Source organism: Diadema setosum, chromosome 11, assembly GCF_964275005.1.
Source record: "Diadema setosum chromosome 11, eeDiaSeto1, whole genome shotgun sequence".
Classification (NCBI taxonomy): Eukaryota; Metazoa; Echinodermata; class Echinoidea; order Diadematoida; family Diadematidae; genus Diadema; species Diadema setosum.
The window spans coordinates 6,572,691-6,644,779 of record NC_092695.1 but is presented as its reverse complement, the minus strand read 5'-3'; the positions used below and the strand labels follow the sequence as shown (position 1 = coordinate 6,644,779).

At 39.2% G+C, this 72,089-nt stretch overlaps 1 protein-coding gene across 1 annotated transcript; it reads right to left on the bottom strand.

Annotated features, from left to right (window-relative positions):
- Nucleotides 1-43,959: 43,959 nt before the first annotated feature.
- Nucleotides 43,960-71,767, bottom strand: LOC140235087 (F-box/LRR-repeat protein 21-like). Its single transcript, XM_072315123.1, has 4 exons — nucleotides 71,583-71,767; nucleotides 53,304-53,572; nucleotides 47,063-47,342; nucleotides 43,960-45,165 (listed from the first exon to the last, which is right to left on the bottom strand). Exons 1-4 carry the CDS (start codon nucleotides 71,758-71,760, stop codon nucleotides 44,510-44,512), a joined length of 1,383 nt encoding a protein of 460 aa, XP_072171224.1. The 5' UTR covers nucleotides 71,761-71,767; the 3' UTR covers nucleotides 43,960-44,509.
- Between the last annotated feature and the right edge of the window lie 322 nt (nucleotides 71,768-72,089).

Sequence of the window (72,089 nt, the reverse complement as noted above, 5' to 3'; positions counted from 1 at the left end):
AGTTCGCATTACCTGAGCGCACCGTATCCATTGACATCCATTGTTGACGTAACAATAGAAGATGCAGATAGACGCATATTATCCTGGACTGGCCAGAAATGTGTTTATCTTTTCGGCATAGCAACGTGTATTGCGACATCATTGCTTCTACCGTGACCATCACTCAGCGGAAGGATATTTCTGACAGAGCATACGCAGTTTCCCGTTATCGCAGTTCATCTACCCTGCAACCTACAACGTAGCGAGGACGGACAATCAAGACACGGCACGATCTAGACTGAGATTGAATCCATATGCAACCAGATAAAAGAGATGAGAATTAGTACAATTCATTAAACTATCTCAGACATTTGAACACTTGCGTGTGGACAATTACATACATTTATTATTTGTGTACATGAATGTTTTGACATATTCATATGCATCTGTGTATTACCGTCTACCATGTAGACATGTTTTCATGTATTTTGGAGAGTATACACTATTGATGCATGTATATCAAGAGTGGTTTTGTGTCATATATTTCTGTGTTTGCAAACTATTCTTGATTTGTTTACTTTGTAAACTATATCTGTAACCATTCAGCCGTAAGTTTGCACAGTGTGACAATGATATCAAGCATTGTATCATTTGTATCTCCAACTCAATCTAAATCAAAACGCACAATGGCATAGTATCCAGAAATGAATTGGAATAGTGCTGATGTGCCGGAAGAATTCAAGTTATTCAAACAACGCATGGAGTTATGCTTCCAAGACAACGATGTCCAAGACCCAAAGAAACAAGCAATCAAAATCAAAATTGCAGTAGGAAATGAATGTTTGCGTAGAATTAATGCATCCGGTCTATCCAATGAGGATCAAGAAAAACCTGCAATTTTGTGGTCTACCCTTGAAGGTCAGCTGAAAGTCAAGCTGAATTTTCGCATCCACAGACTGGAGCTGATGCGATATCGTCAACACGGAGATGAAACTATCGACGAATTTGTAAATAGATGCCGGAGTAAAGCCAAAGAGTGTGACTTTACCGAAAATGAGCTCTCAGAAGGCGTGACAGAGCTAGTCATTGCGTCTACACATATCGAGGCGTTCCAGAAAGATCTTCTAGACCAACCCAAAGGCTACAAGATAGCAAACCTCCTTGATGAAGGCAGGAAATACGAAGCCATAGCCGTAGGCAAACAGTGTCTTCGTTCGATCGACTCCTCTGCAAGCAACGTAGATGCTCTATCACATAACCAAGATAGACGCAAGAAGTGTGGTAACTGTGATTTGAATCATCCACCACGCAAGTGTCCAGCCTACAGAGACATTTGCAAAGCATGTGGTTCCAAAGGACACTGGGCTAAATGCTGCAGAAAGACAAAACACAGAAAAGTGCTTCGAGGATGAAGTCCAAGCAGAGGATGCCAAGGTGGTAACCGCAGTTTTTCACCACGAAGACAGAAGACACCCACCAGGCAGCCAACCAAACAAAAGGTAGCCGAGTTCTCCAAAGAGCCAGAAGGAGAAACCCAGGAAGATTTTAAGGAATTTAACACTATCGTACTGGGAAATGACATAGACGTATCTATCGATTTTGTGCATCAGAAAGAAGCATTCATGAAGATTGGAATTATCTGTCCCAGCAAACGTGGACAACACATCTTACATGCAAAAGTTGACACCGGAGCGAGTGGAAATACACTCCCTCTACGGACAATCAAGGCCATGTATGGAAGCAGGTGGCAAGCAGTTGTACACCCGACTTCAGCACATCTTACCGCATACAACGGTTCCCCGATACATTGTTTGGGCACCCTTCAGATCATGTGCAAGTACAAAGACTCCGAGTGGAGAGATCAACTTTTCTACGTGGTCGATGTCTCAGGACCAGTTATAATTGGACTACCTATGTGCAGTGAGTTACACGTGGTAACAATCCATGAGATGCACCCTCAGAGTCGTAGTCCAACTAACAGACCGTCTCCGTTAAAATCTGTCAAGGACCTGCAAGTGCTCTATCCGGAACAGTTTGATCATATTGGTAACTTTTGTGGAGAAGCAACACTACATGTCAAAGAAGGAGCTGTCCCCACCATTGATGCACCAAGAAAGTGCAGCGTCCACATCAAAGACAAACTGAAGTCTGAGCTTGACTGAATGGAGAAGCAAGGCATCATCAGACAAATCGACCATCACACCTACTGGTGTAGTTCGATTACTACAGTTCTCAAGAAAGATGGATCCGCCTTGAGAGTATGCCTAGATCCCAGGAGATTAAACCAGAATCTCAAACGATGTCCCCACAAGATTCCGACTCTTGAAGAGGTCAACCCAGCTTTCTCCGGAGCAAAGTATTTCTCTAAGCTCAACGCGAAATCCGGATATTGGTCTGTTCACCTATCCAAAGAATCCCAGGGGCTGACAACTTTTCGTACTCCATTTGGCAGATACTGCTACACACGCCTACCTTTCGGACTTTCTGTCAGCCAAGACTTGTTCCAGCAACACATGGACCGTATTGTTGGTCAAGTAGATGGATGCATCTGTATCGCTGATGATATTGCAGTTGTTAGACATACCGAGGCAGAGCATGACAAAAACCTCCACAGACTGATGGAAGTTGCCCAAAGAGAACGACTTGTCTTCAACAGTAAGAAGTGTATCATCAAAACTGACAGTATCAACTTCTTCGGCTCTGTATATACCAGAGATGGCATCCGCCCTGATCCACAGAAGATTGAAGACATTCATGCCATGCCAACACCTCAAGACAAAGAAGATCTACAGAAGTGTCTGGGTCTTCTTAAGTATCTCGCTCCACACATCACCAACTTCTCTTAAAAGGCATCACCATTATGTGAACTACTGAAGCGAGATGTGCCATTCACATGGCAAGACGATCATCAACATGCCTTCAACGAACTCAAGAAAGCGATCTCTGCAGAATCTTGTTTGCAGTACTATGATCCAAGGAAGACAGCGATCCTAGAAGTCGACGCATCATCAAAAGGCCTAGGACCTTGTTTGATGTAAGAAGGCCAACCTGTCGCATTTGCTTCAAAGTCTCTCTCATCGTCACAAGCTAACTACTCCAACATAGAGAGAGAAACGCTAGCCTTGGTGTTTGGAATACAACGTTTCCACACATACCTGTTCGGAAACCAGTTCACTGTCCAAACTGATCACAAACCCTTAGAGATGATCACCAGAAAGCCGCTGAGATGTGCGCCACCACGTTTGCAGAGACTTCTCATCAAAATTCAAGGCTATGACTATGATGTCAAGTACAAGCCAGGCAAATCAATGATCATATCAGATGCTTTGAGCAGAATGCCTAATCCAAGCAAGAATCAAGACGTTCCCCTTGATGTCAATGTGGAAGAGATCTGTGAGGAAATCGACATATCACAGATTGACCTTATCTTCTTTGGACAAAAGAAGAAAAATGAGCTGTAACAAGAAACGTCGAGAGATCCTACCTTGCGAGCTCTGTGGCAAATCGTCACGAATGGTTGGCCAGACACAATCAAGGAAGTACCTAGAGAGGTCAGAACATTTTGGCCATACCGCGATGAAATCGGAGTATCAGATGGTGTACTTTTCAAAGGCAATCAAGTCATCATTCCCACAGACCTCAGACAAGACATCTTGAATCAACTTCATCAGGGTCAAGGTATTGAACGTATCCGCAGACTAGCAAGGGAAACAGTGTATTGGCCAAACATCAATAAAGACATTGAGCAAATCTCAAAGAATTGCTACGCCTGCCAAGAAAATCAGGTCAAGCAACAAAGAGAACCCTTGCAACCTCACGACATACCAACTTCGCCGTGGATGAAGCTTGGAACTGACTTGTTTACTTTCAACAAGGAAGAATACCTGTTGGTGACCGACTACCATTCAAAGTATCAAATTGTTCGCAAGTTGAAGGATACATCCAGTGAGGCAGTCGCAAACATACTGAGTGGTATCTTCAGTCTTTTCAGACTACCTGCAACTCTGATATCAGACAATGGTCCACAATTCATTGGAAGACCATTCCAAGAGATGTGTGAGAAATGGTCAGTTGATCACATTACATCGTCTCCGCGATATCCAAGATCCAACGGACTCGCTGAACGCATGGTACAAACTGTGAAAGGAATCATGACCAAGTGTACCAGAACTCAACAAGACATCCAGACAGCACTACTACATTTTCGTGCCACACCAATCGACTCCAACCTACCATCACCTGCTGAATTACTCTTTGGAAGACCAATCAGGACAACACTTCCAAGTCACCACCTGACCAGACAATCGTCTACGCCTGATTTGTTGTTTCAGAGACAGGAGAACATGAAACACAATCACGACTTGCATGGAGGTAGAGATTTACCACCTCTGCACGTCGGACAGAAAGTGAAGTTCTGAATCCCAAAGACAACACTTGGCTTCCTGCCGAAGTGAGCAAAGTACGTCAGGAACCAAGATCCTACGAAGTAGCAACTCCCAACGGTAGCATCTTGAGGAGAAATAGATCTTACCTGAGAGAGATGCCAACCGGAAGGAAGCCAGTTCCAAAACGGGTTCACTTCGAAGACGACAGCAGGAGTGAGGAAAGGAGACAACATCCAGACAGAAGACAAGGACAATCTGATAGGAAGTCAGTCACTACCCGGTACATAACGCGATATGGATGTGAAGTCAGACCCCCATCGCGGTACCAAGAGTAATATGCAATGCTGGAAGATAAACTAGCAGCATTGTCAGTGTAAATAATATGTTCATTCATTATGTTTAGCGTTGATTTATTTACAGCTCATTTGTGTAACCAAGTGATACACATTGTTTTATTTCACAAGACAATATTTGAAATTTAAGTCAGGAACCATAACAACTACGACATATGCTACATCTATCAAAATATTTGTTGCATGCTATATATATATATATATATATATATATATATATATATATATATATACTAGCAGCACCCGTGGAAATCCACGGGTCTGAGGGGTTTTATTTTATTTTTCTCATAGATACGATTTTGCACATTTTTATTGATGAAATAAAAAGAAAATTTTTCTCATTCTTTCGTTACTTGTGCTCAATCTCTTCTACCCAAGACCACCCCCCCACACACACTCACACATTCCCACCCCCACAGAACAAAAAAAAAAACAACAACAACAAACAAACAAACAAACAAAAAACAAAACAAAACCGTAAAAACAAACATTCAGGGAAAAATTACCAAAAACGCTTATGAGATTCTCTGGAAGTTCTGCCCACAGATTCTTCCCGTCGGAATGGGGAGATACTATTGACACTATGACTTTGATATTAATTAATTATACCCCCTGCTCTTGCATCCATGCAGGCACCCGAGAGAATCCACGGCTGGTCTCAAGGCCTAGTATTTTTTTTATGCCTCCGCCACGAAGTGGTGCCGGAGGCATTATGTTTTCGTGTTGTCCGTCCGTCCGTATGTACGTCCGTACGTCCGTACGTCCGTCCGCTTTCGTTTATGCGATAACTTGAGTAATATTTACTGGAATTTTACCAAACTTGGTCCAAGTATGAAGTATGATAGGGCAATTATTTGATTAGATTTTGGGTGAAATTGGCTAAAGGTCAAAGGTCAAAGGTCAAGGTCAAATCATGAAATTGTATCCGTTTACGCGATAACTCAAGACTGGATGGAGCAAATTTCACCAAACTTTGTTGGAGGATGATGTATGATGGGACAATTACTTGATTAGTTTTTCAGTGAAATCGGACAGAGGTCAAAGGTCAAAGATCAAGGTCAAATCCTAAAATTTATCTGTTTACGTGATAACTCAAAACTGGATGAAGCAGCTTTCACCAAACTTGGTCCAAGGATGATGTATAATGGGACAATTAGTTGAGTAGATTTTAGTGACATTGGCAAGAGGTCAAAGGTCAAAAGGTCAAGGTCAAATGCTACAAATGTTGCAATTTCCCCCATATCTATGCAATGCCCAAAGGTATTTTCTTGAAACTTGGTGTGGACATGTACTACTGCGTAAAGATTCTTCAGAGAGAGTTTCATGTCATAAGGTCAAAGGTCAAAAGGTCAAAGGTTAGGTGAAAATGTTGCAATATCACTTTTCTTGCAAATGGTTCAATGTATCTTCGTGGAATTTGGTACATATGCATGTACTGTCTGGCAGGGATTATGTAGGGAATTTAGGGGTCATGGGTCAATAGTCAGGGGGTCAAAGGTCAAGGTCAACTCCTCAAAATTTTACTATTTCCCTCATATACTAGTATATGCAATGCTTGTATTATTAGTTTCAAAACTTAATACATGCATTACCTAATGGAGATTCTCCGGGAAATTTCCAGCCAGAAGGTCAAAGGTTAAGGGTCAAAGGCCAGGTTTCAATGCCCCCCCCCCAAAAAAAAAAAAAAACAAAAAAAAAACACACACACACAAAAACACAAAAAACACACACAAAAAAAATCTATTTTGTACCATCATCACACTCTTTCTTCATACCTTGGAAATTACTCAATGCATAACTTCCCCAAAATTCCCCAAATATGTGTACCTGCACTCTTAAAAAATTATAGCAAACCCAGTTCAAGACATTTCTGACAAACATGTCATTTCAATATTTGGCAGTTATGTGAAACTGTCATGGATCACACATTGTGAAGACATTGTACTATACGCCTATTGGGAGAATCATGCATTATGGCGGAGGCATCAGTCGCCATAGCGACATTTCTAGTTTCATTCCTATTTCTTTTCCCACGTTATGAGAGAAAAATGTAATATTTTTGATCGTCTTCAATTGCTCCCTCCTTTTTGTTTTTAATCACCAAAACTTGGTTTGATAGATCATATAGAACCATCCGTTTATCTGCTTCAGACTATACATCATCATTATTATTATCATATTATTATTCTCATTAGGCCCCTATTGTTATATTGCTATCATAATCATTATTGTTATTTGTGGAGGGGGATCATAGTCATTAGGTTTTATAAGTATTAGGCACCCGTGGGAATCCATGGGTCTCAGGGCTTCGTATTTTTCCTTTGATATTTCTTCAACCACGTTATGAGAGAAGAAATACACAAAGAATATTTTCGCCTTCATTTGCTCCCTCATTTCTGTTTTCATAATCAAAACTTGGTTTGATGGATCTAGAACCACCCGTTTATCTCATTGATACTGTTCATTGTTTTTATTATAATAATTAGCATTATCATTATTATTATTATTATTGTTGTTGTTATTTTTATTGTTATTGTTATTTTGTGGGAGGGGAGATCATAGTCATTCGGTTTTATTATCATTTTATATTATTCATTGACATGGGGATGAATCAAGGGAATTAAGGGAAAAAGTTTATCGGTCAAGGATAGTGAATATCTTTTTTTCCGTCATGTCAAGGTTACTCTACGACTGAAAGACGTTTCAAAAAGCTTAATTATCATTGCTATTTCATTTTAAACATCAAAACAATCCAGTACCTGTTTGTGTCTCTTCCGCCCACTCTTAAGTTATGGATCATAGCACCCCCTCCCCATTCATTTACATCGGCCTATTGTATTATTATCATTATTTCAGTGTGTTACGGTCAAGTTCACGCAAATGAATGCAAGGCGGTCTCGGTGAATTGAAATGAACAAATCTTCCGGGTTTTTATTAGGAATTAACAATCAGTTTCCAACCGGAATAACAAAGTTGTTGTTTAACACATTGCAGCGAAATCAACCATAACAATGAAAGATAGACGGGATCGTTTCAACTAAGAAAACATAAGTACAGATTGTGTAATACCTGGCCAGGGTTTCACCCTAAGAGAGTCAACGTCGGGGCCCAACTCATCTGCGACGTGGCGGGGAGGCGACGTCAGATGCTACCACGTGGAGAACGCGTCAATACACGGGACGTCGTCGGATCAGCGGGCGACGCTATCTCAGCACAGTTTGCAGCGCTGTGACTATGCCAGACAGAAGGGCGTTGGCCGCTGGGTGCGCGTGGTCCCTCACAGCGTCTCGGCACCCTGTATCGACCTCGGCGCGGCTCCCACTAGTCACCGTGCAGCAGTCACAGGTGGGCGTTGGCTCAAGACCGTCTGGTGGTTCACCTGGGAATCGACGAAGACTTTGTCGCCGTCGTCGTCGAAAGAAAACGGGCTAGAGGCAAATCGGCATGTCCTGGTTTATCTCGCCTCTTAGCACTTAAAATTCACTTAGCCGAGCACGTTCCTTGGGGAAAGCAATTCCTCCCAAGATTGTAGACGGGAACGCCGAGAAAGTGATAACGGTCCTCTCTAACCGGAGTCAGATTGTCGACTGACACGACCAATGTATTTTTAACATGAACATTATTACATACATGGAAAATTCCGTCAGGCACGCCCAGTTTAATATATTCATAACATTAAACTCAACCTGGGCGAAGTGTGTAAGGCTGCGGTTCAAAACGAATGACTCGAAAGGAGATTACGTAACTGGTGGTGTTTACAAACATTCGCGATCGTGCACGTGTGATCGCATACACATGATCATAAGACATGAAGACCACATTGTTAAGTGATTACATGGGCAAATTCGTAACAAGTGTATTATTGTTATTGTTATTATCATTATCATTATTACTAACATTATTATTATTATTTAGGGGAGAGGAGAGAGTAGAGTCATAATATAGGGATGACCAACCAAGGGAGACGGAAATGTTAATTTGTTAAGAATTGTAAAAATCTGTTTCCCCCATTTTTCTGCTCTTGATAAAAAGCATTTCTGAAGACTAGCCCTGCGCAAACTGTCCAAAACTGATTCACTGCACTAACATACGTAATCTTGTGCTGAGTAGGACTACTTCATATATAGACCCCTAGTGTTTTTGTTCAGGGAAAAATCCCCCCAAATTTCTTTTCCCACGTTATGGGAGAAAGAAGAATATTTTTGTTGTCATTTGCTCCCTCTTTTTGTCCCCGCCGAACGAGTTCGAGCAGGGGACTATGAAACGGGCTCCGTACGTGTGTGTGTCCGTGTGTCCGTCCGTGTGTCCGTCCGTGCGTCCGTGTGTCCGTGCGTCCGTGTGTGATCAAAATGTTCAAAATGCTACTCCTTCGCCATTTCTAACCCGATTTTGATTCTGTTTGCTTTATATGATAGCACTACATAGGAGCTTTGAAACTTCTATACAGAATTTCAGTTGTGACCTTTGACCTTGACCTTTGACCTATATTGTACATTTTGCTTCAAAATGCTACTCCTTCGCCATTTGTAACCCGATTTCGATTCCGTTTGCTTTATATGATGGCACTAGGTGAGGGCTTCAAAACTTTTACACAGAATTTTGACCTTTGACTTCTTTGACCTTTGACCTTGATTTTTGACCTATATTGTACTTTTTTGCTACAAAATGCTACTCCTTCGCCATTTGTAACCCGATTTCAATTCCGTTTGCTTCATGTGATGGTACTAGGTGAGGGCTTCAAAACTTCTACACGGAATTTTGACCTTTCACTTCTTTGACCTTTGACCTTGATTTTTTACCTATATTGTACTTTTTTGCTACCAAATGCTACTCCTTCGCCATTTGTAACCCGATTTCGATTCCGTTTGCTTTAAGTGATGGCACTAGGTGAGGGCTTCAAAACTTCTACACAGAATTTTGACCTTTGACTTCTTTGACCTTTGACCTTGATTTTTGACCTGTATTGTACATTTTGCTACCAAATGCTACTCCTTCGCCATTTCTAACCCGATTTCGATTCCGTTTGCTTTATGTGATGGCACTAGGTGAGGGCTTCAAAACTTCTACACAGAATTTTGACCTTTGACTTCTTTGACCTTTGACCTTGATTTTTTTACCTATATTGTACATTGGCTACAAAATGCTACTCCTTCGTCATTTCTAACCCGATTTCGATTCCGTTTGCTTTATGTGATGGCACTAGGTGAGGGCTTCAAAACTTCTACATAGAATTTTGACCCTTGACTTCTTTCACCTTTGACCTTGATCTTTTTACCTATATTGTACATTTTGCTACTAAATGCTACTTCTGGCGGGGACATATTTTACGCACCGCGTAATTTCTACTTTTCCTTGTTTATTTTTATCACCAAAACTTGGTTTGATGCACCATAGAACCACACATTTGATGTCCACTTGTAACTTCAAAAATTGGCGGTCAGCAAAGCGAGGGTTTCCTCTACGTCCGCACGTGTCTTATGAATATTCATGTGTACAACAGCCATGCAGTAAACGAATGAACAGCGGCGCGTGTACTCTGATATGGAAGGGTACGATCGGCAAGGACAAAATTGAAGTGGATATTTAGCCGTCCTGAACAGTCTGAGTACAATGATACCTGACTTGAGAGTGAGCCATCATTGAATCCAGTCCACTATTACAACATGATTTGGCATAAATCCTTATCCCACCGCTGCCACCATGTTGTAATAGTGGACCGGATTCAATGATGAACAGAGGACATAGTTGTTTAACGATAAAATGAACAACTTTAATCCACTATCACAAACTAGCGTTCATGTAATGACCGTATCACTCAAATATAGAATCCATGGAATATGCGTACACTTGTGATGAATGTAGTGCGCTTATTTAACCCAACAGTCCCCACCCCCCCCCCCCCCATATACCGCATCAGTGAGATATTGTCTTGAGGATTGCTCACAAGTTACCTGTTGATGGAGGCCATTTAGGCATCAGAAAGACATAGGATCGGATCATGAGCCATATATTCATTGGTCAGGGTTGAATGTGCACCTGGCTGAGTTTTGCAAGACTTGTCAAACATGTTAGATGGCTCATATAGTCCGTATCTCAAAAGTTACTGAAGGTATCATGAGTCAGAGTACATTATTTATGCATGTTCTACCTGACAGTGATTCTCCTGGGAGTTCTAGGGCCATAGGGTCAATGATCAAGGCTCAAAGGCCAGATTAAAATGCTGTAATTTTACTCTCTAAGTACTGAAATGACACTTTTTTCTCCATACCTTGTAAAATTTCTCAATGCATAAACTTAGAAAAGCCATAAAGTGTCAAAAGTCAAGTAAAAATCCTCAATCCCCCAGTACCTACGCTCATAGACAATATCCAATTAATTAATTAATTAAATTGTTCAAGGAAAGTGAACGTTTAACACACGTTTGACAAACCTGTCATTTTGATGTTTTACCAATTTTTTTTTTTTTAAAGGGATGGTACAGTATTGGTGGAGATAAGAATTGGGCTTTTAACTTTTTGCAAGACACCAAGAAAACACTTATGATTTAGTACAGAGCATACCATTTTAAGAGGAATTCAAGGTTTATTTGATGAAAATCGGGTTTGGAATGACTGAAACATACAAAAACAAAGTAAAACAAAACGATCGTAATAAAGTGTGGGTCCCACACTTTATTAGAATCCCAGCCATCCCAACCTATTAGAATCTCAGCCATTTCAAAACCAATTTTTACCAAATAAACATTGAATTCCTCATAGAATCACATGCTCTTTCATATTTCATAAGAGGTTTTTCATTATCTCACCAAAAAAATTTAGAAACCTGAAATTAGGTCTCAACCAAAACTGTACGATCCCTTTAATATACTATAAACATAACCAATATTTTTAGCACGGTTTATTCTATGGCATATGATATCTTTTGTCTTGGATTATGAGTTCTATACAGATAAATCCTATTTTCTAATATTTCATGGTTTAGCCAAAACAGGAAACAAAATACTAAGCTGGTGAATGGGCTCTGACTTCACATTCCTATTATGTAACACCCCTGTAGGGGTACAGGGTGCTAGGATGATAAAAGGATGAGAAGAAACAGGTAGATGGTTGTGGTATCAGTGTGTATGTATAGAATGACACACATTTATTACTCTCAATATGTCTCAACAGACAAAACTCACGCATCATCAAACACTTTAGAGCAATAATGTATAACAAGAGCGAAATTACTTTTGAACTTAACACAAAGTTAATTCACACACGGTTCTCAGTTTAATGCATAAACTAAACTGGACTACGTAACTATTCAATTCTGTCATAATAAATAGTTACACTTAATATGTAAGTTTACGTACACATCTAATCAATAATCAATTAACTGACTGTCTGATTATTATCAAAATATCATTCTAACAAACTCATTGATTCAATTTCTCCTTTCCTTTCTATCAACAGTATGTATATACAACACATATTTTAATGATATCTTACTATCTACCCATCATTTCCTGTCTGTGCTATTTATATTCCATTCCAGTACTGATTTCACATCTGTTCAAATCTTTCTTCTAAAATAACATATAAACTATCATGAATTGAAGTATTGTAACTCATTTGACCATTCCCTTGCATTAATTGATAAAATAATTCTAAACATATCATTTATCCTATTCAACAGCTCTCTTTATAACTTTATAATTTCTAGTAATATATTGCAAATTTTAGTATGAATCTCCGTACCAAAATACAAAACTAATAAGAACTGTTATTCAAACAATTATGTTCATTCCATAACCAATAAGCAATTATTCTCCTAATCATTTCATCTAAAGTTTTCCCATAAGGAAACATTTAAAATAACTAAATTCTCAACTTGATATTCTTTATTCATGTAATATATTCCTACACCAACTCACTCGCATGTGTAAAAACGATGCAGCGAGCATAAATTGAGGGAGGAATTAAGTCTATAAACTCTTTTCCTAACAAAGAGAACCATCCATGGCTCTTGCCCTCATGTATACATCAAACTTCCCTTATCCTCCTACATACAAACTTGCTCCGCTCTGTGAGCTGGGAGTACATCTTGCTGGAGACTGTGCTATTATATACAGCGCAAGACAGACCTTACAGCTATTGACATACCCTAGTTTTGCGTTTATATACAATTGTAAATGCATCTACTGAAATAGCCTACACTACTCTACCATTCATGATTCATCATCAATGATATAATAGTGAAGTAATTCACACTTTGGCAACTTTGAATTGTGAAAACTTTGTGAATGATATAGTGTTAGATTTTGCTGTTAGTTGGAATTTTTGATTAGGTGTAACATAACCAGTACAGGAAACTGGAGCAGTTAAAGTGCAGGTATATTGTTGTTAGTGTTAGTTGAGCTGCACTTTGTTTGGGTTTTATTTTGGTGGGCAATTGAGTTGGGACTATGGGAGGATTACCTGTGGTAGATAACAGGGAAGGGTGTATAGCTCTTTGTACATTGTGCCTTCTCTGTATCCACAGCTAAGGAACCTAATAGCACCATAAAATGTTTTGTTAGGGAATTAAGTTGGCCACCTTGGATGGGTTTTTAATTGGGTCTGTGTTTAACTTGGGAAATTGTGTTCCTTTGTCCTTAGTTGTTGAGGTTGGCTTTTTAGGTGTGGGAAGAGGAGTTGAATTTTAGATCTTGCCAAGGACAGACCTGTACAGTATGTAGGGGAGAAAATTGTCTGAAAATGATGATGAGCTGCTGCTCATCATCAGTCAGTCCGAGTGTATCGTCTTCTAAGTTTGAAATGTCTTGTGATCTGGTGAATATGTAACTGTGGTTACATAGATAAAGCTGCTGATGTCAGTTGGAACTATATATACACCAAAAGTTGAAGTCTCCCTATGTTTGAGTATAGTGCAATTGGGTGATGCCCTCCCCGGCCGCGCGTATCTCTACAATAGTATCTGATATTACAGATCAAGATTCAAGTAACATATATACTAGTATTCACATTAATAAAACACTTCTGTACGGGTACCGGTAACGATTGGGAATCCCCCCCCCCCCCCCACTGGCCATAAAACTCTTACTGCGATCTCCTAGTCTAGTCTGCCTATTCAGTCCCTGCCTCTATTCAGTCTCTCACACAGTACAAAAGCCTAGACCTCATCCATGGGCACAGTGATAAAATGTACTGCAGAGACTCCAACTCTCCCGTTTTCGACGGGAGATCTCCCGGCGAAAACCCATTTCTGCCAAATCTCCTGTTCTCCCACTTATGATTTAATTTCTCCCGCCATGGCTCTGTGTCTCCCGTTGGAAAGGATTTCTTACTTATTGCTATCGTATGTTGAAAAAGTAAGCCTTAGATAGCACTAGAGAGCATCTAGAACCTGGGAATTTTGCGCTTCGCACACATCAACTTGGAATCTCCCGTTTGCTAGGGGTTTCAGGCGGGAGAATCTCCAGATCAGAAGGTGCTTTGGGTTGGAGTCTCTGGTACTGGTACTCTAAACGCTGCATCTAGGCATGAAACTAAGGACCAATTTACAAACCTGTGCCCCATGGTATACACCATGTGGAATGCATATGTACTGATTGTGTATATATTATACCTGCATTGCAACTGATAATCCTAAAACTGATTCATATGGGCCTCTATATGCCACAAACTAGGCATCAACACTACCCATATATAAGTTATCTTCAAATTATACATTCATTTGTACTTTATTATATGTATGTGCAATATATCAACACCAGTGCATTTTCTTCTATCACTAATAAATCAAACAACACTCTCAAACTCAACACATACTTGCATAGTCATTCAGCCTTATAGTACTTTATATGACTGCATGAAATGTTCTCTCAAAATACATCTTATTCATATCTCCTTATGAGCGTGAATTTATTATCAAGAATACACATGTCAATGGTAAATGATGACATTCCGTTTTGCAACACCATTAGAAATATATTAAAATCAAAGATGAGAAGAGACTTACCTAGGATGATAAAAGGATGAGAAGAAACAGGTTGATGGTTGTGGTATCAGCGTGTATGTATAGAATGACACACAAGCTGCTACGACTTCCTGCCTCTGTTTCTCCTCACCCAAACTCTTTGGACTCCTCCATTCTCCAAAGGGGGGGGGGGGGGGGAATTATGTAATGGGGAGGTGCAGATGATGAAGCAGATAGCTTCATCAATCAAGAAGCCTCGTAGTGTGTACAGCAGGTAAAACAAATCATGTACCAAAAAAAAAAAAAATGGGGTGGGGAATTTGGTCTTACTCCAAGGATCACACACATAATCCTGCCAGAAACTAAAGTGTGTTCTACATTTTATAGACAACTCCCATAATATCGAAGTCCTTGACAATGACAGTATTTTTTCATCATATCGAAATGAAGTTTTGTTTATTAAAAGTGCATGGTCCCGGTGTTTTAGTCATAATGTGTACGCGGGCGCACGGCGCAAGTTTCCTATAGGCCTACAGACCTACGCTATCGACTCCTCTTTGGCGCTTACGCTTTGGCCCACTTCCCCGAGTCCGAAGAAGTCCGATTCACTGTAGTCAGTGGTCGGATCACAGTTCGGCTCATGATTCGGCTGAGGGGATGACAGCTTAAGCAAACTTCTTTTGTGATGTCAAACAAGCACATATGCACGCACCCTGGCATTACTACAGACTGCGCGATGCGCAGAGAAGACAACGAAGGCAACGTTACTTAGCAACAGCTACGCTCTTCACTCTTGATGACAGCTCAACTTTGGTAATCTTCGTATCAATGCTAACGGTGATCGGCAGTATCATCAACAGCGCCCTCTACACTACCGGGACTATGCCCCTTTAAAATGCTAAATGGATAGTGCATATAAAGGTAAATAGATAATTATTTTGGGACCCAAGTTTTTGCTACTTTGTAAACAGATTTTCAATAATAATTGTGTTTGTCATAACAAGTAGCAAGTGCACTGTACCATATCTTTCCCTTTCGCTCTTCTCCTCCCCCATATCCTTCCCTATTTCGATGATAAGTGGGAGAATACCATGGGCAAATCAAGATTGCCAACGATTCCACGCGCCACAGCTACCGATCTATCTTTGGCCGTTTCCTTGACGACCTAGTGACGGAAGTGAAGGTGAAGGACCCTTACATCAGGAGCCACCACCAGGTCATCAACTTCCTGAGATTTTGTGAGCTTATGGTTTCATCTGTCTCACCGATTAAGAAGATCTTTCTACTCACAAAAAGAGATGAGGTATGAGAACACAAATTTCTGTATTTGCTGGTGTATAAACTGCCACCATGTGTTAGCCAAAACGCAAAGCTCTGGCCAATTTATTGGGGGTGGGGGGTGGGGGGGGGGGTGGGGGGTAAGTACATGTGATGTCTAATGATGTCTTCAGTTCTATCTGAATGTCTCACTTTCATTAGTCTGAGTTATTCAGTGTTTGTCATGACAGCTGTGGGCAAGTTTTCCATACATTGCTCAGGAGCTTTGCAAGACCCGGAAAGTACATTGTAACTTACTTTTCTAAGCCAACTTCAGAGATATTACTTAGTACTGTATGTGACCATATACACTAAAAAATACTACCTATTACACTTCTGTCTTCAAAACATACAATTAGGATGATCATGGGCCCCATTTCATAAAGAGTTGATTTGATGACAACTCTTTGCTGGAATGACAATTTGCATGGTAATGACATGAATCCATCTTTCTGATTGGCTGTTTAACCTGAAGTGTCAGGTTAAAATCTCACTTCAACTCTTGCTTATAGTGTGACATTGAACAATGAGATATGAAATAAACAAGTAACTTTGATTGGAGATGAATCATTCAGACTTAATTTTAAGCTTGTTTTCATTTTGCATCATAGACAGCAGTGTTAGCATTTGCAGATGTGGAAGTAGGTATCACAACAGAACAAATTATGTAATTTGACCTGCATTTTTTTTTTCCAATTTAAAAAATTGCAGGATTTCTGAATTGCCTGTGTGTTGTAACAAGAAAGTGATAGTCACAAATTTGTAAATTGCTGAATCTTATCATGTATGCAAATTATGAAGATTTGAGTGGTTCTACTGTCATCTTTTTTTATGCCTCCGCCACGAAGTGGTGCCAGAGGCAGTATGTTTTTCGGGTTGTCCTTCTGTCCGTCCGTCCGTCCGTCCGTCCGTCCTTCCATCAGTCTGTAATGAATTTTGTGGACAGCGTAACTAAAAAACCATGTAAGGTATCATAACGAGACTTGGTATGTATATGCATGAGTGGGCGAAGTTGTGCCTATCAACTTTTGGATGCACATGCTCAAGATCAAAGGTCAAAAGGTCGAGGTCAATTGCTTAAAATTTCACCATTTCCCCCATATCTATGCCATGCTTGGAGGTTTTTTCTTGAAACTTGGTGTATACATGTAATACCAAATAAAGATTCTCCTGAGAGAGTTTTGAGTCATGAGGTCAAAGGTCAGAGGTCAAGTGAAAATGTTAAGATTTCACTTTTTTCTCAATATTTTGGAAATGGTTCAAGCTATTTTCATGGAACTTAGTCCATGTGCATTTACTGACTAGCAGTGATCATCTAGGGAATGTGACAGTCATGGGTCAAAGTTCATTGGTCAAAGGTCATGGTCAACTCCTCATAATTTCACTTTTTCCCTCATATTTAAATGCAATACTTGCCAGATTTTTTTTGAAACTTGATATATACAGGTACTGTATAACCCAATAGAGATTCTCTGGGAAGTTTCTTGCCCAAAGTTCAAGTGAAAGTGTTACATTTAATTTCTTTGTCCACATCTTGAAAGTTACTGTTGAAGGTATCATCATGAAACTTAGTACATATCTATACATATGCGTGTTCTACCTGACAGTGATTCTGTTGGGAATTTTGGGGTCGTAGGGTCAAAGGTCCAGGTTCAAAGGCCAAGTTAGAATGCAAAAATTTTACCATTTGATAGTAAAATTACACTTTTTCTCTATACCTTGAAAGTTTATAAATGCATAGACTTATTAAAAAGTAGAGTCAAAAGGTAAGTAAAAATCCTCAAATTCCCAAATACCCGGGCTCTTTGTAGGCAGTATAGCCATACATCCAGTTAAACCTAGTTCAAGGAAAGTGAACATTCAACACACTTGTGATAAACCCGTTATTTTAATATTTTGCCAATTATGTGAAACTCATGACACATTGTCAAGACATTGTAGTATAGACTTGGAATAATTACGAGAACCATGCATATAAGGTGGAGGCATACCAGTCGCCATAGTGACATTTCTAGTTTTTTTTTTCTTGTTTGAGTGCAGAACTTTGAACAACAGAGGACAAGACTTGATGAGCTAAAGCAAAGTCTAAAGGATTGTGGAGTCCAACTTCAAGTCTCATACTCAGACACACTGCATGACAGAGAAGTGAGGTAAACCACAATTTACACAACCTTGTCCAATGAAAGAACCAGTTCATTGAACCCTTGCTGTACCAGGGAGTTTTGACAGTGTGTACAACTCCATGGGTGTTTTCTGTGTCAGGTGACATTTCAGAGCATGCAAAGGGTTAAAACTCTTTTTTAGACCTTTAAAAAGAATTGCAAAAACAGGACACTTCTCTCAAAGACAGCACGCAGTCTGATGAAATTAGTCAAGAACTGTTGAGGAAGATGACCTTTGAAGAGTGTCAAAAAGGCAGAGGCTCTCTTAATCCCATCAAATATTCTTTTGATATCGGTCATTGAGTCATAATACCTTTTACAGGTCAGTCTAAATACAAGAATACCCTTTCATCATTTCAGGATTTTTCATCACTGTAGGGCTTTCCTTCAGACTTGTAATTGTAGCTTTGCATAATTGTACTCATAAACATGTTTGATTGTTTGTGTTCAATTGTAATTTTGCAATTGTTGAAGGTTTTCATCTAGCGTTGTACTGAGAAAATAAATGTAATCAAATTCAGTATTTCTTGCAAAGTGTGTACTGTAGAAACAAAGGGAAATAGATTCACAGTGCTTCCTCTTTATTGTAATGGTCAACCAAAAATTCATGACAAACCCTTGATTTCCAACTACCATGATGATTTCTTGAATCACTCAAAGGTTCAACAGTGGTTGGATTATCAAGATCGGCCGCGGACTGGACTACTTCAAAAGGACAGGCCAGTTCAACATTGGATTCTGTGACATGGACCTCAGAAGGTGTCATGAGACGACCGTGGACATTTTCCATAAGAAGCACACACGGTAAAGCTGACGGCCCCTCCCACCGGGCTTCTAGTGATCATGACCGACAGTTCGTCACGTTTAATTTTATCGTTGCCAATGCCAACTTGTCTGCACTTGATGTCTGCAGTATCTTCAGTTGATGGTTGCAAGAGGGTTACTTTTAGGCAGCTGAAAATGGACAGTGTTGTTCATGAGCATCGTGACCCAAGTTATACACGAAAGAAGAGCAGAGCTACCAAGTCTCACGCATTCTGCGTGAGACTCAAGCATTTAGGGTCCGTCTCACGATCTCACGCATGGCGCCCATTATTCTCAAGCATCGGGCGATGTCTGCAACTTGGGCCTATAATAATGAGCACAGCTCAAAGGATTAAAGTGATAGTTGCAATTTGAAGGTATATATTTCCCTTTTGTCTTTCAAAATAGGTGAAAAAATATAGTCTGTAAGTACGCACCTGATCGTACCATTAAGAGCTAAAAATTTAAAAAGTTCCCTGACGGGCCGTGGGAGGGGGGAAAACCCCTCCCACACCCTCGCTCACGCGCATGTTCGCGCGCCGAGATGCCGAGTCATGAAAATCTCACTCATAAAAATTTTTTGAACTTGGCATCCCTGGAAGAGGTGGTGAGATGGTACTGATCTAGTAATGCAAAATCTTGTCAGCTGCTATCCTGCCTTATCCTGAAGAGGGAGGTAAATTACAAATCAGTGGGAGCGTAATAGTGTAGTGGTCTAGTGGGTAGATATCTGGACTCTGAATATGAGGTCCCGAGTTCAAATCCAGCTTTGCTTGTACATCCCGGAATTAAATATTTATTTACTCTGTTTCTCTCGATCCCATCTTTGTTAATTATTACCTAGGTAATGCAAGGTAATAACAGTGGTAGGATCCTTCTGGAGAACAGTGCATCCTCTGAAATGTTAATGATGGTGATAATGAAGAGTATGACAAGGATACTGATGATAATGTTATTGTTTATGATGATGATGGTGATCTAAAAACTTTCCCACGACAATTTCATGGAGCAAGTCTTAGAGAAAAAGAGCTTTTTTGATTTCATGATCCCAGTCATAGTAATAGCAATTTTTTTGCAAATATGCAAATGTATTTAATGTCAGGAGCCATGAGCCAGCAATCGAGACTACCCAGCTCTAGCCAAACTGACTGCTTTATTCAAGTGAGGCATGTGAGGAAATGAGACTACGTACTCAAAGGTTACATAATGAATGCACCTGTGTCATCTTTGTCACTGGTGTTGACAGCTAGATTGTAGCGGTGCTGGAAGAATTAAGATTTTGAAAGAAGGAAGGTGTGATTTTCTTCTTATCCTTTGTTTACCATTGTTCAAAATACTTCCACTCAACAGTACTAATAGATCTATAGTCAGTTTATAATTTTAGGTCATATTGAATGTTATGTTATCATTGATGAATGTGTATTTTGTAAATGATTTCGAAAATGTCTGTCAGCGCCGCATTCTCAATTTGTTCTTATCTGTAGCCATTTCACATTCTTCGCAATCTGGCTAATGTCTTCAGAATTCACAGTGCATTTTAATATAGATTGCATTCATCTTGATGAGATGAATTGAAATACAGTCAGACCTGCCTCAGCAGCCACCTGTCAATATGGCTACTAAAAAAATCTTACCTGAGAGAAAAACCATATAAAAGGCCCTGTCTATAGCAGCCACCTGTCTATAACAGCCACTTATTTTTGCCTCCCTTTGGTGGCCACTGTAGACAGGTTTGACACTATGATACTGTGGAAACTCGATGTAAAGAGCTCTGATACAACTGAAACCCTGTTATGATAGATTAATTTCTTTGGTCCCAATGACTTTATTTCCTTTGTTTTGTACTGTTTATTGAGTACTGACATAACAAAATATCTGATATAAAGAACACATTGTCTTGGTCTCAAGGATCTCATTATACTGAGTTTCCACTGTATACACCTTGACAGGAAAGAATTTGCTCACAGACACACAAAATTGACTGTGTGACTGCTGTGCTTTCAGCTTGGCTCTTTTGCATAAAGCACAAGCTGGTTTATGTGACATTAAAGAGAAGGTACAGTCCTTCTTGAATGTACAATAGTAAAGTAAATGAGAATATGCATTGTTTCCTCTTTCAAAGAGAAATATTGATTTATTAGGCAATAGGCATGAAGGACAACACAAAGTGAACGTATAATATCATGAAATAGAATTATTTTGTATTTTTGTATGTTTCAAAGTAAATTGCAATACTGTCCTCTTTTGAACAGTAATATTGATTTAATAGGCATAAAGGACAGCGCAAAGTGTATGTTCTAAATCATGAAATAGAAGTACATGTACTTCCTGTATCCCTGTTTAAGATTATCTTTCAACCAAGTACATTGTAAATGACAAATCTAAAAGCTTGTTGTGATGACAGTCTATGTTTCATATAAAGAAACATGTGTTTCCTTGGTCTCAGGGGATTGTGTTGAGTCATTAGGAAGAGACAGTTTGAAGAGATGGTTGAGAAAAGCATCTCAAAAAAAAAAAGAAAAAAAAAAAAGATACCAATATATGTATATCAAGCAATGAGCTCTACATCAGTCATTAAAGCCATTTGTGTGTATTTGATTTATCAAATAAAAAGTGTACATATTTATGTATACTTATACTTTTATTTACATGTTGCTACCCCAATTTGCATAAGCAATTTTAAAATCATGGTCTTATCAAATGAAGCCATAAATGCACCGAATACATCTGATCCAGTGAAGTGACAGAACAGCACAGTGCATCAATTTGCAGTTCTGATCATCATCAGAGTGTGATTGTAGCCAGGGCAACTTCTAATGGTGTACCTTGCCTTGATCCAGTGTTATGAGTAGTTGTCTTATATTGCCAGTGTTTTCAAGGGATGTAGTCCTAATCTGTTAAAGTGTCACAAGAAGGGTTGACAGGCGGTAGTGTGATGTCTGTCTCAGATTGGTTTTGGATAGGAAAAGATGCAAGTCATTCAGCTCTATGTAGGGATTCAGTTGAGTCCAGCAGGGTTCCACTTCAGGGACCTCAGACCAGTGGGTGTGTCTGTCTGGTTCAAAGAGAATAACAATTCCAGCCTCACCCGTGAGGTCAACAACGTGCACCTACCCTTTTCATATAAGCTCACCCTGCCAACCTACTCCTACTATGCAGATCATTTCTGGGATATCACACCTTGTAAGGGTCACTAGTCTTTTTAATGATTGTTGTTTTGCAGGGGGGAAGGGGGAGGGAGTGAGGTTGCCAGTGTGTTACAAAGTCACAGAAGACTCTGGGATGTTGGGTTCTAAGATGGTAATGGTGGTCACACAGAAGTGGACTTGGAATTGATTATTACCTATTTCCGGTCTCGGTCAAAGGCAGTAGTCCTTCGAGGAGTGATTGTCAGACCCACAGTGATAATCATCATAATAATAATAATGATTCATCAAGGATTGATGAGTTCAACGACCTGGTCACTGATATTGTAGGCAATGCTGATTAGCTGTAGTTCACTAGATGTTTTCAGGCATAGCAAAGTACTACTAGGTCCAGTACATCGAGTATGCTGTGTAACGAGGGATGTTGTATGACAGCATTCAGTTTTGTAGCAAACTGGAAGGTTAATTTGCCGAAGAAGTGACAAAGAACTAGTGGATCCAAATGTGTCCAAATCGAGCGGAGCTGGCAGAGGAATGCTAAAAGATGCCATTGTTTACCATCTTCGTCGCCAATGTGTTATTTGTATGGTACAAATATGCTGCAATAAATGTTACTGTACCCACATTGGAACTGGGTACAGGTTCTGTGGCATCATTTATTGTGTGTCGCATTGTATTGTGGCCTTCAATCACTTTGTGTACAATCAAATGTACATGTATGGTATCTTCGAATACACAACCAGTAAATGTCCAACAACATTACAAATTCCACACTGGTGCACCATTTGAAGACTTGCTTCCACTGTTTCTAAGCATCTAACAGGCACTATAGGTTTCTGCGGGAATACCTTCTCTGGTATCAGCTGACTATGGAGCCACTTGAGCAAGCCTCTAAGGGAGCTCAAGTCACTGATATGTTTGTCTCTGACACTTTTGTAGTAGGCAATGCGACGTCCCCAGGCATCTTTTGCGTCATCTGACTTGCAAAGATGCAAGTTTCTCAACTGCATGGTTAGAAATGGGTTACCATACTTTGAGGGAGTGAAGCGAACAAAAAGATAACAAGGAAAGTGTTTACCTTACTCAGTTCAGCTTGAGTTTTTGAAGAAGTCAATTAGTGGGCTTTGTTGTAAGCCCATGTGGCCTTCTTGGAAGATTTGATCACATCCTTAGGCAGCTCAAATGTTTTTATGGGCTAACTCCTCTTGTGCCAATTTGATGGTCAGAATACTAGGCAAGCTAGGTTCCTTTTGGATCTAAGTTTGGGCGAAGAGCAGTTCTGTTCTTCTGAACCATTGAGAATACACTATGCTCTTCTTTGGCATTAAATGCAGTAGGAAAAATGTCAGACTTGCTACTTTCCATGATCCTTGAAACTGAAGGGTCCCATCAGCAGCTTTCAGTTCTGAGAGGTGATGCCAAAAGGATGTCCATCCTGTAGGTACAGTCAACCTTACTTAAGTTGACCTTGCATAGGTCGAATGATCGCCTAAGTCAAAGGTCTTTTCCAAGTCCTTTTCTTTTTGTATTCTAATGATTTTAATCCCTCATAAGTCAAATTTTCTCGAAGTCGAAGCTATTTCTTCAATCCAAATAAATTCGACTTAGGCAAAGGTTGACTGTATTGCTGTCTTCAAAGTTTTTGCTTTCTCCCAAACATCAGATGGAATATCATCATCTGTTAGCAATGGAGTGGTACATTGTGAACTCCAAATAATCCTTTGCTAGTGCATCAATGTCTTCTGCTTTTCCAGGAAGGTTTGAGAAAATAGTTTGCTGGGTGACTGAGCGTGAGATGGGTCACTGGCTTGACAGAGTGTGAGATAGGTCGCAAGGGTGTGAGACTTGGTATAGGATTGTCTTAGCATGATCTCGCTATTCAAATTCTCCAGAGATACCGATTGTTTCAGCCCACATTTCGAACACCTGCAAGGTCTGGACAAACCCGAGCGTGGTGCTTAGGCTAATCTTGCCCTTGATATATCATAAGGCTTAAAGTTCTTCAAGTCACTTGGTAGACAATCCACAACTCTGTCTTGGTCCCCATACTTCTCACAAACACCTGCTAAGCCCTTTGTACATCAGTAAAAACCATTTGTCGTGTTGCATTCGTGTGAAGTAATCAGTTAGAGCAGCAGCACAATGTACGGAAATGCTGGTAGTCCTTGATATCACCCTTGAAGTTAGTAGGAAATTTAATATTTTGAATTTTATTTGTATTCAAGATGAATGTCAGTGCATTGCGGAGGATGGAGTGAGGCAGGCAGTTGGTTCTGGACTTATAGGAACCCTAACTTTGAGATTGCAATGGAGCTTGCACAACAGATGGTGCAGAAGATTGGGGAGTCAATGTCATAGGCTGAGAGGTGGGCAGCTTGCATGGAGAATGGTCTCCACAAACCTATTCTCACAGTTCACACTCTGCCACCCAGAACTCCTCTTCTTCATATATCCCTCATGTGATATATTCTTAATCAGCTCAGCATGCTTGCTTCCAACTTGTTTCAATTGAATATCTGCCTTTGCTAGGTATATCCCTTTAAGATGTCAACATTGCCAAGAGAGTCCTTCATTAATTTGTTAATGGACACTGATATCATATCAGTTTATAGCTGCCCTCATCATTAATTCATCACGTATGGATGCATTTAGCTCTGTAGTCATACATAATGTATGCATACATTCATGCACTCAGAGTGTAGAGCTACAGCACCAAAATACTCTCCTTTGATTAAAGAAAACGATCAGGAAATAACAGTTGTGTTCTGTAATAAAACCTCTTGAGATCCACACCCTGGCAGCTGGAGTTTGATGTAACCATAGAGCAAATTAATATCTCAATAAACCTTCAGGTGTGTACCTGCAGAAAAAAACAAACAAACAAACAAACACTTAAAATTTATTTCATCAAAGACAAGAAGTATGATTTGCCCTTGTTTTGAGCGAATGTGAGAAATTGTGCTGTGGCGGTTCATTGTGTGATGTGCTAACCCTATGATAAACCATTGGCAGCTATGCTATGTAGTATGTGGGTGGCATTTTGTGTGAATTAGTCTAGATATGGTTAGCACAAAAGTGTGTGGATTGTTATTTGTAGTGCTGCCCAGTGGAACCAAGGAGGTTTGAGAAATGGAGTTCCAACTGGCTGTAAACATTCAAACAGCTGTCAGTTTCTTTGACGTACAAAAGAATTCCACAGGTGCATTTATGCCTTTGATGATCCGGGTTCGATGCCGCTGTCTTTCCGAGCAATGTGATGATTCATTTGGAACGCTAACATAATGTCAGCTATATTTTGTTTGTTTTTGTATTAAAGGAAATTAAATGTCAGCTAATGATAAGGTATAAAGAAAGTAACTCCTGTCCAGGATTATGCCAAAAAGTGTTAATCTGAGCCATACGTTGTGAAAATATTTGAACTGCGCCTTCACTGGAAAGTCGATTTTATCATCTTTCCAATCACTCCTGTCCAGGATTATGCCAAAAAGTGTTAATCTGAGCCGGATGTTGTGAAAATATTTGAACTGCGCCTTTACTGGAAAGTCAATTGTATCATCCTTCCAATCACTTCCAACAAATGAAACTGATATTATATAATCTTCAAGTGTAGTTCTTTCTTCATTTTATAAGTTAGATTAGTGTAAAAACATGTAAAGTCAAGTAATTTTGATTCTTATTTCATCAATTTTTGGGGGATTTTTATTTGCCCATCCCTGTGTTTTTACCTTTATGTACCACTCATGTTTCATAAGAATGGACAGCAAAAAGTAATTACCTTCATAATAAAGACATATCATTCTTTGAGAGAGACAAGTCATGATGCAAGGCCACATGCATCAATTGTTTTCCCATCTGCAGGTAGCTCCAGTTTAGCACATACTTCAAATATTTCTATCGTGGCGTCATCAAACATGGGATCAAAGGGAATAACACTGCTGTTACTCCATCTCTTGAACCTCCTTGGTGGAACAAGATGAGAAGCTTGCCCAGGGTAGGGTAAAAGCAGATGCAATTTCTTCATCTCACCATTTTACTTAATTTGTCTATCACATCATCTGCCTTAAATTTGTCTGTCACACAATAGCAACAAAGTCACTCCTGTGACAATGTTATTAGGCAAGTTATTCCAGTGGCAGCCAGTACAGCTTTCTGTGCATTTAATGTCTCCATCACCAAGCTTGCGGCTGTTACTTTATTGATGTTGCTTTGGGGGGGGGGGGGGGGGGGGGGTGGGGGATGGGGAATACTTATCTTCCCTTTTACACAGTGAGAACTAGAGAAGTACTCTGAGAGTGCAGACCTCCGCCAAGCATGCAGCCCATCATTTCCACCCGCACTGATCTTGTTCTTCCATAGAGATCAGTGATTTCAACCCATACGTACTGCATTGTGTGCTGAAAGCTGCCTGATTTCCCAATATAGAAGCCTTTGTTACGTCATAAACCCTCAGCTGCACCACGCGCCTCGCCTTAGCAGAAACTAGAGCACGCACTTTAGTGCACGCATGCAAATCTCAAATACGCGCAGCCTGAACTCCCAAGTTCATTGACTCTACCTGCCAAAATATCAAAATCCTTCATAAATTCCCCCAAAATTCTGGGATCACTACCAAAAGTTAATTGTTTGTTACTTGTGTCATTCTAAATCTTTCATCTCAATCATCTTTCATCTCATCATCTTTCATCTCAATCCGTTCACTACTTTTTGAGTTATTTTGCACACAGACAAACGAACGAACGAACAAACGAACTAACTAACTAACTAACAAACAAACCAACGGTAACGAAAACATAACCTCCCCCCTTGGCAGAGGTAATTATTTGTCACACCTTGCCCCCCCAAACAAAATGTTGGGGGGGGCAAAACGAGTTTTTGCCCCCCCCCCCCCCCCCCAAAGTGCCCCCCTGTAACAAATAATTAATCACTGATTTAAAGACCAAAATGAACAATAAAGGCATATTTCTTGTCTAAATGTTGTAATTTCATAACTGAAAATGCAAAAATTTTCGCCCCTAACGGGGCGAAAATTATAACGCACTAACAACATACATTATTGTATCTATACACTAATAGTAACTTATGAGTAAATTTAGTGTATAGATGGTAGCCTCGTGTCCTTGAGTGTGCCCGCTGAAACATACCTTTAGTAAACCTTACACATTTCATTTTCTTCTTTGCTTTCTAGCATATAAGAATATTTTTTATTGTTCGAACGATGCGATCACGTTTAAGCTTTTAATGAGTACATTTCAGATAAATTGCAAAGTAAAAGTGGCTTGCTCGTTCTGCCCGTACTTATAGTAAAATGAAAAGTTTTCATAAGTTATTATCATAGTCCTTCGCAGTGATTTCTTTTACTATGTTTAATTCCTCAGAAATTTAATTTAAAATGCTATATAAAAGCGACTTTTATACTCTGTTTTTACAAAAAGTCCCTACCGTGGGAGGGGTATCCCCCTCCCACACCCTCCCCCGCTCGGTCGCTTCGCTCCCTCGCCGAGGATCTCACACAATCACATCATTATGTACTCCCGTATGTAATAATGAGTCCATCGCACTGATTATTTTTCACTATGTTTAATTCCTTAGAAATTTGCTTTTAAATGGTCTATAAACGCGACTTTTGTACCCTATTTTTACAAAAGCTCCCTACTGGAGGGGGGGGGGGGGGAGTATCCCCCTTTCCGCACCCCCCCCCCCCAGGATCTCACATCGTCACATAAAATGTGCCCCTGTTGAGATTTTGCCCCCCCAAAACCAGAAGTGTTCCGGCGCGCTTGCGCACACACACACACACACACCATACACATATATATAAGAAAATGACATGAATGCTGCTCATTCAAATTTGAATGGACAAATAGATACAGATTTGAAATATAAACAGTGCGCTCCTGTAATAACAACCATGGTTATAACAAAATTCTGATTACAACAAAGTAGAAATTAGGGCTGCAACGTTATTCACTCTATGCATTTTTATTGTTTATTTGTTCAGCTACAACGAAATTTCGATGTAACGAAATAAAATTAACTGCTGGTCCCAAGGACTTTGTTATAGCGGGATTCCACTGTCTATATAATAATAATAATAACAATAATGATAATAATAATATATGCATGTGTGTGTGTGTATATATATATATATATATATATATATATATATATATATATATATATATACATATATATATATAATATATCGCTATGTATTGGTGTACAGCTATTGTACATTGTATTATGTGCTTGCAACATGAATTCTTTACACTCTCAAACTCAACATTTTGGCTTGCCTTGGGTCCTAAAAAATAATGATTCCACAGAAAATGTTTTCCAATTCATTGATAATCGAAAACTTTAATCATCTCAGAACAACTGTGTCCACTCCACAAAACAAAGGAATACATATTCAGATAGCATACGCGTTTAGTGCAAACATGCATATTTACAAAAGATCAAAAAAAATTCCCACCAAAATGGCAAAAAAAAAAAAAAAAGGAACAGCAATATACACCAAGCATATGATTTTCTACATAATTTCTGCATATCATTGCATAAACCACTATGCACATGTATCATTTCTGAGCATCAATTTGTGCAAATAGTTGCTACGGTAATAAGGCGCCTGTCCTCTCGACTGTGCAACAGTCCCGGTGCACAGTCCCATTAAGAATTCCGACGACAAACACCTCAAATTGCAAAAAAAGAAAAGGTGACATCACACCGAAAGATTTGGTTACAGTCAAGCTTACAAAAGGGGCCCCATTGCTGATACAGCAACGAGGTTTGTTTTTCTGTTATCCTGGGGCCCGTTTCATAAAACTTGTCATCAGTGACAAGTTGTCATAGATGTGACGAGCTACCGAAATCCTTGCATCTGATTGGCTGAGAGCAAATTTGTCATAGAAATGTGGCAGTTGTCACTGATGACAAGTTTTATGAAATGGGCCCTGGTTTCAGCTCTGAGTTTTGAGTGTAGGGCAAACACAGTGAACACTCTATACACCTACAAGTGGTTACAGCGGGGGAAAAAATATAACATTCCTATTGTACACTAAGAGGGTGCTGGGAACAAAATCACCATCTTCACAACTGAAACACTTCACATAAGATATTTCTTCATTTCCCAAATGAAAGCTAAATCATCATCATCTATACAACTTCAAGACATGATAGCCATACATTACTTCACACGAAAATATTATTCTGTCAAATCATCAACAACCCATCCATTTATTATATATATTTTTTTTTTTAATGAGAGCTTGATTCAAATAATAATATGCAAATTATTCTGCCTTCATCCTTTATCTGTATAATTGTTGTGATTGGACTGATGAAATCAAAACCTGACCGGTCAATATTTTTCCTGAATGGTTAATTTAATAAGCAAACTTAAAGTACACAATACCATAACAACATACAAATGTGTGACAGTTATTTCAAAGTTCATAGAATATTATAGATGTGAGCCTATCATATTTTTTTTTTTTTGCTGTTGTGTTGTTTGTTTTGTTTTGTGTGTGTGTGTGGGGGGGGGGAGGGGTAATATGAACATTTAATCTTGAGTCTGAAAGACACTTGCTTTTCCACATCCTCACAAATGTAAATATTCCAAAATATCATTTCATACATTCATTACACAGAAATACAAGGTTTTAGATTTTCCTGGTCATTTCCGCAGCAAGAACTTTTGCTGCTTAAGGATTTTTGTTTTGTTTTGTTTTGTGTTGTGTTTTTTGTTTTTTCATTAAAATGTTTTCATCTCCCACAATGGGAAAGAAGGATCCATTTTTTTTTCAAAACTGCCTTTTATTTGTCACAAACATTGAGAACACTTGCAAAGAAGTTTGGGGGAGTTTGTATTCAAAATGGCCAAAATATTCAAGAAGTGTAGCCAGTGTGACCCTGGCTGCAGATGAAGAGAAGATTTTTCTGCCAGAGAATGGTCATAAATTCCAGGTATTTTGAGTGAAAGTTGATATATCGCCAACAACCATAATTCTGACCTCACAGTCTTTGGATCCTTGAAATTACAGCTTGTAATAATGGTCTTTTGCATGTACAGAAAATACTGAAGAATGCATGGAAAGTACACATAAATACATGAGTAATACAAATGACAAAAGGGGAAAAATTGTGACAAAACCACAAAAATTTTCATATCAACACGGAAGTTTACATTTTCAGATACTGGCACACAAAGAAAAAAAAATCACCAAAAATATATGCAAGACCTGAAAATGAAAACAAAAACCCATGTTGCTTCAATTGGCAAATGAGAAGCACACACACACACACACACACACACAAACACACAAAAGAGATCATGTAGTCATCGTGATTTCTAAATACACATGATTTTTGCAGGCAGACGACGCCATGCACAGAAAATATGCAGATCTGGAAGATATTTTTTTTTTCTTGATGCCAATGCGAAAACGTGCTGAACATAGAATCCTTCTCATCATATAAACAACAGAATGCACATCATATAGTTTAGTGTTCAACACCACGACCTACAACTTGTATTTATGTTCTTTACAACAACAACAAAAACCCCTCAGATTTCATGATTTTTTTTTTTTTGTGTGTGTGTGTGTGCATCTTGGTAGATTTCTGAATAGTATTAACCGGAGGGCCAAACCCCAAAAACTCGCTTATTTAACGAGTGAGTTGCACTCTCTCTACAAACTAAGTAGACCATGCTTATTTTCAAGTTTTTATTGTAACAAACAACATTCCACTGGTCTACCTCAAAAAATTTGTTGCGAAAGCCTCCAAATCCAAGATGGCGTCCAAAATGGCCGCCATATTTACTGAATTTGTTATTTGAATGATAGAATTCGACAGAAACATCAGATTTCAACAAATGTGATGTCATATGAAGGAGAATAAAATTTTCTACAAGTTGATACCATTTTTGTGGGTTATTGTGATAACTGGATTGAGATTTTAAGGAAAAAACACTAATTTTTTGATATTTTTCTGAAAAAAGGAAAATCATGAAAATGCTTGATTCAGCATAAATCAGAGAATGACTGAAGGATTATCTTGAAACGTTTCAGGAATTTTTTTTGACATATAATTAATATTTGGAGAAAATTAGGGGTCAGTACCGCTTTTTGTTCAGGAGTAATAATGTCTCAAACTTGAAAACTCACGTTGTAAAATGGGCACTTTAGTTGTGACAAGACATTGCTGGTCATAATAAAAGTCTGCGCGCGTTAAGACTACTACACGCACCACTGGCACTGGCGCGTGTAAAAGTGCCAGTGGCGCGTGTAGTAGTCTTGGCAAACGCAGACTCTAGCATTGACAAACAAGGGTTTGTGCCTGCAAACTAACTTTTCATACCAAGTGGTAGCTTAGGTGACGCTGATCGCTGTTATTTCAAAGTGGATTGTTCTGAAGCAGATGAGATGAAGCAAAAATTTCTTTCAAATAGAGGTAGAAGCTTGAAACAACCTGGCTTTAGAAAGTTTCTAACAAAATTTGGATCAATCACTCAAAAAAAAATCAAGATTGCAGGCCATCAAAGCTGAAATAGTGTGTTTCGCCAGAGTAAATGTATCATTTCGATTTTGATACAATTTTGTCTGTTTTGCTTATATGGTTTGTTTATATGGTTTTTATATAAATTTGAAAATTGTAATGCTATTTCAAACCATCTTAGGTTTTTATGGAGACATTGTTCAGAATGCACCGTAAATATTTCTCTAAAAAGTAAAAAAAAAAAATTAAATTAAAAATGTTTACGAAAACCATGTAGAAATTAACATCTTTCCCATATAATCAATATTTGGAGAAAATTAGAGGTCAGTATTGTATTTGGTTCAAGAGTTGTAATGTCTCAAACTTGAAATCTCATTTTACATAATATCATGTATTTACACGCATCTGTTTCCAAAGACTTCACAGAGGGTCAAATCCCAAGTTTGTGCTTACTTTTCGAGTTCCACTCTCTCTATGAATAAGACCATACATAAAGTTACTAAGCGTACTAAGCAATGTTTCGTAATTACACCTCAGTAGATTTGTTACAAAAACCTCCAAAGCACAGATACGGTCCAATAGGGTCGCCATTTTTATTGATTTAACATTTCTATTGATAGAGACATCGGATTGCAGAAACTTTGATGTCATGTGAAGGAGAGTATAAAAGCTTCCTAAAAGTTGATACCACTTTAGCTGTGTATTGTGATAAATGGGGGGAGGGGGAGGAAATTCATATTTTTATATTGTTTTGAAGAAAGAATGAAATTTAAAAATGCATGATTTAGTATTTATCAAAGAAGAACCGAATAATTATTTTGAAACCTGCGATTGTGATTGAGATCTACTGAGAGGAGACATAATTCATATTTATGGAATTACAAGCAATATCATACACTGTTGACATGTTAATATCTAAAACTTGAAAAAAGATATATCTATGCATTATAAATTTTGCATACAATGTGTTTACATGGTCACATGTATGGTCACATGTAATACTGTAATGGTCTATGGACTTATAAGTGCCTGCAAACTATCTTTTCATGCCAAGTGGACAGGTAGGTGACACTCAGTCTGGTCGCTATTACTGTAGCATTTCATGGTAGATTGTTCTGAGGCAGATAAGATTGAATATTGAACAAAAAGTATTTTCCAAAAAGAGATAGGAGCTTGGAATTTGGCACAAATTTTGCCAATGTGTCATATTTAGCGACAAAAATAGTATCAGCACAAAATTCAAGATGGCAGTAATTGATTGAGGTTGTCGTTCAAGGCATTATTTACCATAAGTGCACGTAAAACCAAAACCCACCTTTAGTTAATTCCTCAAACTAGTTCTAAACTGTGAGTTAGGGATAGAACAACTAATGTACAAACTTAAATCAGTATAATCATTGCAAATATTATTAGATATACTAAATAGATCTGATAAGAACGGGGTTTTTTATACTTAGCTGTCAACAGTTATCATAGTTAATGGTTTCTTGTAAAGAAATGGTGATATCTTCGTATGATTTAGTCTTTATTTTAATTTTTATACATGGTAGAATGTTTTGTGATACAACCAACCTGCACATATAAATCGAATGTGATATCCCAATGGTAAACAATACATTATGTGTGTTGCGTCAAAGGTAAATCTCAACTTATGATTTAATATATTCTTTTAATCATCTTATATTGCTGTCTATTATATGTTTCTATACATCCGAACGATATTGTATAGTGTAAACCATATTGAGGGTCTTTTTTTTGGGGGGGGGGGGGTGGAACTCATTCCAGTGGAACTCATTTTGGGTAAGGCCCAATCTTTGATGAAAAAGAAATGCTTCTGTATCAAAAATATGCTTTTTTTTTACTTGTATGCTACTCTGCTGTTGCAGAAACGTGAATAATGATGGTACTATGTGTAATAATGTCCGTAGATCCTTGTCCTTGAAAGCCCTTCTGATCCCCCCCCCCCCCCGGAAAATCCGACATGGCGGCAATTTCTCAAATTTGCCTTTAAATATCTTGTGCGCAATCATTTTTCAGTATATTTTTCGAATAAAACTGTCCGAATGTATTTTTCGTGCTGTATATTCACATTTACAAATAAGCATGCTGAAACTGTATTTACTAAGATTTTTCTTACATTGTTTTTAGGCTGATTTCATGTTGGTTATAGTGTCACAATTATTGATCTGAACTTAGGCCATTTCATGCTTTCCCATAGTAGATATCACAATCACTCGAGAGTGAAAATGTTCATTTTCATTCATTTTAGAGTGACCTCAGGGATCACTCGAAGAATGATGAGTGTTCCCTGAGGTCACTCTAAAATGAGTGAAAATGAACATTTTCATTCAAAATTCACTCCAATTTCACTCTAAATTCACTGTTTTCTGTTATTCACTCCTTCAAAAGTGAATACATCCACTCGATTTTTTCTCTTTTTTGGAGAGTAGAATATCACTGGTCTTAAAAATGTCTCCATAAAAACCTAAGACGGTTTGAAATAGCATTACAATGTTTGAAATATGTAAAAACATATAAATAGATAGTACAACAGACAAAATTGTATGAAAATCATGATAATACATTTAATTTGGCGCAATAAACTATGTCAACTTTGATGGCTGTCATCTTGATTTTTTTTTTTTTTTTTGTGGTTGATCTGAATTCTGCCTTAAAGGACAAGTCCACCTTCATATACATAAGGATTGAGAGAATGCAGCAATATTAGTAGAACACATCAGTGAAAGTTTGACTTTACTTTTTAAATAAAGTGCACATTTCTTCGACTTGCGACTGACGTATGTTAATGGTAATATTATTCCCCCTGCCTTCTGAAAGAGAGAAGTCATGTGTTCTTTTGTTATGCGAGAAAAATGGAAATATGTTGAATTTTCTTTAAGTCTTTCTTTATATCGTTGTACTCATGTGACATCACAAGCTATAGTAGTCTTTCCATCCAGCCATAACTAAGTAGAAACTTCAAAAATTCATAATTTTTTTAACAGATTGTCTGATTTTGCTCAAACTCTCACTGATGTGTTCTACTAATATTGCTGCATTCACTCAACCCGCATGTCTATGAGGGAAAACTTGTCCTTTAAACTATCTATAACAAGATTGGTGCCAAGTTTCAAGCTACTACCTCTGTTTGAAAAAAAAATGCTTTATCTCATTTGCTTCAGAACAATCTATTTTGAAATAATAGCGACCAGCGTCACCTGAGCTACAACTTGGTACGAAAAGTTAGTTTGCAGGCACAAACCCTTGTTTGTCAAAGCAAGAGTCTGCGTTTGCCAAGACTACTACACGCACCACTGGCACTGCTACACGCGCCAGTGCTAGTGGTGCGTGTAGTAGTCTTGACACGCGCAGACTTGTTTTATGACCAACAAGGTCTTGTCACAACTAAAGTGCCCATTTTTACAAAGTGAGTTTTCAAGTTTGAGACATTATTACTCCTGAACAAAAAGCGGTACTGACCCCTAATTTTCTCCAAATATCAATTATATGTCAAAAAAAATTCCTGAAACGTTTCAAGATAATCCTTCAGTCATTCTCTGATTTATGCCGAATCAAGCATTTTCATGATTTTCCTTTTTTCAGAAAAATATCAAAAAATTAGTGTTTTTTCCTTAAAATCTCAATCCAGTTATCACAATAACCCACAAAAATGGTATCAACTTGTAGAAAATTTTATTTTCTTTCATATGACATCACATTTGTTGAAATCTGATGTTTCTGTCGAATTCTATCATTCAAATAACAAATTCAGTCAATATGGCGGCCATTTTGGACGCCATCTTGGATTTGGAGGCTTTCGCAACAAATTTTTTGAGGTAGACCAGTGGAATGTTGTTTGTTACAATAAAAACTTGAAAATAAGCATGGTCTACTTAGTTTGTAGAGAGAGTGCAACTCGACCTCTGTTTTAAGGTTTTGGCCCCCCGGTTATATGTATGTATTACAGAATACAAATCCCTCCAACCAATAGCCATCGACTAGTTACATCGTTTGAAGTACCACTGCTATTTTATCATTTCCCTGGTCTTTCCCTGGCCTGGTCTGGCTGGTCGTAACAGTTCCCTGATATTTGCTCCTCAGACAATAATTGCTCCCATGAAATATCTACATGCTAAGCCAAACATAAATTCTACCCTCAAGCATAACCCCAATACCCCCATTCCAAAGAGATTTTTTTTTTTTTTTTTTTTTTTTTAATCGGTCACTCATCAGAAGCAAAGATTGCTGCTTCCGGCCACTCACCAAAGTGTATCATATCGCAGTCTGATGAATCCGACTTGGTTGGTTGACTATCAGGTGAATGTCAGACATGATGTCGCATGTGATCCTCGTCGGACGATCTTGCCTCATCAGATCACCCCCCGACATGTCTGGCACTGACCCGATAGTCGACCCACACAAATCGGATCCATCGGACCGCAATTGGATACGCTTCGGTGGGTGGCGGGAAGTGATACACTTTAATAGCTTCCAATCAGTGACCGATGAGAGAAAATCTCTGTGGAATGGGGGTATAACCATAATCCTAATTCTGACATCATACTGAACCTAAAACCCTAGCTCGCACAACTCTAACCCTAAGTTCTTTGAGAAAATAACACCAGAGCAATTGTCGCAGGAGCAAATACCATGTCAGCAGTCTTAACACCTGCCATGCATTTAACATAATGCACTAGTAAAGTCTGCATGTAAAACGTGGACATCTACAAATCATTGTCTTCAGTTCCACAAGTTTCATACTTAATAATATTGATGCACATGTTGTGTCTTTGACTCCATAGCCGAGATATGGGCAAGGCATGTTTTGTTTGATTGCTTCTGAGAAGGCTTTCATTATCTCTGACCCAATTCCAACAAACTGAATTGGAAATTCTTCTTGATAAAAAAAAAAAAGACATTATCAACTGAGGAGGATGGTAACAGCTATTTTTTTTTCCTTTAGAGATTGATTGCTTCATTATCTTCAGGATCCATCCACATAACCTGGGTACAGAGGAGGCAGATTCTTGAATAAATTGATGAATTACATTTTTGACATGAAAGCTGGTGTAAACGCAAGTAATTTGTAAACTCTTTTACGTTGGATCTAATTCTGCTTTGAAAAAGAATTTTGCAAGCAATATTCATAAACTTGTTTTCAAAGAGATGAAACACTAATTCCACTTTAAATTCCACTTTTGAATTATGAAAGGAAAAGAATTACTAAACAACACATCTAGCCTTTCGCCATTTAAGCTTGAAATTCGCTACGAGGCGAGGTTAAAGAAAAAGTGGATCATCAATATTACTTTGGTGCTGTCCAAAAATTGCCATATCTCATAATTTGATATTTTGGGTATCTGGCAGATGCAAACAAACTCATTAATACAAAGGATCAATTCTCATGTATTTTTTTTTTTTTCAATCTCAGCTTTAAATGCAGCCACTACACTGGAATGCATGTTCTGATTTAGAGCACTGTGTGTATAGCATTAAAAACTGGAAAATACTACATGAATGAAAAAAATTGCCTGAACAAATTACAGTACTATGTCATGTACACACAATTGACCAGTTACTAAGTTTCAGCTCTAGAAAAGGAGGTTTATCTATTTTGGATTGCGAAGAGTTATTTTCTGTTGGTTAATGCATGTAGCATAGTTTTCTCACTCACAAGTTACAGAGTAAACTAGAAAAACACTCGGAGAGCATAGGCCTCTGCCAAGCAGCTCATTTCAACCCATATACGTAATACAAAATTGTATATGCTGAAATGGCTCTACAGTTCGACCTCGATTATCCGGCCTCCTTTTATCCGGAAATCTCTATTATCTGGACGCGTCCACACAGTGAAGGACTTTTTTTTTCATCCAAAAATTGAGAAAAAACAGTGACTTTCATGGATCTATTTCACTAATTTCATAAGATGTGCATGATAGGATTCTCAATATCTAATGAGGTAATAAAACATGTATGATTTTCACATAAAGATATACTTTATTTTTGTAAAGAAGGGACTACAATTTTGCGCAGGCTAGCATAGACTGCACCACCGTTGCGGGGTACGCTACCTGCCTAGCTGCCAGTGCACTACAATATGCTGGGACGGCAGCTTGGACGGCAGCTATATACATTAACATTGTGTCTCCCATATCTGGCCAATTCACTTATTCGGATGAGCGCCGGTCCAGACATGGCCAACTAATCGAGGTCGAACCGTTTCCCAAATGAAAAACAGTCCTTTCTGGTTTCTCGACCTTTGCTTTGTGCAGTGCCTCGAGTGTCCACTCCGTCCGCCTATGTGCACCTCAAATACATGCAGCTTGAATTCCCTCGTTTGTTGGCCCCATATCCCAATGTTAAAGAATCCTTCACAAGATTTGGATTCTAAATATTCGAGGATTCAGATGGTGATCCGGATCACAACCAGAATTTAATCATACTACTGTATCTTGTGTCATTATCAACTTTTGCCTTGTTGGCCCCATATTGCAATGTTAAAAAATCCTTCAAAAAAATTGGATTCTATATATTCATGGATTCAGATGGTGATCCGGATCACAACCAAAATTTAATCATACTACTGTATCTTGTGTCATTATCAACTTTTGCCTTGTTGGCCCCATATCGCAATGTTAAAGAATCCTTCAAAAAAAAATTGGATTCTAAATATTCATGGATTCAGATGGTGATCTGGATCACAACCAGAACTTAATCATACTACTCTATCTTGTGTCATTATCAACTTTTGCCTTGTTGACCCCATATCGCAATGTTAAAGAATCCTTCACAAAATTTTGATTCTAAATGTTCGAGGATTCAGATGGTGATCCGTATCACAACCAGAAATTAATCACACTTCTGTATCTTGTGTCATTATCAACTTTTGCCGAACGTGTCATCCAAATCAATTTACAACTCTTTTGAGTTATTTTGCAGACAGACAAACATTTAAACAAACAGACTGATACTGGCAGAAACATAGCCTCCTTTGTGGAGATAACTAAAAGTCACAAGATGAATTGATTTTGTGGTCCACCCTTCACACTGCACTGTACAAGGTTAAGGCACAAGAATATTTTTCCTCCTTTTTCGGTTGTTTGACCACACCCCAATCTGCTACAGCTGAGGTACGCACTTCCTGTAAGACCCATGTCACGGACATGAAATGGAACCAGTCCACTTCACAGAGCAAATGAACCAAATTGAAATAGGTAGACTTTTTTACATGTCACATCAATAGCATAGGAGAATATATGCCAAACACGAGGACTATTTACAAATAAGACATCAATGGGAAACTGTAATGAAGTATTACTGTTTTTTTTGGTTTTTTTTTTTACATTTGGTGAACATATCCTCAGTGACCATAACCACCCCCCCCCAAAAAAAAAAAAAAATTATGATAATAATTTAGCTTAGAGTTGGTCCTCTCTGATACTTCGCAGTGTTAGTTAAACCTATGACTTGAAAAAAAAAATGAAAAAAATAAAAGAATGACACCACTATCATATTAGGAATTTGTAACCTTTGATAAAGTGGCCTGTTGAGAATATTCACATAAAGTCGCACACCACACAAGCTTTGTTACGTTGCCACTTTTATCAAGTTTTGAGCACAGGTCACAAGTGTACTCGTAGGTCTACGGCCAGTTGCCTTTGCACGTCCAAGCCGTACACAGCCATTATCAACATACAACCAAAGCAGAATACTGTATACGCCGAATATTTCGCGGGGTTTTCATTTTCGCAAATTTCGCGAGTCAGCTGCTATTCGCGAAATTAAAAACATGCAAATATATTGACTCTAATGCCGATATGAATGTTACGTACGCGTATACATTTCTCTGTTCAGTACAGGACTCCACGATCGCGAATTTAACCATTTGCGAAATTGTCGGGAAGTCCCGATTTGCGAAAATTTAGACTCGCAAAATATATGCCGTATACAGTAAGTTAGTAGTGAACACAGTCACTGGGAAGAATCATAGCATGCAGACATAAGCATATTTGTTACCAAGTTGTAATTACCACATATTTATTCACTCTGTATTAAAGGCCATGATTCTTTCAGGGTACAATACATGTAGTAAAGACAAGAAAAAGCCTTTGTTTAATATTTTTTTCAGGCTGATATGCATCATACAATTTGTTGAGTGAATGCCTTCACGATAACTGTGCAGAAGTGCAGACATGGCATCTAACTTGATTTCTGACTGCATAACCAAATGTGACAGACTGTCAACCTTGCATATTGTCTTTGTGGCCAATCCCCCCTCCCTTTTTGTATTTAAAATTTTTACCAATTAACTGATATTATAAAACGAATTACTCATGAAAACATTGATTCTCGGAAAACAAATGCAGTGTAGAAGATCTCTACAAGGTGAGAGGTCACTACTCTTTCTCCCGTAAAGGGAAATTCGCATTTTTCATTTAGTCACTACGGTTCTCCATCACGCATTCCTCCACTATTGAAGTTGTCTTGCAATTATGAAATACATTATATGTGAATAGCGTATACAGTACACTGTTCGTCTTGGTAACAAATGATGAAGCCAATATGAACTCCAATTTAACTCGCACACAGAGAGTCAAGCATCTTCTGCATTAAAAAAATAGGCAGTTTTTTTTCAGGCTTTTCTTAGGCATGTTGTTCATTTAATTGCCACATCACCATTCTGATATGACTAACCAATGCAAGGTTGACAGTTACAAGTGACTCTTTGCAAATGCACAAACAAAACAAACAAGAGATACACACAAAAATGTCACTTTCCTCTCATATTTTGAAAGTGAGCTCCACAAGCAGTTTGATAACATCCAAAACATATGTACATGATATGTACAGTATGCAAAGCACAGCATATATATAAAGCTTTTCATTTTATCTTCACATCTTTCCATAATATGGGCATGAACAGGCTGTACAATGTCTTGGGGACAACAGCTGCTTAATGCTACAGATAGATCTACCAGATCAGATGGCAATCCAGACGCCGTCAGGCAGCTAGCTCTCATAGGAGATCCTTGAGCAAGAATATTGACAAAAACAAACAATTTTGTTACAGATATGATTTACAGCAAGTTGATTCTCTTTTCAGTCACAGAATATGTCATGTAAACATTAGTCACACATCTTGTGTCCACAAACAACATGACCACTGCGATGTTGGCATATTCCCATGTAGTCATTTGACCAAAATGGCCGCTCAGAGTTTCCAACATGATGCCAAATCAGATGAAAACCCATCAGCCAACTTGCCCGGGCTATGTTCCATGGGCACGACATGATTATATGGCATTCCAGTGCAACCAATTTCTGGACATAATTTAATTTCTCCCATTTTGCTCAAATATTCAGTTTTTTGTGTTTTTTTTTGTTTTGTTTTGTTTTTGTTGTTTTTTATGTTGCCCCCACACAGTCACCGCCCCCTCAGGTGCCCGCTCGCTACTAACATGCTCAGCACAGCCCCTGGGAGTGAAATCACAAGGGAAACTGAACACGCACCGACAGACCATCTGCAAAATAGAAGTGCGTCCACAAGGCACACCATACATTTTCGGCTCTGGGGAGGGTCTGTGCTGAGAAGAGTACAGTGTGGAATCTCGAGTGGCTAGAAGTTCGCCATTCTCCTCGAGAGTCATTCACGACACTGCCGGGTGCCTACATAGTATCATATACCAGGTATGTGTTTATACCCACAAGGCAGCGTTTGAGTGACAGCAATGGACACTGCGATCTTGGTCAAGACCTGCAGGTGCTCTTGATATCACCATCCTAATTCACTGGTTAATAACCCCATCAACACCACAGTTCCACAAATACCATTGACACCCAATGCAATATAGCTGTTGGCGTAAACGTAAGAGTAAACTTCATGAGCCACAAGCACATTTTTCTACAGTACAAAATTATATCAATATTCTACCTTAAGGTTAAAGTCTCTTGATAGCACATTACTCTGCAGTTCACTCCTTGTGGCTTGCAAATTAACTCATAGCCTTTGGAAACATAGAGAGTCAACAGAGATATCAGGAGTTAAATATCTACCTTAGATAGACCCGGTGCTTTGCATATGACCACAAGTGTTACTGCATTAACATCAACTTTACATGCATGATATTTTTCTCATGGGCCCTAGGCATCTTCTCAGAAAAAAAAGAAGAAGAAGTATTTACTCCAAGAATTTTAGGCCATTAAACCTGGCCATTCCTTCTTATTGCACAAAGTTTATACAACTCCAAATCCTTGATACACATTGTATCTTATTTATATGGCAACAGCTCTCCTTGCAATAAAATCTGTCCTTTCAAGGTCTCAACTGCACTTATTCATTTTTTCCTTTTCTTTTTTTTCTTCTTTTGGTCCTCCTCAATCATTGGCAGTGATCTTCAATGAGCACTGCACAGGAATACCACTATTACAGGCGGTGGTTAGTGATGAAAACTAGGACATTGAGAAGGTTTTTGTGGGTTGTTTTTTTTTTTTTTTTTTCCGAATGAAAGCAGGAAAATTAGTCTAATGGATCAGTCACACTTCAGTATTAGATCCTGCATGCGGTCTTGCTAACATGGCCAAGAAGCTATATATTTTGTACAGCAAGGCAATTTCAAAGGAATATGTCCCAAATGACAAGCATACAATTACATTCCCCTGTCCCAGAGGATCTGCAAGTGCCAAAAGTCAAGACCTGCTCTTGAAAAGAATATCTTTAATTAGTTGCAGGTAGTGGCTAGTATTTTGATGCAAATCAGCAGGCAACATCTTCAATTTGAATCCACTAAATGCTCCACAAGTAACAGCACTTTTCACCTTAAACAACATAAAACAGGTCAGTGAAAAATTCTTCCTTCTATGACGTAGGAAAATGCATCAGTTATCAATCTTTTCTCACATGTCAATGCCAATTTTCTTTAATCCTATTTTGTATCCTGCATTACTGCCCGAATTGACATTCTTTCACTTCTTTCCACTGTGACACAATGTATTCAGAAATATGACTTCTATCTACAAATGCATACAGATTCATGAGAGCAGACTGTTAAAGTGCATCGCGCACTGAAACATGATGAACTTAGCAAAAAAATTAAAATGACACTCCACAGAAATTTCACATTGAGTGGGCAGATAGCAAAGTTGCTTTGAAGAAATACATAAAGAGATATATGAAAGCTTTAGAAATGCAACAGTGACAGTGAATACATAACAACTTTTTCACTGTTACAGTGTCAATGAATGATTTAGTGGGGCATTATTGAAGAGCATATGGTATGAATATTTATATGGGATTTAAAAATCTCTATAACCAGAAAAAAACAAAACAAACACAAGAAACAAAACAAAAACCAATTTATTACCTTCTGATGCTCATCCACCAATTTAAACCTTGTGTGATTTTTTTTCCATAACTCAGAATTTACTATTTCTACCAATGGTGAAAGCTAAAATGTACATGGTGATTGGCCTGTAAAGTCATGTTGCAGATTTTTGGAATTCTTCTCTAAAAAACAAACACAAAAACAAACAAGAAATCAAAGGTGCACATAAGTTTGATACAATTGAGACATACTCAAAGATATCTAAATTTGCTTGAACATTAACCGGCATGATACGTTATGATTGTTGAATGCCTGGAATAACTGCATAACTACTGTACATAATCTACATACATAAAATTATTGGGATGTAATGTATTTGATTGAACATCATACTATAAAATTTGTTCTTGTAGAATCCATTCCGTGCTACATGTATGCACAATCCAGGATACAAATTTCCTTGAATTTGCAAAGAGCAATTTTGAAGAATGTACACAAAATATAATGTCCTCACGACAATATAAGTGGAGTGATAACATTACTTTACCTACTTTACCTAGCCATAATGATGGAGGAAATAACAACGGTTGGGGGGGGGGGGGGGGGTGTGAACCAAATATTCAAGGAAAATCCTGCAAGTAACATCAAAGGACATCAGGGAGAAAGAACCCACAAAATATAATCTCGGTGAACTTGGTCATAGCATTCTATACATCTGTAATTTTTCTCAAATACTAGAGTATCCAAAACTCTTTTCCTTCAATTACCCTGCCTTTAAATGCTCTGATTGAGATCCACTTCTTTCAAAACAGAAATTTTTCCTGATCTTGTACTGGCTTCTAAATAGCTTGTGAGACAAAGAAACATCAAAAACATTAAACAGAAAGCACACAAGATGAAATACCTTCTCAACATCAACACTGACATAGTAGCATGATTTGTCTCTTCAAGAAAAATCCTGCTTTAAATCGTACGTGTGGCATATACAATGTACACCTGTAGCCACAAATGAGAAAGCTAACTAAACATCTCCGCAGTGCTATAATCACAAACTTAAAGGGCAGGTTGTATTTTGATGCATTATCTCTCCGGCTGTATTCAAACTGAAGTTCTATAATCCTCTCTTAACCTCCTTTACACAAACTGCTCTCGTAAAGCACAAAGTTAATATATATTCTGAAAGCATATCAAACTGAGACTCACACACATACACAATATATTTTCCAATTCTTTTAGACAGTTACAAGCTTGACATGACAGTGAACACAAAGACAACCAACATGAGATGTTGCCATCACATTCTGGGCATTCCTCCCTGGTTTAACCACAGACAGATCCTCCGACCCTGTCGCGAGTGTTAATACACCACTGTGGGTTTAGTTCAGGGATAGGGGACAGCTATCAAACCGAAAATGCTGTTCAGCAGAGCACAGAACGTCAGTCAATGACAACCCCCAACAGGCATGGGGTCTACCCATTCCAGAAAGGCATACTAGTACACTCTCCACGCTCCAAGTCCTGCCCAGATACTGGGACACAATGACCATTATGGAGTCCATATCAGACTTGTTATCCTCGACTCATCCTCTACTCATTCCAGAAAGGCATACACTCTGCGCTCCAAGTCCTGCCTAGATACTGGGACACCTTGCACATCATGGAGTCCATATCGTACTGGTCGTCCTCAAAGAGCACCTCCTCCCGGATGAAAAACTCCGTCAGGCGCTTGCCGCAGAGTCGGGCCACCTCCACGACACAGGAGCAGGAGACCTCGCACTCGCCGAGGCCAAGGGAGTGCAAGCTCTTGCAGTGCTGCGCGATGCTGACGATGGGTTCGTCCAGGGGCTGGTTGCCATTGGCGCATACCACCAGCTCCTCCAGCTTGGGGCAGTTGGTGCCCATGCGGATGAGAATGTCCCTGGAGACAGAGCGGCCGAAGAAGGCATGGGTGACCGGCGTCTCGTAGTTGAAGAACGGCTTGTAGTCCTTGTCGTGCAGGACGAAGAAGCACATGGCCAGGATGATGCCCGGCGAGTGCTTAGTGAGGGCGTCCCAGCTCTCTTTCTTAATGACGTGGTGCTCCATGGACGTCTCGCTGTCCTCACAGACGACATTGACGCAGAGCTGCTTCAGCTTGACGTGCTCTTCCCGGGAGAGGGCTAGGAGGAGGTTGTCACTCAGGTGCATATAGTTGATGTTCAGCTCATGAAGCTGTCGGCACGTGTCGGCGACATGGAGCATACCTACGGGACACAATGATAACACTGACTCTTGTCAAATGGGTTCAAGAATGTATCCTTGCACAAGCACTAGAATGAGTCAAGTGTGTCCCCTTAGAAATGTATTTCTTTACTAATATGCACAGGTTTGCAAAAAGTGTGCAGCAAAAAAGCATAATGGCAAGGCATGTCATCCTATGGTAAATCACCAATTGAAGCACAAACCAAAACAATCGCATTGCACAGTCCTCTGTATGGCTAATCAAAGAGCAGCCACATTGATTGTATTGAAATACTAATTTTTATTAGCTGACATCATGCTAAAAAAAGGTTAATAGACCCATTTTATAAACCAAATAACGCACAAGTTTAAATTTGTGGCATTAGTGGCGATGCAGAGGGTGCAGTCTCTTGCAATTGTATTCAGAATGCTGTGCAACATGCACTCGGCTGCAATCGACTGCACCTTGTGAATGTTACACCTGACTACTGTATACATCCTTGAGTGTGCTGCATCTCTACAAAGACATTCTAACTTGTCCATTATTTGAACAATACCTATGTCAAGAGTCCAGGCTCAACTACAATACCCTGATGAACTTTTCAAACTTTTCTACGTGCACATACCGAAGCTTTGCTGAGAATTGCAAAGGGAATATAAAAGTTGAGATTTTAAAAAGTTCAACATTTTGCACTAGGCCAATTTCAGTGAACTTCTCTTGTTTAAAATCATGCATGAGACTTGATTTACCCTAAGGGTGGGATTTCACGGAGCACGCGAACGATTTGCGAAGGATGCGAATGACAAAATCCCACATTCGGAAAAGTTTTTCTCTGAATGTTTTCTGACAATGAAGCCGAAAACTATTCTTGCGCAATTTGTGTGAAGTTTCCACGACGTATGTGCGAATGTTGTGTGTATCATTGCTAAAGTACAGCATGTTACGTACACGAAGAACACGCGACGGAAATGCGAACAATGAAAAATTGTCAATAATCATGGGAGAAAATGTACCCAAGGAGAGGTGGAAGCTGTCTTGAGTTGAATTTTTTTCTTTCCTCTATTTCTCCTTTCTTTTTCTCTCATTTCTCTATCGTGTGCTTGCCTACATTTTTTTTTTTCCTAGGACATATCTCCACTAGTAAAGCCTTTGATCTTTTTTTTTTTTTTTGCAGTTCCTCCAACACATAATCTTAGATGGTTCAAATGAAATTTTACATACTTTAGATTAATTCTAAGTGTATTCTACGATTTTTTTGTTTGTATATCAAACATGTATTTCTCCTTGCTAGTCTTTAATTTCTTTTGTTACTATGTTGTTAATAATTGTTTGATGTTTAAAGACACTTTCGAGAACAATTCACGAGCAAATCACGACCAAGTGTGCGGAAAAGGTTCGCAAAAAATTTCAAACTTTTTTGAAATTCTCGCCGAAGTAAAAACGACATTCGCGAACAATTGATGACACTTCCAAACCCTCACGTTCGTTTGGCGATCTTTTGCAAACTAAAATACGAATGCTGGATTTTGCTATTCGCGTCCTTCGCAAATCGTTCGCGTGCTCCGTGAAATCCCACCCTAAGTATTCTCATGTTAAATTTCTGAGACATATAATCAAAAGTGCAAAATTTGCCGTAACATCTACATCACAAAACTTTCTATACAATGTAGGATTTATACACAATCTTCCACTGTGGATCTTTCTTATAATTCCCATAAAAGCACTGTGTGAATTATGTTTAGAGTTTGTTAAGGCTTCTACTGAATTGTCTGCATTATTCTTTTGCAGATAATTTGGGATTGCGTTATTTGGGAATGGGGTAAGAATCACATCTACAGGGATAATGATAAGTACATGTACCAAGCCAGTGACTAGTTGCTAATGGCAACATCTGGTTCAAGAAATCGTTAAAAGCTCACCCTGTGAGGACACTTGGGAACAGCTGTCTATCTTCAGAAGCATGAGGGAGTCCTTGTTGGACACGGCCACCTCCTCCAACCAGGGGTCATCGATGGGGGTCTCATCCAGGGCCAGTGAGGAGAGGCTGGGCGAGTTGACCAGGACCACGGTCAGCGGCGTGAGGAGCTTGACTGGGTTAACAAGGTGGAAACTCGGCCTGGCCGTCAGCATGAGCTCCAGGGTCTTGAGTGAACAGTTGACGAGCTGGGAGAGGATGTCGCAGGCAGCTTCAGCCGACTCCTGCAGTGTAGAGAGAGCAGACGCAGCTAGTTTACCAAACAGGGCTCAAAGGTATCAGAAAAATCGGACATCTGTTCAAAGGTTATGAATTTTTGAAGATTCGGTTCCGCCACAGCTGGACAAAAAGAATACTTACTGTTTGTGATGTCACAGTAGGAAAATGACATAAAGAAAATGCAAAGAGAATTTCACAAATTTAATCTTTCATGAAAAGTACAAAAAACTTTCCCTTTATTACTGATGTATGTTGAAGATAATATTATTCCCCATGCCTTCCAAATGAGGTAAGCCAAGTGCTATTTCATTATGCTAAAAAAATGAAAATATGTTGATTCTCTTTTTATGAAATATGTATACTGTATACACACAAGGCTCAACATTTGCGGTAGCCCAGGGCCACTAAAAATTGGTGTTGGACAGCAAAAATTCACCTTTTAGTGGCCCAATCGGGCAACAAAAATTCAAAATAGACTGTTCCTTTTGCTTTTATTTTGGGTCAGTATTCAGGCCACCCAAATTTCAAATTTCAAATTTTTAGTGGCCCAAATGGGCCACCACACAGAAAAAGTTAGCGCCAAGCTCTGTAACATTTGATTTTAATAATCAATATACATGCTTTCTAAAAATATGATGCTTTCAAGTTCATATTTAAAACTGAGAATGAGAGTTAAAGCATGTCACTTCAATGGCAGTGGGTAGCGTGGGGTGGGAGAGGTTGGGCGAATAACACAGTTATCCAATCAAACAACCAATAATTCCTAGCAAAATATCAAACAATTTTCAAGTTTATGAAATATAAATATCACATATGGATGATCACACTGTCTTGGGGCAACAGAAAAATATAGTTTTGGTAACCTTTACCTCCGCCCCCCCCCCCACCCCCTTCTAGAAAAGGGATAAAATAAGTGAATGATTAATTCAGATCGCACACTCATCAATCAAATTATTCTCAGCGTCAAACTTGAAGGATGTTAAGTAAGACTACAAATACAACATAGGATAACACTGATACAAACAAACAAGAAATTATTTTTTTAAAAAAGGTGTTATGTCACAAAAATATGGAGGCTTTACATAACTTTAGAACCTTTATAGACCCTACCAACCACACATTTCCTGTTTTATATTTCACACACGTCTGTCTGTCCTTCAAATGAGCATCTTACGAGGCACAAAGGCAAAATGCATCTTGGGCATTCAAAGCATGTATTTACGAAAGGGGCTTGGAATCTATATAAAACATTGCACCGCACAATTGGACAGTAAACATCCTTAAGTAGAAATAAGCTGATGCCCTGTCACATAGCCACAGCCGGATAAAGTTTGGAAGAACATTGTGCAAAGTCGCGCATTGGGCAATTTCCATGAGGCGACACTCACGTCCTCCCCATGAAGCGATTCAAAGGTAGTGACGTGCTGATGATTTCATGGAGCTTAACGAAGTGCTCACTCGTAAAATGACACAGGATAAAATTTACAGGAAACCCAAACCCAAAGACAGATGTGGATTGAATGAAAGCAACAACATTAATAGAACACATCAGTCATAGTTTCATGCTATTTCATCAATGAGAATGGTAACAACAAATTACTGTAAAACACAATATTTTCGCAGCAGAATTGGAGCCGACAGCATTTTTGGCTGCATGAAATTTTTGTGATTTGGAACCGACAGCCTTTTTCATGGCATGAAATTTTTATGAGTTGAATCTAACATTCAGTACAAATAGTGTAGACAAGAACTTTCGTGTGCATTTTAATTTCGAGAATCTTGGCTCTGGCAAAATTCACAAAATTAAAATGCACGTGAACATTCCTTGTTTTACAGTATCATGTCAAATACCAGGTCAAATACCAGGTCTGCGACAGTTACTGTTGCTTACCATTCATAACCAGGAGAAAGCGTAACCCCTGCACTACTCTCTATTGAACACTCCAGTAAGTCACTTTGACCAGTGACACTACTCAATGTGCCTGACAGCCATTCATTCAAAATATGTTATGCATTTACTTCTACAGAGAGCAGTTGGTTATGATTTTTGCTATTCCACATTGGCAGTTAGTGACAGTCCAGTTAGTCATTTTGATCAATGACACTGCTCAATGTGCCTGCCAGCCATCCATGTAAAATGTGTACATGCATTACTCTCTATTGAACAGTCTAGTTCTAAAGTCACTTTGGCCAATGACACTGCTCAATGTGCCTGACAGCCATTCATACAAAATATGTTATGCATTAACTTCTAAATACAGCAATTGGTTATGATCTTCGCTATTCCACATTGGTAGTTAGTCGCAGTCCAGATAGTAACTTTGACCAATTGATGACACTGATCAGTGTGCCTGACAGCCATCCATGCAAAATGTGTACATAGAGTATGCATTAACTTCTCCAAACATTACTCTAATTGCTTTTGATTTTTGCTACTAGTATTCTACAATGGTAGTTACAGTTCAGTTAGTCATTTTGACCAATGACCTAACTCAATGTGCCTGACAGCCATCCATGCAAAATGTGTATGTACTAACTTCCACAGACAGCACTCTGCTAATTGGTTATGAGTTTTGCTACTCCACAATGGTAGCAATATTTGACATCACGAAGGTATCCAAAGGACCCTTTGGTGAATCTTCACTCTTGCTGGTGGCTGGACTAGTCTCATGTGACAATCCTGCTCAACTTGCTCACTCTCATGCAAAAGCCTGCCACTGTGTATCAGAGGGGAGACCGAGTCCAGTTGGGCCTGTTAGGGCCTGCTACAGGGCCTGCTTTTGGCAAGCAGTACAAATAGACAAGAGGCTGCATAATTCTCAGAGTGGGCTTTCAAATCTCCCTCTCGCATATAGCAGATATCAAGCGATATCACCTCTCGATACAAATATCTGATTGATCGCTTTTGGGACGTATACTTCCAGTTTTGCAGTTCTGGGAAATCGTGCCAAAGATCCAACATAGTGTAGGATCTTCGATCGTACATTCCTTTCTGGAAATGTCTAAAAAAGAATATGCGAGTTTGACTTCAGGTCGAAGGGGTCTTTCCTGCGAAGCAGATTTTTGCATGCTCTCCGTTGAACTTTGTCTGTTGGGAATTTCACCCACATCAAGTCCTTCATCTGTGGACATTTTCCATAATTTTGTCATTTGGCATCATCGATCCATTATGTCAAGTTACAGATTAGAAAATAACTCTATTATTCGTGAGATTATTAGACAGAATTTGATACGATCTATGAAAACTATAGTACCTTGGCGTTCAATGTGCATAAAAGCGTACATTGACACATCACACATTCATAACCGGAAGTTTTTATCACAAGAATTAAAGGTAAAAAAATTAAAGCACCACACGCGTTCAGATTCGGAGAGCTACATTTGTATCTAAAGCAAAGCAATCCTAATACAAGGTGGGACCCACCTTTTATTAGGAACGCTTTGTTTTACTTTGTTTTTGGATATCGCAGCCATTTCAAAACCTATTTTCATCCAGTGAACTTTGCATTCCTCTTGAAATCGCATGCTCTTTAACATTTCATAAAGTGTTTTCTAAGTATCTTGCAAAAAGTTAAAGGCTGAATCCTCATCTCAACCAATATTATAGCATTCCTTTAAAGAGCATGTCACCTTTGCCCCTCAAAATTCAGAGACAAGTGTTAATGCAGAGACAACACACCTATTCACACTCAAGAATTATTACTTTTTTTGAAGGGGATTGAGAGGCAAACACAACTTAATTTATCCTGTTCACACACAGCTAAAACAAGAAAAAAAAAAGACACAAAAAGAGACCAAAAAAAATACTATCTCAAGCTGCAAGCAAGCACTTTAAAGGACACGTCCACCTTTATTGACATGTGGATTGAATGAATGCATCAATATTAGTAGAATACGTCAGTGAAAGTTTGAGGAAAATCGGACAATCTGTTTAAAAGTTTTGAATTTTTGAAATCTCTGCTTAGTCACTGCTGGATGAGAAGACTACTACAGCTTGTGATGTCACATGCGTACAACGATATAACGAAAATACAAAGAAAATTCAACATATTTTCACTTTTCTCACATAACGAAAAGAACACTTGGACTTCCCTCTTTCAGAAGGTAGGGGAATAATATTACCCTTCACATATGTCAGTGACAAGTCGAGGAAAGGTACATTTTTTCAAAAAGTAAAATTTTGTGAAATTCTCTTTATATTTTCTTTATAGCGTTGTACGCATATGTGATATCATGCACTGTAGTAGTCTTCTCATCCGGCAGTGACTGTGCAGATGCTTTAAAAATTCATAACTTTTGAACAGATTGTCCGATTTTCCCCAAACTTTCACTGATGTGTTCTACTAAATTGCTGCATTCACTCAATCCACATGTATAGGAGGGTGGACCTGTCCTTTAAATATCTGAACATGTGCATGACCGAAACAATGACTGGGGCATGACCCCAGGCACCCTCAATGTGGGCCTAGTTTATAACCCCATTCCACAGATAATATATTTCTCTCATAGATCACTCATCAAAAGCAAAGTTCAATGCTTTCGATCATCCTACAAAATGCATCGAATCCCAGTCGATGGTTCCGATTTGTGTTGGTCGACTATCAGATAAGCAACAGACATGCTGTGGGGGGGGGGGGGAAGTAATCCGATGTGTAGGGTTTCTGTACTTGTGGGCTTGATTATTATAATGTTTAGGGCTTTGGCTAAGTACACATGCCCTTTAAAAAAGATGCTGCCCTGAAGATGAGAAATGTACTCTCTGACCACCGTTTGTTTTACTTTTTTTTTTTCATCTTGATAACAGGGAGAGAGAAAATTTCTAGCAGTTTGGGTTTGAGAGGAAGAGCGAGAGAATACAAGGCAAGAGCCAAATTGTGTCTCGCCCATTCGCGTAGAAGAAATTAATGTTTTTCTAAATCCAGGAAGTTCATTGACCCCTCCTATGACCTTTGACCTTGTGGTGACCTTCACCTCCCTAAAGGGACATTTACCAGCTAAGTTTGGTCACAAACGGACAAAAGTTATGAGCCATAATTGAAACGTGCCGTAAAAACTTAACATTGAGCCCTAAAAGTTTGTTGACCCCTGTCTGTGACCTCTGACTTTGTGATGACCTTCAACTCCCCAAGGGACATCTACCATCCAAATTTGGTAACAAATGGACATATACATAAAAAGTTATGAGCCATAATCGAAATGCGCCGTAAAAACTTAACATTGGGCCCTTAAGTTCATTGACCCCTGTCTGTGACCTTTGACCTTGAGGTGACCTTCATGTCTGGCAAAATGTGTAACTTTGTATAACCACTCCTCTCTCCAAGTTTGATTGAAATTAAAGTCCTCAGTAGAGAGTTACTGAAGTTTTTGTAGTGTTATGACGGACTACAGACGGACGGAAGAGGAATGGACAGACGCGGGCTGCAGGCAATCCCTAGTCTCCCCGCACCTCCGGCGGGCACAACAAAAATGTATACCGTTTAAGAAGGGTGCAAGCCTGCCATGAGTACAGCAGGAAGAAACAAGACAGTGAATCTCCCAAGCTCATCCAACGAGGATCATGCACGACATGTCTGACACTCGCCTGATAGTCGACCAACCAAGTCGGTTTCATCAGACTGAGAACAAATCTCTGTGGACTGGGGGTATACGGGAGTTATATCATGGGCTTTAGATGAATCAATTTGACTTCTCACGCCCCTTTCACTCTCTGCGCTAGCAAAATCATTGTGAGGATTTCAAAATAAAATTTAAATGAATTGATTTTTGCATCGCAATGTGGATCACTACTTTCCAATGGTGTGCAATTTGTATGTGTAGCCGCACCCAAGAATTGTTTTTTATGTTGCACTGCACTGCACAAAACACGACAAAACAAAATGAAACAAAACAAAACACTCTATCAGCATTACGTTCTTGGGATGTGTAAACAGGTCTAAGTACAGACAGGGTACTGGTAGGAAGCTAACCTGATGGCTGTCCACTTTGATGGTCACAAACTTAAGGTGCTTGGCGTGCTGCTGGACTACCTGCTTGACCAGCTTCGGCGGGGTGGACTTGGTGTAGGACGTGGACTCCTGGGTGAACTCAAACTCGAACTTGTGCCAGAGGTCGGGCAGCTGGTAGACGTCGTACCAGTGCTTGCAGACCCCCGAGGCCTGGGCACGGTCCAGGAGTGACAGGTTCTTGTAGATCTTGATCATCAGGACCTCTGGGATGGTACTCCACGACAGACCAACTGCAATTCAGTGGAGGAAAATGTATACAGTCAACACCTCCACACTTTAACTCATTATGGGTAGCTCTTAAGGGGACTGTACAGTACTGGTTGAGGTGGGGATTCATGTTGTGAACATTCCTAAGTGAGATAATGAAAAACCTCTTATGAAACATGAAAGAGCATGTAATCTTAAGAAGGATTCAAGGTTTATTTGATGAAAATTGGTTTTCAAATGGCTGAGATATCCAAAAAAGTGATAATAATAAAAGGCTAATTAATATAATAATCTCTTTGTTTCAGCTTGTTTTGGGATATCTCGGCCATTTCAAAACCGATTTTCATCAAATTAACTTTTGATACGGTATCCCTTAAAATTGCATGCTCTTTGACATCTCAGAGAGTGGTTTCTGAATATCTTGCAAAACCTTAAAAGCTAAATCCTCACCTCAACCAGAACTGTACACACCCTTCAATTTAGTAGTAGTGTCCAAAATTTCACTACATTCATAGTCTGCATTTAAATACTACTTGCAGCTCAAGGAAATAGACCTTCTAGAATCCGGAGGTGGAAAACATACAGTCAGCATCTCAATACTTCTACACTCATTAGCTCTTAATTCAGTCTCCATAATGTCAACTTGTACATTTATGCTTTGCTTTTACTTGCAAATGTCAGCTCAAGCAAGTAGATATCAGAATCCAGTCTTGGAAAATGTGATCAATACCCCGACACTTCAACTCATTAGTCACTCTTAGGTTAAAATTTAGTCTCCAAACTGAAGTACATACATCCATTCACTGTATCTCAAGCTAAATGTAGCTTTAATCTCAAGGAAATAGATATTAGAACTGGTACGGAATCTGTAAAGTTTTCTCTTTTTCCTTGGGGAACTGATATCAAACAATGTTATACAAGATCAACAGCAGCTGAATAATTCTTCACATAAAAAGAATTAGATTGGCAGCATAAACATATCGAGATCAATGTTTCATGTCAACATTGAGATCACATACAAGATAAACAGCAGCTGAATAATTTTTTACATTAAAAAAATTTGACTGGCAGAACTAACACATCGAACTAGAAAAGCAATCGGAGAGCACAGACCTCCGCCACGCCAACAACTCATTTCCACCCAATTTCCCCAAATAAAAGCCTTTTTTTTTTTTTACATCATTGCATGCGCCTTGCCCAAGCAGAGCATGCACTTTAGTGCGCATATATCTAAACCTCCAGTACGCGAAGCTTGAGCCTCAAGTTCATTAACCTTATATGCCAAAAGACAAAAAAAAAAAAATAATCCTCTGAAAATCCATAAAAATTCCCAGATCACTTCCAGAATTGAATGACGTGTTCCTTGTGTCAATATCCACTTTTCCAGCAGGTTTCATTTTAATCTGTACACAACATTTTGAGTTATTTTGCAAACAGACAAATCAATGCCGATGATCACTTAGCCTCCTCCTTCCTTGGCGAAGGTAATAAGCACATAAAAGAAAGGGGAGTTCCATCTCCTTTCATATTATAGTCTGCAACAAAATATTGTTCCCATATGCAAACTTTTTTTTTTCTGTATAATATACATTGTACTCACTCATCTTAAAGGCATCATTTACCATTGGCAGATTGAAACAAAAACCAAAATGTGAGTTAGGGATAGAAACAACCAAAGTATTCATTATGGTGGCCCTGAAGTACGCTCGACAACAGGTCGTGTGCGCCGTGAATTTTGCGACCAGGTTGCGAAATTCGCAATTTGGGATGCCAAGTTTGTTACACGGGACGCGAATTTCGTGACCCGGGACACAAACTTGGCAACCGGGGACACAAACTTGGCAACTGGGGACACGAACTTGGCGACCAGGGACACAAATTTGGTGACCGAGGACACAAATTTGGCGACCGGGGATGCAAAATTCGCGTCCTGTGGTCACAAAATTCGCGTTTTTGGGTCGCGAATTTCGCGACCCAAAAATTTTGCGTCTCCGGTCGGCAAGTTTGTGTCCCGGGTCATGAAATTTGTGTCCCGAGTCACAAACTTGGCGTCCCAAATCGCGAATTTCGCGACCTGGTCGCAAAATTCACGGTGCACATGACCTGTTGCCGAGCGTACTTCAGGGCCACCATAATTTATAAATGTTGATAAGTTTAATTAATGTTAAGTATTGCTTTAATACATAATGTGAACAATAGTTTCTTTAAGATTGTTTCTAGAATGCCATTTACAGTTATGCTTTACTGAGAAAAATAGTGATATCTCCTTACAGTGTATAATATGCTTTAGTGTAATTTTTTTTATGATATGATGTTTTGTGATACAACTGACCTACACATATATGCAACAAATGTGGTAACTCAAACATTTTTTAAATCAGTATTCTCAAAGGAAAACAGTGGCTTTAAGCTCCATTTTAACAGCCCTTACTGCAAAACGTCACGACAACGTCAGGAGAACAAAATTCTTCGCCTCAGGCAATAAAACCGCAGGAGAGAGAGCGAGGGGTACTGCTTCAACAGACACACATTGAAAACCTTCTGTGGGTAGGTTTCTATAAGGGGGGTGTGTCCAGGATGCTACTACCCCGCCCACCCACCAGCGCCGCGCGTGTCTGTTAACAAAACGTGGTTAGAATCACTGATCTTAACGAGACAGAGATCAGTGGTTACAATCTATGCAAGATCAGCGTGCAGTGTGTCAGTTATTTCCAGTCTGCAATGTTGCACATAGGTGTTGAGCTGTAGTTACGTTCAGACGGCAGGCCCTAACCTCGAGGTTAGGAAACCTTGAGGTTTAGCTCTTGCCCCCTAACTACAATAGTGTGTCCACACTGACGAATCTTAAACTCGAGGTAAAGCTTCTGCCCCCCCCCTAACTATGAGTGGGTCCCATTCGATGTTAAAGCCACAAAACCGGAAGTTTCAGCCCACACTGCTAACAAGGCATCTTTCTTCATTAGTGTAACCCTAGCTTCCTCTGTCATGGTATGCAGAGATAGCACTGCACCGATGACTTTATGCCTTCATGAAGATATTCGTCGAAAACAATTTTTTAGCGTCGGAGAAGAAAAAAGAATACAGTAGCGAGTTCGACATGTTCAGTTTCAGAGATCAAGTGCATGGGAAGAAAAGATAATGTTGTTGTGATGTGCGTCATAGGTTTTTCACCTCGCACGCACGTGTAGTGTATTTGTGGTGTATTTACGTGTGGTAGGTTGACCCGGAAGCAGAGGGAAATTGTGGGGGAGCTGGAGTTCACGGCGAGATCACTCTTACCTTCGAGTTCCTTGTTTTTTGTGTCCACACAGTGCTTAACTACGAGTGGGGACCCCCCGCGGCTCATGGTTAGAGCGCTAACCATAAGATTTCTCGTGGCTCGAAACATTGAGCAAACCTCGAGGTTTGCTAAATACGAGTGCGTCTTCACGGTCCCTAACTACAGTTGAACCTCTCGTATCCGGACAAGTCGGGACTGATGGGGCTCATCCGGATAAGGGATTTGGCCGGATACGGGAGACTCAATGCTTTATACATACATACACATGTACTGATGTAGCCCATGTAGCACCACATGTAGTAATGTGTACACTGCCACCTTTTCATTGTTACACTCAGTAACAGACCCCAAAATAGAGGTGTATGTTAATGTTGGAAGTAATATGTAATTCATGTGTGTTTGTGTAGGAATTCTCAAGGAGTTGGGAATCCCCCTTTCCTCCCGTAATTATAAAAAAAAAAAAAAAAAAAAATCACGGCAAGATTGCGTCCGTATAATAGAGAGATCCGGATAAAGGGAGGCCGGATAAGAGAGGTTCAACTGTACAAGCTCTAACCTCGAAGTTTCCTAACCTCGAGGTTAAGGGCTCCCGTCTGAACGTAACTTATATCAAAGGAATGTTACCACAGTTCTAAAAGATAAGGGTTACCCGGATAATGTCAGGGTAATGTCACAGTAATGTCACAGTAATTATCCTTGATGGCTAGGGTAGAATTTGGACAAAGTTACCACAAAAACATCCGAGCAACAGTTTGTGGGACAGTATTAACAGACGGGATAAAAAAAAAAGTTTGCCGGATGCTACCTGGATGTTGTCTCAGTAACAAGACACTGTTACAACGGGCCTCTTTTGAAATGGGCCTTTATACATTAACATTAGAAAAATATAAGTTAGCAAAATATGTACAGCACTGAGCACTTCATGACTAGATTTTAGCTCTAAGAATTAACACTCTGATGCTTGATAAATTTGTGATGCAAAGAGATGAATTGTACAGCCATCGAATATTCACTTTTCCAGGAAGAATACCACGTACTGGAATCTCAAGAGACAGGTGCACAGTGTACAACCTCTGTTTCATCCTCACCAAAGATGAGAACAGGATTCGTCACAGCTACTACCCCAGACTCGTGGAAACTTGACGACAGGAATCTAATGCAACAAACACGTGCTCAGATGACAGTTGTGGGTCTGCGTGGTTCCTCTCTGTCACTATAATTAGTGACCATTCTCGCTCACTGACGTGACTAATGATTTAATGGTTACAGCCCCGAGTAGTTCTGACAAGACCACTTGTGCATTCAAAACATGGTGCCATGAATATTTCTAGAACCTGAAAAATCAATGCCAGCATAATTGCAACTCTAACACACAATATTCTGAAAGCAAGAGAATATTAAGTAGAGGGGTGAAGGTTGACGTATGAATTTTCTTCAATTTGTCTCCCTCTACAAATGAAATTTGTATTCGTAAGATCGCAACTGCAGAGACATGGGGAAAGAAATGAAAGTTTAGGAATTTGACCTTGAGCACATGCACCTAAAACTTTCCCTTGAGAATCCCAACCTCGTATATTGCAGAGATATGTGGAAAATAGTAAGATTTTAAGAAGTTGACTTGACCTTTGACCTTGAGCATGTGCACTTAAAAGTTGATAGGTACTTCTTTGTTTACTCATAACTACATAACAAGAGCCATGTTTCATTTAGATGTCACCTCAAATGGAAGTTACGTGATTTACAAAACTGATTACGGACAACAGGACAGACGGATGGACAACCCGAAAACATTATGCTTCCAGCAACACTTCGCAGCACAGGCAAAAAACAACAACAAAAAAATTCAAGAACAACAATTCACCAGAATGAATCCACAGGGAAATTTATCTGATGGACAGGACATCTTAGCAAACAATGCAGGGACAACTTCAGCAAAATCAAACAAATGTTGAAGGATTGTTTTTTTTTTTTTTTAAGTATGTTTGAATGTCTGCAAGTCACCTCCAAAGAGCACAACATCCTGTACAGAAAGTCTAAAGGCATGTGTCCATGGAGAACACGATGCTGAGTTACCTGTATACAACAAGTATACTGCAAAAGAACATGTGAAATCACCAACATACATTGTATAACAGAAAACATACATGTAACAATCATTATTAATATGGCAACTCTTTTACAAAACCCAAGCTATGCCATGTTAAAACTAAAAGTATTTCTGTGACATTCAACTAGACAAATTTCTTGACTTCTGGGCTCTGAAGTTCAAGCTCTTGGTGCAAAATTGAGTTTTCACTCTTTCAAGCCATGTTTTAACACAGCCTTTCAAGCCCGAGTAACTGTTCAAACGCTTGGGCAATCTTTTTTTTTACCAAGCCTGTTAAAACAGTTCCCACAAAATGCTCCTAGGACATTGTCGCGGTAACTTTGCCAAATTCTTACCTAGCCAGCAAGGGGTAAATACCCCAACACTACCCGACAACCCAATCTGATAAAACTCGCAGTAACATTCCTTTGATACAGTCAACATGCATGTGCAATAGTCCAACAGAATGACACACCCCTCGCTAATCACATGCATGGAATTTAACCACACCCCCTTCATGCACGAACAGGTTGGTTGTTATGGAAACCTACCAGGAGAAGGTTTTCAATATGTTTCTATTAAAACTGTACCCCTTGCTCCCTCCTGAAGTTTTACTGCCCGAGGCAAGAAATTTTGTTCTCCAGATGTTGTCCGACATCTGTTAATACAGGGCTTTTAGCTTGATCAAAAAAGAAATTGCCTTCTTTATTATGAATAATCAATAGACCTTTCCGGGTGCTACATATACTTTTTATACTACTGTAAAAGTGGTTTCTTTCGCGTACTGATACCTTCGCGGTTTCCATCGGTGCCGACTTTTTCGCATGTGTTTAAATTCGCGGTCGGCAAAATCTGTGAATTCACAGTCGGCACAAACTGTTTTTACATGTATTTTGCACATGAAAACCCAAACTTGCATCCAATTATTCTTTTATTCATTAAATAGAAATTAAAATTAGATGTAGGCTTACCTGAAATCCTGTCTCTCGAGTACTTTATAACATGCTTGTAGTTGTATCTGCATTGCGCGGTATCGCTGTGTGTGTTAACCATCAATACACTTAATGCGCGGAATCTTCATGTGTGCATGTGCGCAATAGCATTGTAACAAGCGGCGAGTTCAAAACATTTTCAAGTGATGTTAAATTCGCAGTTCAACCTCAAAGCACGAATTGAATAAAACCACCGCGAAAGAAACCACTTTTACAGTAATGTCTATTTCAGTCATTAGTGAGGGTTTCAGCCATCTTATTTCCTTTGCTAGATGTTCGATGCTGCCGCTCAAAAATATTTGAAACATGTGTCAAACAGGATCTGCCACGCAGATAGGAAGACAATCGACTCGTGTCTCATTGCATAATCAACAGCCACTTTCCAAGGAAGATATGTCTGTGTGTTGGTAATTACTTTTCGCTATCCCTTCTTATAAGAGGTAGGTGGTACAGACACGAGGATACGCAATTAGAAATTGCGCCAAAAAAAAAATGATGAAATAAAAATAAAGATTACTCAGCTGGGCATACCCGGGCTAATTTGATACATCTATCAATAAAGAATTATACTTGACGATTATTCGATATTAGTTTTATTTGTGGAAATTAAGTGAAAAAGTGATAAAACAGGCTTTCCAGGACGGAACAGTTTTAAACATTTTCACATGATATACCTCTGATTTACACAGTTTTTGCAAAAATTTCTGGACGGGACTGACTTTTGTTTTACATGTGCTATCATTAGGTGAGATTTCATTTCATTTAATAGATAAAGAAGTAAAATACAGCCAACATTACGTTAATGTTCAAAATGAATCTTTAGATTGCTCAGCAAGACGGCGGCATCAAACATCGATCATCAAAGGCACAAATGCACCTGTCAAACTCTTTTGTACATCAATAGAAATCTGAGGACTGTTTGAATAATTACACGCAGTTGGAACTCGCAAACTCTTAAACCTCCTTGGTTTCATCAGTAAGCCTAAGGGTGTGTTTATGCTCAATTTGCGAAGGCAGAATCAGCGTTTTGAAACGCTGATTCAAAACGCCGATTCAAAACGCCGTTCACGGGAGCACTGTTTATGCTCACTTTCTTCGAGCCTTGGAAAGAGCGTTTGCGATTGCTTCGCTGACCTCAGCAGAGGCAGGTCAAATTGGGGCGCGCACTGTGATCGGTGGCCTAGCCTGGGAGAGCAGCTGGGAAAGACATGCGTTCACAGTACATGGGAAAACTACACAGGCCTGGGTAACTGGCTGGCCGGGCGCCCGCTTTTTCACATGAACAGGAAAGGTGTTTAGATGACGTCACTCTAAACGCGTTTAGAAACGCTATTGCGTTTATGCTTCCCTGTCAAACGTGATTATTCAGAAACGCCGATCGTAAACGCACCTTTTTGTGCGTTTTGGATCGGCGTTTTGAATCAGCGTTTCTATTGAAGTGAGCATGAACGCAACAGCGTTTTGCACTAATCACGTTTCAAAACGCTGATTCTGGCCAGAAAAAGGGAAGCATAAACACGGCCTAATGATACCTTTGGTAGTCAGTTATGCACTGACATAGCAATGGACCTGACTCGTTGCATAACCAAATGAATCATCTCTTCTCATCTTGGAAGCTTTCCAGTTATGGCCTGACATAACTTAAGGGCTTTTTACACTTGTGTTTCTTAACCCCGGACTTTCTCTGACCCAGGACTATCGTTAGTCCCGTACCAATTTTTTCAGCTTTTTACACTTGCCAATTAGTCCCGTACTATCTCTTGTCCGGGGCTAAGGAGAAAACTGACCTTTTTACACTCGTATTTCTTAGCCCCGGACTTTCCATACCACATGAATATTCATAATTACGCTGTGTACTGTACACGTACACGCACGCACCGGCAGCACTTGACTACCTCGTTTCTGATTGGTCAGTGAGGGTCGGACTTCGTCTCCGTCGCTTAGCCCAGGATTATTTTTTCGTTCTGTTTACACTCACTTGCTTGGCACCGCAATTGCGGTGCTAGCACCGCAATTGCGGTGCTAACCCCTGCTATTTTGCAGGGCCAGATAGTACCGTACTATCGGTGGGGCTAGCCCACTTTGGCAAAAACGAGTGTAAACAGAAAGTGGGCTAAGGATAGTCCCGTACCAACGGTGGGGCTAAGGCCCCCCCTTAGCCCCACCGTTGGTCCGGGGCTAAGCAAAATTTTACAAGTGTAAAAAGCCCTGTAGTGTTTTAAAACCTAAATAGGTCTATTACAATCACAGACATTTATCATCTACATCCGTCTGGAAATGTTATTAAAGTCTGGTCGTATTCCTCCCCCCCCTCCCACCCCCCCCCCCCCTTATCCATACCAATGCAAACAGCACTGTTCTGGAATTTGACCGTGACCTTTAACTCCTGGAAGTAAGTGTAGTGTAATGTAGCTGGGCCAGCCAAGCTCAGCACATTCAATTGCACTGTCATGGTTGACACTGGCACTATGTTTGTTTGAAGTGTATGTTTCTTTCCTTAACCCTTAAGCCACTGAAGATTCTGTACATAATGGCCTATGGTTCACTAGAAGGCACAGCAATATTGCTTTCATTTCAACAATGTTTTAAATGATATCAAATACCTCATTGCATGTATATTTTTATTCATTATAAGTTATGTTCATTTGAAAGCCTATTAAGATATTTAGTACCAAGAGAATGGCGTGTCACAGGTTATTCTGACGTACATTTGTTGACCTTTGACCCTTTTCAAATGGCATAATTATATATTCCATATGAAAACAGAAATAATACGGTAAAGCATAAAACTATAAAAATGGAAGGGCGGTTCCAGGCATTTTAGGGATTAGTAGGACGGGCAGTTTTGGGTGTTTCAGTAACTAACGGGTTAAGTCATATATTTCATGCGATTTTACTTCCATGAGTGCATGTCAAAAAGCTTCAGTACGTGTGTGTTGAATTCTATTTTCCGATTTTGCAGTACCAAGCACTTATTCATTAAGTCATATCTGTACTGTACCAGGGCCCTGTTTTATCAAGATAAAGTTAGCGTTGATTGTGAAATCAACGCTAACTTTATCCAACTTGAAGTCTGCTATAACTTTAAATCAACTGCAAGTTTCCGTTTTACGAAGAGACTTAATAGTCGATTATAGTTATAGCTCATCACCATGACTTAATTATTGATTTAGTCAAAACTAAAAACACGGGATGAGGCTGGTTTCCGGTACTGTCTGCTTAAAAACAAAACAATACATTAAGCAAAACAAACAACAAAAACATGATTGTCTGCCATGGCCACGGATTCGTAGTCTGCTAGTGCGACGCAGTAGTATTAGCGCTATACAGCCGCTGAATTGGAAGTATTAAGTTTGCAATAAAACCGCAAAATACCCCGTTTTGCGTTGTATTGAAAAAAAGTAGGTCGATAGATCTAGCACATCCCGAGCTCAACAAAAATCTGCGTACGCGTGTACCGTAAAGATTCCGCACATACGTAGAATTACTTCAAGTCTTAATTCAATAGGCTGAAGTCCTGTGTGTTTACGTGTAGGATTATGGAAACTTGTGAGAGTGTGGTGAATACAGTAGCTTGTTTTTACCTCTACGGCGCAGATCAGCTTTGTATTAATAGATCGCAAGTCTACATCATCAACATGTCGAAATTCTAGAATGACTTAGACGCTCTAATCAGCAGTACGCCACTACTGTACGTGTTACGGTAAGTACAAACGACTCACTGAACGTTATCTATAACCAGTTGAGTTGGGCCTAACGTTAAGCTGGATCTCAAGTTACTGTCGTACTCGGTGCTATATAGAATTAAACTCTTTATTTTCTGTATATGCCTACTAAACTCTTAATTAGTATCTATTGCCGAACTAGCTCTACGTAGGCCTACGCACGTCAGAAATCACTGGTTTCCTCGCATATGGGTTCTTTACTTTGGCAAGATATGCATTACACACAGACGCGGTTCCAGTTCCAGTACTGTACTCGGTTACTTGCTTGCTGGCGATAGCTTGATTGGCGGGCGGACAGCGTGCCGAGGCGCCGGGCGCGCAGGCTGGGATTGCGACTGCTGTCGAGGGTGTTTGCGTGCAGCAGTTGCGTAAGCAATGCGTTCCGATCGTGAATTTCATGCAAGGAAAAGACCATAATTACATGAAAGAAACGCAACAAAATGTTAGAGAAAGGTTAGCATTTAACAGACAAACATTTGTGACAAGACCCCAGCTAGACTAGGAAAGTGTGACAGTCATCTTTCTTCTGTAAATTGCCTTACAATTGAGTCTACCTAGACTGTTTCTACTTAAAGTTGATATTTATCACCTGTTAAGTTAATCATAGATTTGGAGCGGTTGAGAAAACTTATGTGTTGATTTTTTAGGAAGTTGGAGTTGATGTCAACTCTGGGTGTCTTGATAAGACGGACTTCAAGTGAATTTGGAAGTTAATCATAGATTAAGTGGACTTAGAGTTGATTTGAGAGGTTAATCATAGATTATTTTGACTTAACGTTAAATTTATCTTTTGATAAAACAGGGCCCCGATGCAACCTATTGGAGGTATGTATAAAGCTGTCCTAGTCCCTGCCTTGCTCTGATAGCACGGCACCAAAAGCATGGAATATGTTGCAGTCTTCTGATATCAACAGCTACCGTATGTTCACACAACATTCCTAAACATACAGAGTAGCTCAAAGTTTCACTCTTCAATGATGAGCTCGTACTTTAGCCCAACATAGACACATTCCAGCAAGCAATTTTAAAGATTAGTTGATGATTAGAACCACAAGACATTGTTAGATCTATGCTCCATTCATGAGCTGCAGGGGGTCCCCAATCATGGTTTATCATCGTGCTGACATGATAATCAATAAACTTGTAAGCTAAGTTGACCTCTCCATGAACCCTATTTCCCTTCAGCTTCCGGGTCAACCTCTAGAGCATGTCGTACACTACTGTATCCTCGCACATTGTCAGGTTAATTGCTAGTGCTGTGTGTACGAATTTCTTCTGGTTCTGTGGTTAAGTCAAGTGGGACTCTCGTATCAAAATTAAATCTGTAAAACTAGAATTATCACTGAAGGTGATTAATACCCCCACCCCTAGTGTTGCTTTATAGTATGTGATGTCATGAGGGCAATGACGTTAATACCAAGTTTGTGCACTTGTCGAATTGGAAACAGAATAATTTTATTTTACTGTGCAATTACAGAGTTGACACTGAGTATAAAACTTACAGCAAATGGAAACATGCTTTCTCCCAGCATCACTACACTCAAAGACCATCATACACACCAAATTTGACCTTCATAGCTTGAATGGTTTATTTTGATACAAAAATGAGTGGTTACCATGGCAACACATTTTCCTTAAACTAACACATTGGTGTCTTGCAAAACTACACTATGCTTGAATGATGGAAAAGTTATTCGATCTGCAAGGTTTTGGTAAAATTGTAGCTACCATGGCAACGGTTTGTGTGACAAACACAAAAATTTTGTGTTCCACATCTATACCTCAGGGCCATAATGCCTACCAAATTTGGTTTCAATTGCTTGAAAACTTTGGAAGAAGTTCACTCCATAGGATTTTTAAAAAAACATGCGGTTACCATGGCAATGCATCGTCCGATACAAATACAAAGGACATTTTGTAAAACTACACTTAAAGAGCATCATACACACTAAATTTTACCTTCATAGATTAAATGGTTCAATTTGATACAAAAATGAGTGGTTGCCATGGCAACACATTTTTCTTATATTAGCACATTGGTGTCTTGCATGACTACACCTCCCGATCATCATACATACTAAATTTGACCTTAAAGGGTGTGTACAATTCTGGTTGAGGTGAGGATTTAGCTTTTAACGTTTTGCGAGATATTCAGAAACCACTCTATGAGATGTCAAAGAGCATGCAGTTCTAAGGGGTATCAAAAGTTTATTTGATGAAAATCGGTTTTGAAATGGCTGAGATATCCAAAAACAAGGTGAAACAAACAGATCCTAATAAAGTTGTGGCATGTCGCCTTTTATTATTAGCACTTTTTTTGATATCTCAGCCATTTCAAAACCAATTTTCATCAAATAAACATTGAATCCTTCTTCAAATTACATGCTCTTTCATATTTCATAAGAGGCTTTTCATTATCTCACTTAGGAATGTCCAAAACATGAATCCCCACCTCAACCAGTACTGTACAGTCCCTTTAATTGCTTGAATGATGAGGAAGTATTCAGTCCACAAGGTTTTGGTAAAATTATGGTTACCATGGCAATGCTTTGTCCGACAAACACAAAAATTATGTGTTCCACATCTATGCCTCAAGGATATAATGCCTACCAAATTTGATTTCAATTGCTTCAAAATTGTGGAAGTTGTTCACTCCACAAGATTTCGAAGAAAACATGCAGTTACCATGGCAACGCTTTGTCAAGTACAAACACAAAGAGTGTCTTGCATAACTACACCTATAGATCATCATAGATACCAATTTTGAAATTGATTGCTTAAATACTATGGAAGTTATTCAATCCACAAGGTTTTGGTAAAATTATGGTTATCATGGCAACGCACTGTCCGACAAACATAAAAAAAACATGTCTTGCACATACCTCAATATCATCATTTACCCTAAGTTTCATTTAAATTGCTTCAAAACTGTAGGAGGAGTTCGCGACGCAAGATTTTGCAACAGACCGACCGCCTGACCCCCCGCCCGCCTGACCAACATCACGGTGATTCCTATATACCCCCTTCACATTGCGTGTGGCTGGGGTATGATAAGCTGTTGTGTGGATGCACATTGCAGTTTAAAAACCTACAACAAATCATCAAAGTTCAACATTTTGATGATTACTAATGTTATCATGTGAACATAACTTTAGACTTTGGGCCTTGTGCAACTCCTATAAATGCCATATATTTAGCGAGGTTAATTTCTCACGAATTGGGACTTCCCACTGATTTTGTGAGTGGTTAAATTCCTGATCATGGAGTATTGAATGAGACAAGGTATGCATGCATGTCACATTTATGTTGGGATCAGAGTGAATATTTTTGCGTGTCTTTGAATTCGTGAATAGCACCTGACTCGTGAAGTTTGCGAAAATAAAAACCTCATGAAATTTTGAGCGTATACACCTAACTTTTAGAGTATGTCTTGTGGTGGCAATTATTCAATATTTTTGTGTTCCAGGTCACACCTTGCCAAACCTAGGAAGACACACTTGCTGAAGACTGCCGCACAGTCAGTCAAACCTGTCTATAGCAGTCACCCAAGGGAGACAAAAAGAGCACAGACCATTATAGACAGGTGGCCACTATAGACAGGCTCTCCGACATGTTGTGTGCATCTCTCACATACAAGTAGGTATACAGTGAATGTATTATCACTGTATACTTTTATACGTATTCACAAGTTCATATATGTGTATAGCATGCACATGTTTCATGCATTGACTAATGCAATTATTACTTCTGCCAAGGAGGTACAGTATGTTTTTGTCAGCGTTGGCTTTATATTTGTTTGTTGTTTGTTTGTCTGTGTGCAAAATAACTCAAAAAGTTGTGAATGGATTTGGATATAACCTACAAGAAAAGTTGATGATTATTGACACAAGGTACAAATACTTTTTTTTTTCAATTTGGTAGTGATCTGGACTTAATGAATTTTGAAGGATTTTTAATCTTTTTGGCAAATAGAGTCAAGAAGCCTGGGAGTTCAAGTTGTGCGTATTTGAGGTTTACATACGTGCACTTTATTAAGCGCATGCTTTGCTCATGGTGCCATCAAGGAGGTTTAATACATTGGAGTTCCAACTGGCTGCAATATATTCAAACAGTTGTCAGATTTCTATTCATGTACAAAAGAATTCCACAGGTACACTTGTGCCTTTGATGATCATGTTCCAAGCAGCCGTCTTGCTGAGCAATCTGAAGATTCATTTTGAACATTATCATAATGTTGGCCATATTTTGCTTATTTATTTATTAAATGAAATGAAATTTTACGTAATGATAAAGCATGTAAAACAAAAGTCAATTCCGTCCAGAAATTTGCGCAAAAGTGTAAATTAGAGCTGTGTTATGTGAAAATGTTTAAAACTGTACCATCCTGGAAAGCTGCTTTTATCACTTTTCCGCTTAATTTCCACAAATGAAACTAATATGGAATAATCTTCAAGTATAATTATTTACTGATAGATATATCAGATTAGTGCCCGGGTATGCCCAGTCAAGTAATTTTCATCTTTATTTCAGCATTTTTTGCTCAATTTCTGTTCGCGCATCCTCCTGTCTGTACCACCTACCTTTTATAAGAAGGGATAGCGAAAGTAATTATCATCACAAAGACATATCTTCCTTTGAAAGTGGCTGGTGATTATGCAATGAGACGCGAGTCAATTGTCTTCCTATCTGAGCGGCAGATCCAGTTTGCCACATGCTTCAAATATTTTTGAGCGGCGGCTTCGAACATCTAGCAAAGGAAATAAGACAGTTGGGACTCCATTCTCTAGAACCTCCATGGCGCCATGCAGCAAGAAACTGATATGATGTGGTAAACACAAGGCTTCTTTATCATATTGGGTGATAATCAGCATGTGTGTATGGGTAGAAATGCGATCCTTCACGGAGGTCTGCATTCTCCAAGTGCTTTTCTAGTTGATGACATAATTGCATTCTATTTTTTTTACATGTGCTTTTGCACTCTGTTTTTCATGAGTGGATCACTACGCCAGCATGATAATTGAACTGTTCGCCATTCAAAGCAGAAAAATATGCTAAGAAACTAAAGCTAACGACTTGGCTGCAGCTCCTTATGGGTCTGTGGCTTCTATGTGAAAGTTAGGATCCATGAGTTCATCACTTCTTGCTGACAGACATACTTCTTGTTCTAAGAGTGGTAAGTTAGGACATTGACTAGCTGTGATATTTCACACAATGAATCATGTTTTTAGGTTGTTGGTTCACATACCCCAGTATTGGTAGGTATGTGTGACAGAGTGTAGTGTAGTCTGTGAACAATACCTGTGGTATGCACTCACATAAGGTGCGGTCAGACTGGCAAAAGACCGAGAAGTTTAAGATCGCGAAGTTTGGGTCATTGGTACGCGCGCAAGAAAGAGTGCGCCGTCCGATGGCTAATGATTGTGTCGTAACAATGCACATCTGTACATGACAATGGCCTCGCGCTTTGGAGACACCGCCCACAAACAGATCGAGAAGTTTGGCGGGAAGTTTTCGGTCACACTGGCAAAACTTCGAGATCTTAAAGATTGTGATCTTAAACTTCTCGATCTTTTGCCAGTCTGACCGCGCCTACTGTATATTTTGACGTCTTGTGGAACTTTCCCCCACCATACTGTATGTAATTCATGGAGAAGATTCATAAATATAGATAAATCATGTGTTTCATAACGATTGAGGATAATCAGCTTGCAGGGTCTGAGTATAGCCAGACTAACTCGGTGTACTGGAAAGAGTGAAAAAGAATACAGTATGTGTCTTTGTGCAGAGAAAGCACTTGACTATCTTAGTGGCTGAATTACATTCTGGCTCCATACGTACTTCAGAACAAAGCTGATACATACTCAAAACTGTGCTTGTATTTCAACTATTTCAAGTGTTTGTGAAGAGACATTTTATTCATTGGCAGTGAGGCACAGTGAGATACAGTACAGGTTGATAAAGACATATTATGCTTTTATGATTATATCATATCGTGCCATCTACCTAGAATTGCTGATTTCTTAGGTACTCAGAGTGAATATTAACTACCATTTGTAATATCATAATTGTTCATCAGGATGTCCATTTCAGGACTCCTGACAGTTGACCCAAAGTAGAGAACGCACTCTGGCAAGCCTGATCGAAAGTTCACTTATTTCTATACCAGTTTGGAGGATATCAATTGTTTGCTTCCATATCATTAAAGGTACAGTTGACCTTTGGGAGCAGTGATTTTTGTAAATTTTCAAAATTTGCCTTTAAAGTCCCATGTAAAACCAGTTGTAAACAATATTGTCTATTAAACTTAAATACATTATCAAAGGAAACTCCACACTCATAAATGCAACTGCTAAATTGTACACATTTACCTAGTCTCAAGAGAATGAGCCTATACCCAAGCTGCATATGCCACAGAAATACTGATGACAAAGATTTATCTAGATTTTAAAAAGTCTGAAATTATGATCAAAGTGTGGCACAAGTAGTGAAAAATACTTTGTGCATGCCTCATAGTATGGTAAGCCAAATTGATTTTTTTTATGTCTTTCTTCAGGCTGAAGTAACAAGCTTGAACATGAAGTTGTGATAATGCATTTAAGTTCTCCAGAATATCTGGACTTACATGGCCGCTTGATGACTAACAATGATTTGAATCAACTGGCTCATTTTCATCTGTAATGGCAATTCTCGGCATCACCAATGCGCAGAAAACTTCTGCACACGCTGAAGAGCCCTATCACAGATGCACTGTGGGATTCCTTGGTGCCATTGTCGCTTCCGGTTGTCTTGCGCACGTTGCAGTCCCCATACGATTCAGCGGAGTATATTTGTCTGCTTTTCCGTTGTACTCCTTTTTTCTTGGCTATAATTCAGCTTTAAAAGAGTTAAAAGTTTCTAAATTTTACTAATTTGTGGTTACTACTGTCACGGTTCACTACTGCAAGGCTTCTATGTGCTGGTCACATGATGGAAAGTGAAGAAATCTTCAACAAAAAATACCCCTGGATAAAGAAAGAATGCGACCGGAGTGCATATGCAGCCAAAACCAGGGCAAGTTTGTCCCCTGAGCTATCCCATAATGCATCTAAAACACTGCTCGGCACACGGCACCTCGGTAATGGCAATACTACGTGTAGGAATTGACAATGTGTGTGTGTGTATGTGTGTGTGCGTGTTTTTGGGGGATGAGAAGTGGATGTTTTGGTTGGTAAATGCAGCAATTACTGTGTTTGTTTTACATGACAATGTAAAAGATATTGGGGGGAAGGCGATATGCCTTCAGGTACGGATTTTGTTCGATCATTTGAATTACGACATGAGATCTTAGTTTACGGCAGAATTTTGTGTAATGCAGTGTCTTCATGTATATTGATAAGTTTGATCAAGTTAATCAAGGTGAATTCTTTGCTACATGGTTGCGGATCTTTGTACATTTAAGTCATTATTTTTTGTATGAATCTGTTTAAAGTCTTCCTCTGCATGTACAAATTTATGTGATTAAGTCTTGAGTGGAATACTGTGTGCAATTTAAGGGGGGGGGGGGAGGGGTCTTATACAATCATTGTAAATATGATACCAGTATCAAACATAATTCAAATAAAGAATGCCACCAGAAAACATGTGTCTATGTGTGTATTTGTGGTTAACAGCATTGCCTGAGGCACTTTTTAACTAGTGTTTTCATGCTCATGGATGTTACATTACTTTACAACAGCAGCTTTTCAACAGAAATTCCCAATCACAGATCTTGTAAATGCTGCAGAGACTTCAATTAAGGTTGCGGTGGCGCCAAGAAACACCGGTAATGACGCACAAAGACAGCCCATAGATGACTGGGAAACCTCAAACCACCCAACTTTGGAAGCGAATTACGCAGTGGCTGCACACGTACCACACTCGGAAACGAACACGCGCAATCGACTCAAACAGAACCAAGCATAGTCTACTTGCCTCTGGAGGGCACCCCGACCATCTGCTTGCGAAGTCTCTCCCGGCGGTCACCCATCGACATCTTGGAGAAGGGCGAGTAGAACGTGTCTTTCTTTGCGGTGATCTGGGGTGCGACGATGCACGTCAGGGGATCCTTCACTGTGGTCACAGCCTTCATGAAGGGGCTGTTGAATGCCATGTCTCCTCCTCAACTGTAGGGCAAAAGAAGACACACAGATACACCAAAAAAAAAAAGAAAGTTAAATACATACATTACATATGCATGAGTGAATGAGAACTTATATCATCATGGGGGGGGGGGGGATAAGTTTAAAATGGAAGTTTCACTTGCTGTCCAAGTACACTTTAACGCTGAAAGTAAAGTCATGTTAACCCGTTGACGGAGAGTTCTGAGAATACTCGGGCAGGTGTCTGTGGGAAATACAGATGTTCATGTTATAGCAAAATCAGTCCATCTGTAACGGGTTAATGGTTGCAGCTTCAAGGCAAAAGACACACACATACACC

Coding starts and splice junctions, on each gene's coding strand:
- LOC140235087 (XM_072315123.1), bottom strand. CDS start 71,760: ATGGCATTCAACAGCCCCTTCATGAAGGCTGTGACCACAGTGAAGGAT. Junction 47,343..53,303: donor TCAAAGTGGACAGCCATCAG/GTTAGCTTCCTA, acceptor TCTACACTGCAG/GAGTCGGCTGAAGCTGCCTG. Junction 45,166..47,062: donor TTCCCAAGTGTCCTCACAGG/GTGAGCTTTTAA, acceptor TGTGTCCCGTAG/GTATGCTCCATGTCGCCGAC.